Source organism: Otolemur garnettii, unplaced genomic scaffold, assembly GCF_000181295.1.
Source record: "Otolemur garnettii isolate 467f Iridium unplaced genomic scaffold, OtoGar3 scaffold00120, whole genome shotgun sequence".
Taxonomy (NCBI): Eukaryota; Metazoa; Chordata; class Mammalia; order Primates; family Galagidae; genus Otolemur; species Otolemur garnettii.
In genome coordinates, this window is record NW_003852515.1 from 5,964,533 (window position 1) to 6,036,621 (window position 72,089).

General features: G+C 44.2%; 1 non-coding gene across 1 annotated transcript; it reads right to left on the reverse strand.

The window, feature by feature from the left end:
* Positions 1-26,966: 26,966 nt before the first annotated feature.
* Positions 26,967-27,107, reverse strand: LOC111727740. The gene has a single exon (XR_002775213.1). It is a non-coding gene; the product is annotated as a U4 spliceosomal RNA (small nuclear RNA).
* Between the last annotated feature and the right edge of the window lie 44,982 nt (positions 27,108-72,089).

Sequence of the window (72,089 nt, forward strand, 5' to 3'; positions counted from 1 at the left end):
GCACTGATTCTAATTTGCCTCTGGCTCTTCTGGGGTTGGGGGGCCATGCTGGTAGCTAAGGGAAAGATACTTAATCTCCTATGCCTGAATTTAAATGAACTGATTAATCCCTACTGTTTAATCCAAGAAGAGCTTCCTAGGGCTCTGAGTACTAGTTAGCTAGGCCTGTGCACTGATCAAGCTTATTCTGTGGATTCCTAAGTAGCAGTCTCTGTGGACCAGGGAAGGACGAAGTGGTCAGGTCATACTTTCAGCTTTTCACACTGCTACTTCCAGAGCTACAAATCCTTCTCTCCTCCATGCCTTGACCATGGTATTTTAAATCTGACATCCTTAGTCTGTCATTTCATATGAAGAAAAGCTATGTTTAGAGCAAAGACAATATATTTCTTAGATATATTAGGCAATTAACCATTGAGGCAGTATTTTTACTCAGAAATACGGACCAAGGACAAAGAAAGCTGACAGCCCCTGGCCCATTCTCTAGCAGTCCCCCTGGTGCCCCAGTTTCACTTCCCCTACAGAAACACTGATTCATAGAACTATCCTTGGGATTAGCAATCAGTGAGCTTTTGTGGGCTTTCAGCATTCTCAGAAATAACGTGAGGAGGTAGGACTATTGAGGAGTCTCTTTTTAATCTATATTTATTTTGTAAATATTAAACACGTACTGTGTACCAGGCACTGAGCTAAGTGTCATGAGGGGGTTGCTGAGTCAGACAGGAACTCTGCCTGCAGAGAGCTTGCTGTTCATGTTTAGCAGGGGAATCAGAGTTGAACATACATGTCTATGCTAAGAGATGGAAAATGGTGAATGTTGCCATAGATTTGAGGTGGATGACAATAGTCCTTTACCAAGTGAGGCAGCCTGGCGTTCCCCTGCCCTTGAATCCAGCTGGCTCTGTGGTTTGTCTGAACCAGTAGAGTGAATGGCAGTGAAGTAGCGTGGCCCTCTGGAGATCTGTACCTTCTGTTTTTGCTGCTTGGAATGCACCCTCTTCCCAGAGTCTGGATGGTGAAGTTCTATATTTTTCACGTGGTTCCATCTGCCATGTCAGAGTCTGTGTCCCTTCAGCATGTGCTGGCTGCTCTATGGAGATCTCCACATGGAGACCGAGGCTACGTGGAGGGTCACTGAGTCACTGGAGTGTAAGAAGCCTTTGTGGACCTCCCAGCCCCGGCCAGCCTCAGTGGGACAAGTCTGCATGACTGCGCCTACCTCACAGCGGACTGACCACCGCCTGAGTCCCCAGAACCATGAGCAAACAGCAGCATTATTGTTGAGCCCCTGCATCTTTGGGTGAGTTGTTCTGCAGCAACAGATAGCCCCAATGGATGTCCTAGGAGAAACACAGAGCAGAGAATGCGTGTTCAAAGTAGTCTTCTTGGAAACATTTTGTTAGTTTAAGAAAGACTGGAACCCTCAATTTACCATTCAGTGCCCACTTTGAAGGTGCCAGAGTGGCACTCAGAATTGAGAGAAATGGGATGCATGCTTCAAGCCTGCAGTGCTCTACAGTTGCTTAGCGTTACTTGGGGGCACCCAGAACAACTTCTTTTCTCTTTAAAAATCAATCCAAGGCTCGGCACCTGTAGCTCAGCAGCTAGGGCACCAGCCACATACACCAGAGTTGGTGGGTTCAAATCCAGCCCAGGCCAGCTAAACAATAAACAACTGCAACCAAAAAATGGCCGGGCATTGTGTTGAGCTCCTGTAGTCCCAGCTACTTGGGAGGCTGAGGCAAAAGAATCACTTAAACCCAAGAGTTGGAGGTTGCTGTGAGCTATGATGCCACAGCACTCTACCGAGGGCAACATTGTGAGACTCTGTCTCAAAAAAAAAAAAAAAATCAGTCTGATAGGATGAAGAATCCTGGTCTCATTCATAGAAAATATACACTGAAGTATTTAGAGATTAATGAGCAAAATATATATAATTGACTCTTAAATACTTCAAAAAAACAGTCTTTCTTTCTTTCTAATATAATACGTTTTGTATGTATATATAATATATTAATAACATAATCATATATAAGAGTGTGGAAATAAAACCAATGGTACCAGATATTAACGACAGGTGAATCTGGGCGATACAAGTGTTGCATGCACTATACTCATCCTTGAAATTTTTTGTAGGTTCAAAATTATGTATTTCTAAATTAAAAGCTACTAAAAAATAAGTCCTGATATCTACCTATTTATCCTTGTGGGTAAATAGTTGTATTTGCCTCATGTTTACCTATGGCTGATAGTAGCCTGAGATGTTTGACTTTCTGAGCTTCTGGGTTTCCACTGATAAAAGAGAAGCCTCCATGCTCACCCAGGCGCTCTCAGCTACTCCAGGTAAAAGCTGTCCTCTCTTGTTTTTAGCTCAGGTTCAGGAGGGACACCATTGTCAGCTTTGTGTTTCACACATGTTTGTCTTGGCTTCCCAGTTAGAGATTTGTTAAGCCCCAACAGGGCAGAGACCAGGCTACCAGTAGTATGGCATTCATTTGTTTGGCAATTATTCATCCCTGTATCCATTTAATTTAACCCAGCATTTATTAGATGATACTCTAATTATCTATCAGGCTGGTCTCCTATTAGCCAGAATAATGTCAGGCATATAGTCCATGCTCAGGATGCTACGTTTCTGGCCACTGCCTACACCTCCTACCTCTGCCCGGCAGACTGGCCACTGGGAAGAAAGGCAGAGGGTATCCCAGATGTCCACCTGTCCTCACAGATGGAAGAGCAAAGCCTAGCTCTCAGCTTTTCAGGTGGAAGAACACTCTCCTTATTTTTCCTTTGCATAATCAACTGGTGGAGCCATTTAATACCTCTGGTTTAAGGGCATAACTTATGTGCCCTTTAACTCCACCTCATCCGCATCACCAGTGATTGTTCTATGTCAAGTTTTTGCCAACATAGCTGTCATGTTTGGGAGCCACCATTTGACCTGTGCCGCATCTGAATTTGTGGTTTAGCAAGGAGTGTTATTGCTGAACAGTTTTATTTTCCACGTGTCACTTCTAGAGCTCCCATTTTATATAATTTTCACAGGAAGCTGGCTTTTGTTAGCCCATGCTATCATCCCCAACTTTAATCTGGGGATTTTGCCATCTTGTTCTTTAAGTAGTAGGGACTTGTCTGGTACAAGCAGAGGCGGCCTTATTGGAATGTTGATCTCTAACATCTCCCTGATGGTTAGTGCTACTTTAAGAAAAGGACTGCACAGAGCCTGGCTGTGGGCTACTCTGTATGTCTGAAGTAGAGTGAGAAAAGGTGACATTCATGTGGTGGAAAGAGACATAGACTTAGGATTTCCTACCCTTATAGGTGGCTGGAGCATTTCAGCACCTTTGATCCAGGCAGGAGAGAATTAGACAGCCCTGCACCCTACCTCCTGTTGCTGTCACAGCTCCACTACTTTCTCCCACCTCTCCCACCCATCCTAGAGCTTTGGGCTGTTGCTCCAGGGGAGAAAGGAGAGGCCAAGCAATGAAGAAGAAAAGACAGGTTGAGGATAGGGTGAAAGCAGAGAAGAAAATGCTAACCAGCCCATCCTTCCCCCATTCTGTCTGGTAGCAGGAAAAACAGCTACTGTTCCTTTAACTTAACTCTCACCTCCCTGGCAAGGGTGGGAAAACATTGCACATAGCAAAGCTGCCTATTGTCATTTGTCATTCAAAGCAGAGATGGGAAACCAGACTGGGGCCTGTGTGGGGTAAGCACTCTTTTTTGGTTTTTTCCTTCCAATTCTGGAGGAGAAAACTCCTATGAGTCAACAAGGACATCAGAAAACAAAAACTGAGGGAGAAAAGGCCTTCAATGTACCGTGTTACTAAAAGCATGCACTAAGAAATTCTCTAAAACCAAGCTGATCTGAGGGGGTGATGCAAGGAAACAAAAGTATTGCCAAAAAGAAAAATGGATAGAAGAGAATACTGAAAATATTACCTGCCTAAAAATCCTCTGCTCCTGGAACATGAATCACCTACGGCATGCCATCTGTTGAGCTGTGGAGACAGCTTTAAGCAAGCTCACCTACTGTCGTTTACATCTTAATTATTACGTTTTATGGGGCTATAAATTTTATTGAAATACAAATTTGTTTACCCAAATTTCTCTTTGCCATATGGCTCAATAATTGGGCCTGTCTCATAAACTTCATGGGGTCAGGATGAAGAATAATGATGTTCTATAATAACATGTTATTTCAGAGTAATGACACCCCAGTCGTACCCACAGAGAAGGTCCAATCCTGCCCTGGTTGCAGGCCTCAAGAATTTAAAACACTATTTGAAAATCTCTCTTCAGAAGATTCTCAGTCCTCCACTGCTGCTCTCAAATCACATGTGAAGAATTTGTATTGATCTTAGAATGCACAGAAATAGAGCAAAATCACTCCTCATGTCTGGGAAGGGAAGGGCTCTTTCTTTTAAGCTTTCCTCATTCCTGATGAAGGAACATTTTATTTTATCATAACAGGGAAGAAAAGCAACGTGGCTTTATTCTGAAATAGCATATTTTGCAGCGAGGTAGAAGGATCAGTCTACCATGCAAGGAGAGAGAGGCTTTTTAATAAGTCCCGCATTCCTTCTTTGTATTTAGGAATTCTCTGTTGGTGATCTTTAGAATTAGGCTGAAGGTTTGAGGGTTTGTAGACATGAACAGTTCAGGGTGTTCTTTACTTTCTTATTTCATCTGTCCTAACCTGGTGCTGCCTGGGAACAAAGAAAGGAAGAGAGTCCTAACAATTTTCACAGGGAAGATAATTATTCCTTCATTGTACTAACAGGTGGAGGGAAATTGCCCAATGTAGCACTTAAGATGGGGGCGGGTATGTCAAAACCAGGCTCAGAACTAACAGAAAAGGCCACTCTTTGAATTACCCCAGAATTGGGCTGGAATTGTCATTCCCACTGCTGTCCAGGCTCATCTGGTCATCCTAAACTAATCTCAGTGACTGGAAAAGACTGGGGCCTTCAGTATGCTGGGGGCCTAGTGGCAAAGCAGGTGATGGCTTGGAGTGAGCCATCCTCAGCCAAGGATTAAAATCTGGAAGGCAAGGAGGTACAGCCAAGTGGATTCTAATTTTGGCTGTGTGACGGTAGCTCTGGGATGCAGAACTGGCCGTGGCCTTGTGTACACTGACCCTGGCAGATGCAGGAGCCATGCTCCCACATTCTCACCAGGCAGAAGGTCCAAGGGCCGGTCTCTCCTTCTTTGCCCTTTTCATGGTGCTGGTAGTAATGGTAAAGATGATGGAATTGGTAATGAAGATGACAACAAAGCCATCTTTATTATTCTGCTAACTGTTCAGTCATCTCATTATAAAGTAGTTTGGTAGGGCATTATGCCTATTTCAAAGAGAAAAAAAAATGAAAGCTCAGAAAGTTTAACAATCTCATCACAATAAAGTTAGGATTCAAATAACTCCATGTCCTATTTTCTTCCTAAAAATCACCAAAGAAAAGCCTAGGGCTGGCCTTTAAGAAATGTCTAGTCACAGTGCTGAGAGTGTGTTTAGTCTGCCGAGGGCAGGATTTTTAAAGTAAGGTCACCTATCTCACAGTCTTCTGTTTATTCCTTTTTATTTGACAAGTTCAAGGTTGCCTGGAAACAACTAGCAGAAGAAATGAAAAACCAATATCACATGTTTTTAAAAATCCAAAAATTTAATTGAATTTATTACTCAGATGGGAATGCTGGCTTTAAAAGTCTATTTTTATATAGCCTTTAGAAGGTTAGCTTCCCTTCATGTTAACTAATAAAACTTATTTGAAATGATTTTGTAAATTCACAAGTGCCTCAGAGATCTCATTAAGGCCTATAAATCTTTCTGTTAATCAGACAGTGCTAGGCATAGTGGGGAAGGGAATACAGAATGTCATCCTTCCTCTGAAGTGCTTATTATCTACTTGGGATTGGTGGTATAATCGCCAACAGAAGAGTTAGTGGAGTTCAGAAAGGAAATGAGGGGTGTGAACAAGTGTGTGTGTGCATAGGGCTCAGCAACTGGCTGGTAGGAAGAGGAACGGGTGTGTGGATGGACCAAGGGCATTGCAGGCAAAGGTTTTGCATGAGCTCATAAACACTCATGAGCCAGGGGTGGGGATGGGGAGTTGAAAACAGGGAGTGTAGACCAAACTGGAGGGTCCCAGGAGGAAACAGAAGATACTCTTGGGAAGTCACGCTGGCACAAAGGACAGCATGTCAAACAAATCAACTGGGGCTTTCGCTTCTCTACCATGCAGAGCCTGGTAGAGGCTCCCTCCTTGGGGAGGTTTTGAGTAGGAATGCTAAATGGTCTGATGGTGGACACTGGGGCAGACCTGGATGCAGAGAGACACATTGGCAGGCTGTTGGGCCAGATATCAGAGGCACTGGAGAACCTGGTTAGGGAAATAGCAGTGAGAATGAAGAGAGGAAGGGAGATTGAGTAAGACGCAATGTGCAGGTGTTACCCTTAAAGGCTTCTTCAAGGCCCTAGGCAGGGACTCTGGGCTTTGGTTGGGTCTAGGGACACCTGAGATAGTCCTTAGTCATCAAGGAGATGAAGGACCAAATAATAAACAGGCAGCAGGAAACAGCTCTTTGAGACATGCGTTCTGCCACTGCTTAATATGGCTCAGCCCTTCCCTGCCTCTGTGTCTTTAACTTCAAGGATGCCATCCATCCCTCCATGCAGCCTGCAGTGAAAAGTATTTAAGGGTCCTCCATATGGAGGGAGGGGAGACAGAGTCTCACTCTGTCACCCTGGGTAGAGGGCCATGACATCATAGCTCAGCAACCTCAAATTCTTGGGCTCAAGAGATCTTCTTGCCTCAGCCTTCTGAGTAGCTGGAGTTACAAGGCTCCCTCCACAATGCCTGGCTATTTTTTAAAGAAAAGGTCTTGCTCAGGCTGGTCTCAAACTCCTGAGCTCAACCAATCCATATCCCTTGGCCTCCCAGAGTGCTAGGATGACAGGCATGAGCCACTATGCCCCGCCCTTAAGGGTCCCCTTATTGGTCCATGTTTCCGCTGCAGCCCCTCCTAGCACCTTACCCTTTCACCTCCCAAGGGCTGAAGTCCAGAGCTCCATTCTCAGGACTTTTCTATTTTGCAGTGGCCCTGGCTTCTTTATAGAGGCCATTTGTGTGATTTTAATCACCGTTGACGTGAAGGACATTTCCAGGGCTGATTCTCATGGACACTTTGTTCAAGAACAAACCACAGGAGGCTTAGTGTCCCCAGCTTGGTGGCTTGCCCCACTGCTGTTCCACCAGTAGAAGCAGTCATCCTTCTCAAACACATGTCTGGGCTGTCCGTCTTTGCAGCCCCCTAGATAGTTCACAGTTGGCCCTTGTGGTAGTTTATAGTTTGTTATTAAAAGCTTCAGACCATTTCAGCAAGCCTCCCCCCAGGTATTCTTCTATACATGCTTTAAGGGCAGCAACTTCCAACATCATTAATGGCTTCCATGTAGTGTTTACCTACATGGTGCCTGAGACGGTGCAAATTATTTTACCTTATTTGTAGATATTAGTACAGCAAACTCAATGGCAGAGCAAGACTTTTAATCTATCTGCCAGGGGGTTTTCTGTCCTCACTCATCTCTAAGGTATCAGTTAGACTAGTTTCCAGCTAGAATAGCCCTGGAACTCTTGAAGCACCTGATGTCAGCGTATGAATCAGAAAGTGACCTAGAAACAGAAGTTTTGTTGAACTGGAAAGATCATTCCTTTCCACCTGCTCTTTTAACAGATATGAAAACTGAAGTCTCCAAAATCAAGTTGCTTGTTTCCCAAGCTGTTGTGTGATAGATGTGGCACTAGGGCCCAGCACTCTTGCCTCTGTCCCCAGAGCAGAGCAGGCATTCACCATACATCTGGGGAGGTCAGGGCCCACCCATTCTTCCTACCTTGCCTCCCTGACTGGGTGGCATTATTTATGTCTGATTTCCAAATGGTGCTGGTTGGTTGTGATAATATGGCCTAAATGAGATTTTCTGCCCAGCTGCAATCTGGCTGACCTTTCTGCAGTTTGCCTTCCCCAGATCCCAGGATATGTCTGAAAGGAAATTCACAGTGAAGTTGGTTTTTTTTAAAGGTTAAAACCTTGATTTTAGTTGCAAATTACTGCCAACTTATTTCAGCTTTGAAAATTTTCCAGGTTTTCCAGATTTGTCTTACTTTTGTATACGCCACTTTTGAAACTACATAAGGAACCAGAAATTGGTGCTAGAATTAACCTATATGCACATGTAACAACTACTAGGAATGTTATTCTATGCTCACACCAAGGTATCTATGATGATGAATGCAGACAGTGCCTTGAAAGGGATTTTTTCCCCCATCTTCTGTGTAATTTGAGGTTGCATGGTTAAATAGTAAACAACTCACAGCTGCAAAAAGGAAGTTGAAGACAGTCTATAATTTTGCATCAGAGTTCCAAAGAGGTCTGCAATTTGCAGTAACATTATTGTTACTCTGATTTCTTTCCTTAAATAGCGCCCTCTTTTGAACACAAATCTTTATAAAGGATCCCATCTTTTGAAGTATCAGAACCTCCAGGGAAAGAACTAAGGAAGACTTTTAAATATGAAATATGCTCACAGGCCCTAAAATTTGTCATTTTAGTAAATGCCTAAGACTTATCACCAAACGCTTCAAGGACAGTATTAAATTAAGCCAATATGGAAAGGAGATGTTTTGAACGGGCTTTTGCTATCAATAAATGTGGTCATATAATCATTCTTATGTTTCATCAGAGCACAATTCAATTGTGTAGGCAAGGAAGTAGTCTGAAATTTATCAGGGCACAGAAGACCTTGGCATTTAAAAAAATACCCAAACGAAACCAATTTTATGGTGTAGTTTCTAATAGAAAAGACACCAACAGTTCAAGAGGTTTTGAAATGTTCCTTTCCTCCTTCAAATTCCAGGGCTACTCTCTGCTCCAGTCAGCAGAGATGACTTGGACTAAATTACATGAATTGAGGAGCCAGGGCCATCGGAAGCTAATGACACATAACGTGCTTCAGCAATGCTGAACTCATGGGGAGGCTGAGGCTTTTCCAGGGCAAAGACAGGGCTGGGATGAGCCAGGGAGTGGTCATGTGGCTGCTCTGAGTTACACACAGACTAACCCCCAGAGAGTTAGACATGCCCTAGCAAACACCATACTCCATGTTCAAAGAGGAGAAACCTAAAAATGTTGAGGAACCAGAGAGGAGAGGAACAGCAGAGAGCTCTGCCTCCTTGGGTTCTTGCTCTCTGCTAGATAAGCTCATATAAACCTTTGGAGCAGGCCGTGCAGAGCAGATGAGAAAGCCAAGGGGAGCTCTCAGGAGGCACAAGAGGATGCCTATGGAGGCTTCTCTAGAACTAGAGAACCAGAGAGTTGCATTTTAATCTGAGAAAACATTCCTTGCTACATTTTTTGAAAAGGAATATCAAATCATCTCAAAGACAGTCCAGAGCCAATTAAGCAGCTTCTCTTCATCTTTAAGGCCCAGGAGGAGAGAAACCTTGATATTTGACCACCTGTTATTTTTTCCATTTTTTCAAAGTCAAAAGAAAACCCCTGCTTTAGCCAAAATAATATGGAAATTTTTAGACAGAAGGGTCCAGTTCAATATTTATATTTAAAAAGCCAATGAAAATCAAAAAAACCTCTTTAGTCTGAATCTTCAAACCAGAAACCAACAAGCCACATTTTGGGAGATTTGTTGTATAAAATTTCCAACTGTAGGGGGTTGCTATCAGAGTCTCAGGGCTGCTGTGACAAAGTATCACAACCAGGTGGCTTAGAATAATTTATTGTCTCACATTTCTGGAGGCTGAAAGCCCAAGATCAAGGTGTCTATAAGTGTGGGTCCGTCTGCAGCCCACTGGAGAGGGTCCCTCCATGTCTCCTCTAGTTCCAGGAGCCTCAGGTGTTTCTTGGCATTCTCCCTGTGTCTCCACACCCTCTTCCCTCTGTGTGTGTCTGTGTCAGATTTCCTGTTTCATAAGGACACCAGTTGTACTGGATTAAGCCTACCCTAATGACCTCATTGTAACCTGATTACCCTCTCCAGTGGGCTGCTGAGGGACCCAGGCCTATGGACACCTTGATCTTGGGCTTTCAGCCTCCAGAAGTGTGAGACAATAAATTATTCTAAGCCACCCAGTTGTGGTACTTTGTCACAGCAGCCCTGAGTTTCTGACAGCAAGACTCTGACTCTGACCCCAGACAGTAGGGTCCCTGACTATAACCAATGCCCCACTGTAAATACCCTATCTCCAAATAAGATCACATTCTGAGCTACTGGGGATTAGGACTTTAGGGGACAGGGTAAGAAATAGACAAAGAGTGTGGTGCTGCAGGCTGTCCCCACGGGAAGTCACAGCTATCCCTAAGTCAGACCCTGAACATTTCCAGAAGTGCTGTTAATGCATCCCTGGTCTGAAAGCTCCAGAAGGGTCAGAGTCTGTCCACACCTAATCCTTGCTCACCAGCTTTGAACTCAACGTACTGAAGACTTTTCTTTTTCCTTCTAGGGTATCTATCCTTAATTTTATCTATCTATCTATCAATTGATCAATCTATCTAGACAGAGTCTCACTCTGTCACCCTAGGTACAGTGCCATATCATCATAGCTCGCAGCTACCTCAAACGTGGGGTCAAGCAATCCTCTTGCCTTACTTTCTGAGTAGCTGGGACTACCGGTGCCCATCACAACACCTAGCTAGTTTTTTTTTTTTTTTTCTATTTTTAGTAGAGGATGAGTCTTGCTCCTACTCAGGCTGATCTTGAACTTTGTGGGGTGAAGCAATCCACTCACCTTGGCCTCCCAGACTGCTCAGATTACAGGCATGAGCCACTTTTCTTGGCCATATATCTTTAATTTTAAAAGAAAAATGAGTAGAGATTAGTAGTAAGGCTCACTTACCATATACTTTAATGGGGTCCATTAAGCACCAACTTTTAAATCTCTTCTTCTGTCCCAAACCCCACTAAGATGACAATAAAGTAGTAAAAATTATTTTTAAATTATCAATTATGAATGCAGCTATATGACAGCCTGGACAAACTAAAACTGTGGAGATAGTGAAGGAATCAGTGGTTGGCAGAGATGGGGAGAAAGGATGCATAGGCAGAGTGCCAGGGATTTCTGTATGATACTGTAACAGTGGACACATGTCATTAAACATTTGTCCAAACCTGGAATGGGCAACACCAAGAATGAAGTCTAATGCGAACTGTGGACTCTGGGTGATAACGGTGTGTCCAGACAGTAGGGTTGCTGACTATGACCAATGCCCCACCGTGGTGGTGGATGTGGAGGCTGGGGGAGGCTGGGCAGAGGTATATGGAAGCTCTCTGTACTTTTTGTTCTATTTTGCTGTGAACTTATTAATAAAAGTGCACTAAAATCTAGTCTACCAATTTTAAAATATTAATTCACCTCAAAGACAAGAAGCACGAAAAGGGGGGAATTTTAAACCATAATTTGAAGGCTCAAAGCAGATGGAGGATTGGCACGTGAGGGCAGAGCTAGGCAGTGGCAACCTAACTGGGGGGTGGGGTGAGGCTCAGGGATGCTGACAAAAAGTCTCAGCATCTGTAAAACTGAAGTGGAGACAGCGCCAGGGATTAGTGTCCCACGGCGGTACCCAGTCAGTCGGCGTGGAGCCCAGAGTGCAGGGCCGGGCACAGAGGCGGCTCTCCCCGCCTGCGAGCTGTTTGCTGGGCTTGGACTCTAGTCCCAGGCTAGAGGTCTTCCCTCAGTCCCTCCTGTTGTCCCCCTTGGGGAGGAACCCTCCAAAACACTGATTTAGCTGGGCTGGGGTGTAAGCTGACAGCCCAGAGCTGAGAGCTGAGGTGTAGGGGTGTGGGCGTGTCTGGTCATTCCAGCTACAAGCTACTCACACTCTAATGTCACCTCACCCCACCAGCAGCACCCGGTGGCCCTGAGGTCCTGTTGTCTGTAGGGGAGCAGGAAACTAGAGCCCAACACTCATGGTGAGACCTGTAATGGTGACACGTTGGCCACCTGCTCTTGGCCCAGACCCCCGCCTCCAACCCTGGCCTCAGAGGGACCTAAGGGGGTCCCTCCAATCCAGAGCCTTTCCTTGTTTCTGGGTTCTGTGGCAGAAATCATCTTTCTGTTTCACTTCTTCCTCCTCCTCCTCCTCCTCCTCCTTTATTTTGTGAACAGATATCCATTTACATACATCAGAAGTCCAGGCATGCTGCAAAGGCCGACTTGGAGAAGTCTTGCCCCTGTGCCATCCATCCACCCGGTTTCTCTCACGCGGAGAACTATGTCGATTAGGTTTTGCTGCTTCTCAGCTGATCCTATTTCCCTCACCTGCCTTTATAGGGAGAGTGAGGTTTTAGATTTTCTTTACTAAATTTGTGCTACTCATTTCATCTTCGAAATATTTGTTGAGATATTGTGTCTCCTCCCTCTCCCATTTTGCTCCTCGTCAATTTGCACTTTTGAAAACTTCTTTGCTGCCATTTCAGGGAAGTTTTGTGAAGGAATGGAGAAAAATGCCCCAGATTTCATTCTTGCTTTCTCCTTCTCTCTCTTTGAACACTTAATGAATTGTAAAACGTAACGTACTGCAAAATTCACAAAGCCTACGTGTACAGTTGATTCCTGAAGAGCAAACACACAATGAGCCATCACCCAAATGCAGAAAGGGATTGGCCCCAAAAGGTCACCATGCATTCGCTGGAGGGTGAGCATCTGGCTGCCATGACGGGGAAAGGGGAGGGCTGATTGGCATATCCCGGGACACTTATTCTGAACTACATTTAAAAAAAAAAACATGTTGTAATGCATTACATGTACATTAAAGAGTAATTTGGCTCCTCTATGGAAGTTAAAATACAGTTAATCCCCACTTATCCTGGGAGAGCGGACATTCTAAGACCCCCTAGTGGATGCCTGAAACTGCAGATAGTACCAAACCCCATGTATATTACGTGCAAATTTCCTTTTATTTCCTCACAGTTTCCAAGATAGTAGATTTGTTCCTACCCTAGATGTTAGCAACCTCAGCATATTATTTTTTTCCTTCCTTTTTAAGTTAGAATTTCTCTTTTTTCACTTAAAAAAATGTTAGGGTTTCACTTTGGCATATCCAAATTGCTGGCATGACTACTCTGGTGCTTTGGGGAGACAGGTGTTCCTGGAACATAATAAGCACTGTGATTCCCTGTGCAGTCAATCTGAGAACTGAGACAGATCCTAAGTGACCAGGGTAGGTGGCATCTACAGTGTGGAGATGCTGGCCAAAGGGAGGATCCATGTTCCTGGCAGGACAAAGAGAGTTCTTCACCCTATTTATAACAGTGAGACATTTAAAACTTAGAATGCTTATTTGTGAAATTTCCATTTAATATTTTTGGACCACAATTGGTGAAATTTCCATTTAATATTTTTGGACCATGGGTAACTGAAACCACAGAAAACAAAACCTCAAATAAGGGAGGCTACTGTAAATCCACAAAGCAGAAAAATCATTTGGAAAAGCCTATATTCCCCCTATACTAGCAATTTGGAAAATGCGATCACCATACATGTGTAAGAAAAGCATGCAAGCAAGAAAAGAACTCAGAAAATTAATAAGCTGCATGATTAATCAAAAATCCCTCTGATGTAGCTATGGTGACTCTCTCCATTTTGGTGATGAGAAAATAGAGGCACTATGGGACTTGCCCACACGTGAGGATGTGGCCTTTGTCCCGTTGTTATCACTCAGGTCACAGTCCCATCACTTCCTCAGAGATGTCTTGCCTCTTAACTCATCAAAAACCATTTTCTCCTTTCCTTCTCTCTCCTGTGAGCCTGCCTTATTTTTCTCCCTAGTGACTAGCACCAACTGACATTATTATTTGTGCTCTTTTTATCAGTTCTCTAGGCCCTCACCCCCAATGTAAACTCCAGGGGCTTTGTCTGTTTTATTTATCTCTGATTCCTAGTGCCCAGAAAAATCCCTGACACATAGTAGGCAGTCAATAAACATTAGGGTAATAAACGAATGAATAAAAATCAAATTAATTTTTAAAACAAAGACATGCATGTAACCCTTAAGAGAAAAATAGCTTGCTGGGAGTACAAAGCAGAATAACTTCTCACTGAATTTGACACAACAGGCTGGGAGAAAGTTTGTCTTTCCCATTAAGGATCTTTTCCAAAATCGTAGACTGTGTACAGAAAACAATAAAAATGCTTGCAGGCAACACAATATTAACAGGGCATCTAGCATTTCCTATCAGATTCATTGCCCTTAAAAAGGTAGTAATTAAACTGATAAGTGTAACAATTATTATGAAAATTACCCTATCTCTGAAAATTCAGCATTCAGCACGGTCGGAATCCCCTCCAGCCTCTGTAGGCAGCTGTCCTTGTGTTCTCCTGGTTGGTAGCAGTAGGTATTCTCATGGTACTGGCTCTTCTCCTGTACTTAAAAATCATCATAGTTGGTTAGAACAATATTCCCCAAATATTGTATGCTCCATGTAAGAAAGTATTTTACTTTTTTTTTTTAAATATAATTTTTATTTTGCTCTTTTTTGTTTCTGTTTTGTTCGAGACAGAGTCTCATCTATTGCCTAGGCTAGAGTACCGTGGCATCAGCCTCGCTCACAGCAAACTCAGACTCCTGGATTCAAGCGATCTTACTGCCTCAGCCTCCCAAGTAGCTGGGACTATAGGCACCCCTCTACAATTCTTGGCTAATTTTTTCTATTTTTTAGTAGAGATGGGGGTCTCGCTCTTGCTCAGGTTGGTCTCAAACTCCTGAGTTTAAGGGACCCTCCTGCCTTGGCCTCTCAGAGTGCTAGGATTATAGGCCACTGCACCAGGCAAGCATTTTACTTTAAAATAAACATTTTATTTTTATGTACTTTCAAAAATGTAGCTGGCATTGCCATGAACTGGTCCAAGGAAGCCTGAAGATGTCGTGCTCCATCCGTAGGACAATGCAACACAGCAAGTAATTTAGAGGTAATCAATTTTTCAAGTGGTACTCAACTTCCAAGTCATTCTTTTCACACCCTGATCACCTCTCACCTCACTACAACAGGGTAAGAGAAGTAATTTCCAGACAATAGACAGTTGCAATAGAACCAGAAGGCTGAGTCAGTAGAGCATAGGTCTCCGTAAGCTCCCTCTCCAACTCCAGAGAAGTGAATCTAGCATCGTGGATAAGAGTGAGGACCCTCAGTCTATTTGGACAAGTTGCTTAACATTTTTATACCTCCATTTCCTGGGCTTTAAAATGGAGATAACAGTGCTTATACAACAGGATTAGGATAAGCCTTAAATAAGTTAATCCATGCAAACACCCAATAAATGTTAACTCTTCCTGTCTCAGGGAACTGAAGCTCCCTAAACTCAAAGAAGTGCCTAGAGCGGGGCTGGCATGGGACGAGCACTCATTAAAATATTTGTAGCATGAATGAATAAAAAATTCTAGCAGAGCATAGATCTGTGCAGTCAGAAAGTATTACAGAAAGAATAACAGCTGTATCTATAGAAATAGTGATGAGGAATTCATAGTTAATAACTCAGTTCAAGCAATTACAAAAGAAGAATTCCATCTACAATTGGCAAATGAACCCTGATAGAAGGGAGTTAGCATTCCATTGCTGACTGGCACAAGATTTGCCACAGGGCATGACACATAAGAGACTCAGAATCAGAGCAACAAGTAAAGAAGACTAGGCAAAGACCTTTTTCATGTCACCTCTGGATAAAGATATCAACTTCCTAGTGAGAATGGATTAGATGTTAAAGCCAAAATGAGGTTCCAATTTCCCAGATGTTAGGGGACTGCCAGCCTGCTGCTGCTCTGTCTTTCTTTTCTAGTCTCCTTGTGCCATCTCCTCCAGCTGTTCTGCATGATGGGATTCTCAGATTCCTCACTGCTCTGACCTCTTGTTCCTCAGTACTTTCTGGCTGTCTTAACATGCAGTTCTGGTGGGAAACACAGCATGTTACATTCAGTGCAGAAAACAGCAGGAGTTCCAGAAACCACCCTTTTATTCATACCACCCAACATGAAGTGTGGTTACAGCAGCTACTTCATACGATTCCCAATGAACTGCTCATGCAGGATTCCCACCCAGCCAGATAAACTACCAAATTCTCTGCACGTGGGTTTCTTTCATGTCGGGAGGCTGCCTCTTGGGTCCAGAAGAACTAAATCTCTTGGTGGATCAGTGAAATATTTTCTATTTGAAAATTATGTTCATATTTTTACATTATAAAAATATAATTGTGCAACTGAAAATTTAGAAAATTAAGAAAAGGCATTATCTGTGACCCTGCTGCAATGCATGTTTCAGCAAATTTTATGGCAGGTTTTTCTCACATCTCTATAGAATTGCACTTATAACATTTGATTTAATAGCTTGATTTCCCCTCCCCTCCCACACCTGGGGATTTTGGCATTTCCTTGTCATCTGTAACGGCTGAATAAGACTCCATACAGGGAATTTACACAGTTTACTTAACCATTACCCTGTCATGAAATATTGAAGGTATTTATTGTTCTTTCACACAAACTAGCAGTACTACACTAAACACAGACATGAATGTAGATTTTTCAGAATTTAGGATTATTTACTTTGGTAAATTCCCAGAGGAAGAATACTTGTTAAAGAAGAGACTGACTTTTTTACTTGAGACCAACACATTTACCTGTTTGGTGAGAAAATAGACTTACCTATTTCTAAGCAAATTCTAATATAATCTTTACTATATAAACATGTTTTTAAAAAGCAAACATTCTTAGAGATGCTATCATCAGGTGGAATTCAACAAATTTGAAAGCCAAGCTTTTTGGCCTCTTGTCTGAGTAGGTTGCGTCTCCAGGCCGGCCTCCCTGGTGCCTGGAGGGAGGGAACTACTGCGCCCCTTTCCCTCTGGTACTCTGAGATCCAAGACCCTGGACTGCCTGTCGGGCTGCAGAGGAAGTAGAGTTAATGGACCCTATGCCCGTCCCCCTATTCAGGCCTCCCAGGTTCTAGTATAGAAAGCCCATTTCCATGACTGTGAGCATAACCAGTGAAGGACAGGATTGCCCCAAACACCATGTTTGGCCCGAGGACGCCTGAAAGGCCTGGGGAGCTCCCGTTCCCTGCCCGCCGGTTCGCCTCACTCTGCCAGAAGCTCCAGGGGCAGGGAGCTCATCCCCCCCACCCACCCCGCCTCCAGGCGATGGGTGGGAAGAGCTGGGCTGCCTGGAAGTGCTCACCCCCAATTCCACCCTCCGGGCTGGTCGATAAATACTAAGACTTGGAAATTCCTTCACTAGACGGCTATGGAAAGAAATGTGCTGAGGTCGAGGCTGTGGACCAAACTCAGAAAACCCACCCGCTCCGTTCCCCTTTCAGCCTGGCCTTTTTCTCTGGGGATATGACGCCCGCCCTCCAGACCTCTGAGGTCCCTTGACACTGCCCCCTCCCCGGTATTTGCTTTGAAAAGAGGAAATGGCTGGTCTTCCTGGTCACACGGGTCAGCATGTGCTCAGCAAGTTCTGAAGGTGACCCAGGACTGGCAGCCCGCGGGAAACCCGCAGGTCCCAGAACACGCCGAGTGCCTCCGCCCTCGCGGAGCACTGACAGCGCCGCCGGCCCGCTGGAAACCCTCCTGCCTTTACGGTTCCGGCCGTGGTTTAGCAGACAGGCTGCAGTGCCGCGACGCACCTGCCAACATCTCCCCCGCGCAGCGCGTGCGTGCAGAGACGTCCAGGCACTTGATCCTCAGGACCCGGAGCGCCACCATCCCAGTTCTACAGGGAGGCTCTGAGGCCAACACCCGCGCCCGACTGCACCTCCACAGCCCCCAGTTCTTCTCACAGTCCGCATTTCACTCACTGGAAAGCAGCTCACGCACAGCACGAGGCAACTGTTGGGGGTAACTTTCAGGAAAGGGCAGAGGCGTTCATTCAGCTGGAATGGCTGAGGGATCCCGTGAGGCTGGGCAGGGCCCTGACCTTCGTGCCCTGCAGGGAGGGAGCCCCATAACTGCCTTCATATCACACCTGCTGCCCCATCTCTCTGCAGCCCCTTCTGTGGGGTGAAGATGTCAGCTGTGACAAGATGTTCCCACGTGGCTGTGGATGCCACTTCTACTGAGCTCCTGGGGCAGTTCTGCCTCCTGCATGGGCAAGGCCTGCCACAGGGAAGCAGGATGGAGAGTGTGGGACAGCCCTGTGGATTTCCTTAGACAAATGGCCACTTAACACCCTTTATGGGGTGTGAGGGTGGCGCCTGTGGCTCAAAAGGGTAGGACTCCGGCCCCATATGCCGGAGGTGGCGGGTTTAAACCCAGCCACGGCCAAAATAAATAAATAGGAGAAAGGGTACAGAATTGACCTCTTTGAAAAAAAAAAACAAAAGAACACCTTTTATAGGACGGCAAGCCTCTGGAAAGGACACTATGTCATTTGCAGTAGGAAAATCATTATCTTTGTCACATCTTCTTAAGATAAAATAGTGGTGCAAAGCAGAATATGGCAGATCAAGAATTGAAGGGAATGTGTCATTTTTGTACTTATACTAGGTGCTAAATGCAGTAAACAGACATGTGTGCAAAACATGCACTCAGGTTTCACCAACACATACGGATACGGAGTGCTCACTGTGTGTCATGCATCATTATCCCATTTAATCCTCACAGAGGCTCAGGGGGACATATTATTGTCCTCACTTTAAAGATGAGGACATGGGGTTATGAGATAATCAGCCCAATGTCACCTCGTTAGTCAGTAATCAGGCCAAGGTTCCAACCCAGGCTGACACTTGGCTGCTCACAGCACTGCTTTGAGTGTCGGGCTGTGTCCTCAGGCAGCACTGGGAGGTGGCAGGGAACTGAGGGCAACTGATAAGGCTAGAAAATTCAGTTCCTCTTTGCTTGGAACTCCCTAGTTCCCAGTTTGGGTTCAGATTGCAGCAACTATGGAACATATTTCATACAGAGCTGACTTATGTGGCCTCAAAGTTCTCTGCAGCTGTAACAGTCTGTGATTCTGTGAAACCAATGTCAATTGCGTGATGGGCTGACTTCTAAGACCACGCACAAACCAGCGGCTCAGACGATTTACCACTGAAAGAATGAAAAAACATCACCACTGCTTCTTCCTGCTCCTGACAATGACTCATATTTAATCTCATTATAATAACAGAGCTGTCATTTCTACACCTCTTTGTGGACTTCTGCTGTCTGCTGTCAGGGATGCTGAAAGACTCTCCTGCTCCTGGGGGAGGCAGCCTTCCCCAGGGAACACCTGTCAACAAAACACCGTGTTTCACTCTGTTGCTATTTACAGTGCAGCCCTCTCCCTCCTTCCCTGAGGCTCCATGCTTTCCAGATTCTGGTTGCATTCAACAGACATTACAAGTCCCCAGCAGAGAGGAAATACAAGGCACCTGCTGTACACATTACAGTGAGACCACGCTGGGCAAGCAGATGGGCTCTCTCATCTCCTGAGGACCTGAGCTCCGGCTCCATGTAGGGGCCAGAGCTGGCTGGCACCAGTCTTCCCCAACCGCCCCCCTCCACTGTGGGCAGTTTCGAAATGGCACCCGCCTTCCTGTTGGAGGAAGCAAATGTATTCCATCATTTCCCTTTGTCACCTTGGGGCACATTTATAAGTCTTCTGGAAAAATAATGTTCTGTTGTGGACACAGGGCAAGTGAATGGATGTGAATTAACTTTAATTCCAAAAGTGGCTCTGGAGGGGCTATCAATTTTCACTCGGTTCTCACCACCAGAGGGGAAAGGCTCAGACTTCAGAGTTTGATGAATTCTGCTCCCTTCTAGGTTACTCACAAATTGCCAGGGTATCAAGGGAGGGCTGGGGTTTAAAGCATCTTTTATTGGCTGCCATCCACAGTTTCACATACTATTGGAATTCGATATTAGCAATGACTTCTTGGAGACAGGAAGTGTCTGAAATGGCCCTGTCTAGAAAAATGAGGGTCTATAGATTTCTTGGTAAATATGTAGAGTGAGGACTTCTGTGAATTCATGCTGACTAACACTGAATGGTAATTAAATTGAACGCATTCTTGGCTTTCTAAAGCCAAGTCAGATCAACCTGTAATCCAAATGTTTTCTCCTGAGAGGTGGAATTAGGAAGGCTCGCCAGGGCCAGATCTTGCTGGAAAATGAAGAAATAACTCTCTCAGAGCTCATTCACTTTCTCCCAAGAGGTGCATGAGTCAATGTGGCTATCTTGGAGACAAAACTAAGGCTGCTTGTAGGACTTGAATTTTATTTCTTTAAAACTATGAGGGTGTGGCCAGAATTGAGTGCCTGTTACATACAGGTACTGGGGATACAGTGGCCAAGACAGACCTAGTCTTGGTCCCCTTAGATTAGTCCAGACGTGATACCAGAGTGTGATCATTAACCATCCTCAAGAAGGATGCCCTAAGAGCCCCTGTGGACAAGGCTTCCCTGAAGAAGTGATGTGATATCTAAGGTGACACCTGAGGGATATAGACTGTCCCTAGGTGATGTGTTTGTGTTTCAGGTAGTAGGAATAGCATACACAAAGGGCCAAACAGAGGACAGAGAATGAGAAAAGAAGGCAACAGAGTCTGGAGTATAATCGGGGATGGGGGAATGAAGAGGTGGTTGATACCAACAGGGCCAAGCACTGGGAATCTTGGAAGTGGAATGGAGGAATCTGGATTTTATTCCCAGATTTGGCACTGCTGACATCTGAGGCTGGATAATTCTTTGTTGTGGGCAGGCAGGAGGCTGTCTTCTGGAGGGTAGTATGTTGAGCAGTGTCCCTGCCAGAAGCAACTCCCAGTTATGACAATCAAAAATGTCTCCAGACATTGCCAAATGTCCCCCAGGAAAAAAGTGCTGTTAAGAACCTGATAAGAACCATCGTTCCAGGGGCAAGAGTTTTGAGCACCACCTGATAGCAGGGAAATCTGTAGTCTGAGTTGATAACCATTCCAGCCGCCCTTTGGGTTGAGCTTTTCGTGAGCATCAAAAGTTGGAGAAAAAGAAGTTGATGTGCCATTCCTATATGGGTATTTTTCAGAAATTAGAGCTAGAAAAACTTTCTTCTTCTAATGAATTGGTACACTTGAGCCCTATGCAGCTTCCCTCTTTGCCCTGGTGGCCAGAAGCTTAGAATTAACACTGCTACTCAGTTACATCAGCCTCTCTTTGTTGATATAAGTCAGTTGCCTACTGGGGCCTGAAAATTAATCGACACAGTCAAGTTGGCAGGGAGGTGGAGAGGGACTGTAGGCCACAGTGCCTGGAGGCTGCCTGTATCTGTCTGTCCCTCCAGGGCCAGCAGCCCCTCAGTGCCCACTATAAATTTTTGAATAGTTCAAGAAAAACCACTGTAGAATTTTTGAATAGTTCAAGAAAAACAGGAAATCTCAGTTTCCCTGTAAAACTCTCCCAAAATTTAAATATTGGCAATGCATTCAGATGTCTGTAAGATGAGTAATAGGTCAAATAAAATTGTCTTGGGGCTAATCAATTTGTGACCTCTTAATGGGTGTTGTTTTGATTATACAAAATTATAGTTCTCTATACACAGTATATACTATTTATGTGTATATATATATATATACATCATCTGTTTTATTTTCTTTTTTCTTTTTTGCTCGTGTTGTAATTATTTGAATTTCATTTGGGGTGGGGGGAGTTGGAGGTTGTATTAGGTGTCTTCTATTCATCCCACCAGATCTATCTGGGTCTTCTTTTACTCTGTTCTGTCCTGAGAATAATATCAGCCTTTCTTGTTCTATGACTACCACTGGGAGGTGGCAGCATTCAGGGTTGGGAAGGAAAAGAGGTTGGGATACAAATTCTCCCAAATCCACACCCTGGGCCCTGGTGCAGGCCAGCCGGCCTTGCCTATAACCATACACGAGGGACTAGAATCTGCTCCGTGCTCTTGATCATTCCAAGGCAGGTGAGCTGTGAAGCTGTGACATCTTCACCATAGCCTGTTGATTTCTGTCAATCCTGCCAAAATCTTGGTTAATAGTCCCTTTACTAAATGGACTATTTACTAAATGGACAATTATCTAATTTGAAGGTTTCATTTGCTTGCTACCAGGGCTCATGGCTATAAATAATAAGTAATTCAAAATAGATCATAGGAGAGTTGGAGGATTGCTTATTTAAACAAAATATAACTTGTATATTTGCCCAGAAGCTGGATAATGGTAATGTGATCAGGAAACCAGAACTGTAGCATTAACAGGGCAAGTGCCTGGACCTCCTCATCAAGTCCAATCCACTCCACATGTCATGATTTTGAACACTTTAGCTAAAGCAGATCACAGTATTTCCATGTGGAAAAGTGTTAGTGCCATAGGGAAAACATGGAAATTATACCCTAGAGGTGCAATGAATGGGAAACTTTATAGAAGCTCACTTGCCTGTTCTCATGATCACTTATTTTCTGCTTCCTATGTTGGCTTCTCTTTGGCCTCCTATTTATGAAACGCAGTCTGGACGTTTCTAGGCAGTGTAGAGTTGTGATTCAGAGAAACTGCCTTTAAATTAGGCACATTTGACTCATTCCTATAATCCTAGCACTCTAGGAGGCTGAGTTAGGCATTGATTGAACTTGAGACCAACCTGAGCAAGAATGAGACCCTGTTCTTAAAAATAGCCGGGCATTGTGGCAGGAGCCTATAGTCCCAGCTACTTGGGAGGCTGAGGCAAGGGAATTGCTCGAGCCCAGGAGTTTGCTATGACGCCATGGCACTCTACCGAGGGCGGCAAAGTGAGACTCTGTCTCAGAAAAATAAAACATAAAAATAAATCAGACGCAGTTGTGTTGAGTCTCACAGCTTGTCATTTTACCTGGATAGCTGTGGACAGATGGTTTCGTCTCTCTCAGCTTTGATGTACTCATAATGTGGACCTCACAGGGTGGCAGAAAGGATGAAAGAAGCAAATGTAAGGAAAGTACTTATTGCTCCTGGCACAGGGAGTCCCCAGTAAATGGAAGGGATTATTAACAAATCAAGCTCTGTTGCCAGGGAAGCTGTAAACAGTTAGCAGTTCAGGCGTTAAGATGAACATCTGTCCATTTAAAGTAGGCAGTAAGCTTCACTTTGAGCAATGACCTTAAAGCCATGTGTGCTTCTGAATTGCTCTCTGAATTATCAGAGAACTAATGAGTTATGTTCAGTCAAGTGTTCAATACAGCCTTATTGTTTCCACATTTGAAAAATTCCTACATCATCATCCATCTCTGTTCCTTTGACACTCCTCCTGTTTTGTGTTTCTTGAAGATTGCAGATAGTAGTTCCGAAACGACTTCTGCAAATCCCATTAGCAGTTTGCGATTACAATCCCTCTATGTCTAGAGACCAAAACTCATTTAAAGCAGCATGGTGTTTCCTCCTCTCTTTTCATTGATTTGGGACTGTAGTTCCCAGTTTACGTACCATTTTCAGTGAGAAGCTCTTTCTCCCAACGTACTCTTAACATGCCAGGATAACAAATTTCACCTTAAAATCAGTATGCCACTTGCTGGGATCAGAAGAGGACACATGCTGAGTTGGAAGGCCCAATAAAGATGACACAGAGTGAAGGGAAATACTAGCAAGCCCTCTCTTGGTGGCCGTTGCTAACTGTATCAGGCACGAGACATGACTCTCCCTTAAAAATGGCATTATGGCTCGGCACCTGTGGCTCAAGTGGCTAGGGCGCCAGCCACATACACCTGGGGTGGCGGGTTCAAATCCAGCCCCGGGCCCACCAAAAATAACAATGACAGCTGCAACCAAAAAAATGGCCGGGCGTTGTGGTGGGCGCCTGTGGTCCCAGCTACTCCTCCTCGCTTGAGCCCAGGAGTTGTAGGTTGCTGTGAGCTGTGATGCCATGGCACTCTACCCAGGGGGACAGCTTGAGGCTCTGTCTCAAAAAAAAAAATGGCATTATGGACCCACCTTCCCCCAATAACCCTGTCCCTCAACCTCTTATTCATGGGTGAGTTGATGCAAATACTCATAAACCCAGATTACAGGCTCCACTCTCTTGTTCCCTGGCTCTCAGCTCCTTATCTGTAAGTGTCCATAATACAATTGGCAACATCTCAGCCGGACATTGACTATATGCTAGCACTTTACAAAGATTATCACATGATCCCCCAAACAAATCCAAGAAATGGAAACTTTCCTTATTGTCATTGTACTGACAAGAGACTGAAACTGAGAGTCTGGGTGTGGCTTGGAATCCAGCAGCCCCAGCAGTGCACGACGAATGCGGTCACCTCTGCATGGTCTCCTTAGAGAGACAGAAGATGGTCAGAGAAGGGCTCACCGGGCCAAATCAGCACCCTGGTGCTGTGTGAAGAAGCAATGTGTCGGCCCAATGGAGATGGCCCTGGACAGAAGACCCCACGCCCAGTGCAGCCTCACAGGAAGGGAGGAAGGGGCGTTTGACTAGAGGGGAAGTGGGACTCCTTGGCAAAGACCTGGAGGTGGGAATGACATGGCTGAGAAACTTCAAGAAGGCTGGTTTGGCTGGAGTTCAGTGCGTAAGTTAGGTGATGACATCAGAGAAGTTGGCAAGGGCTGGTATTTGCATCTTATGGGTCTCCATCAAAATTTCTGATTTTATTCCGATGTGGCAGCAAGCTTTTAGGGGTTTGAGCTGGAGAGTTACATGGTAAGGCTGCTGTGTGGAGACTGTCTGCACAGGGATGGGAGGATGAGAGGGGAAAGTGGGAGGGGGTCTGAGGCACTGGCACAGACAAGTGGGAGAGTGTGGCGACATGGATCAGGTGGCCACTGTCAGAGTCAGGATGTGATCTGATAGGAGAACTGGCTGAACTTGATGTTGGATAGGACATGAGAGATGAGGGGAGAGAGGCATCAGGGCTCATCCTAAGCAATGGGGGAATTATACTGGGGTAGGGTGGAGCAGTGGGGGGCAAGAGCAGATTTCTGTTTAGGGCGTGTGAAGTTTCCGATGGCCATTAGACATTCAAGTTGATGCAGGTTATATAATTTTATGTGTTAATTTGGCTGGGCCATGGCATCCAGATATTTGGTCAAACACCAGTCTGGATGTGACTGTGAAGGTATTATTTTTAAAAGATGAGATCAACATTTAAATCAGTAGATTTTGAGTAAAGCAGGGCACCTTTTAATGTGGTTGGGTCTCATCCAGTCAGTGGAAGCCTTAACAGCAAACAGACTGCGGTCCCTGTGAAGAAGGAATTCTCCCAGCAATCTGCCTGAGGCTTTCCCAGACCTCAAGCTTGCAGGGCTGCCCAAATTTATATTTGCCAGTCTCTATAATCAATGAACCAATGGCTTAAAATAAATCTCTATTCATATATAAGAGGTCCCCCCAAAATGTACACACATTTTATAAGAAAAGAAAAAAGCTATCATAAAATTGAAATATTCAAATCACGTTTGACTTCTGCAATTACAAGAGATACAAGATACAATATGCAAAATAACAAATGTTATTATTAGAATATATTGAGTATTACAGTCTTAATACAGATTTTCTTTCCTTAAAGTGTATGCATTTTTTGTCTCCTTTTGTATATTTATACACACACACATATCCTATTGATTCTATTTCTCTGGAGAACTCTAGAATGCAGAGAAGTGGCTAGAGTTAGAAATTTCAGAGTCATCAATCTATAGACCATAGTTGTCCAAGAGAAGTAATATAAAAAGCCATACAGATAATTAAAAGTTTCTAGCAGTCATTTTTAATAAAAAGAACAAAAGATCAGGTGGCATTAATTTTGATATAATTACTTGATCCAGTGGATCAAAAAGAAATCTAACATTTAGCATATAATCAATACAAAAATCTTAATATTTTACATTATTTCCCCATACCAAGTCTCCAAAATCCAGGATGTTTTCACAGTGATGTTACATCTTAGCTCGGACCAGCCTCATTTCAAGCCTTCAGTTGCTGCATATGTGGCTGATGGCTGCCGCTTGGTCCAGCTCTTAGCAAGCTGTTGTGAAGTCCCCAGGGCACACAGTAGCACTTCAGGTGCCTTTGCAGAGAAGAGAAGAGGGGAGAATGGAGCCAAGACTGCTCCTGGGGCTCCCAAATGCTTCCAGTTAAAAGAAAGAGGCGGATCCAGCAAAGGAGCTTGAGACCTGGCGTCCAGTGAAGCAAATGAGAGGCCAAGTGTGGAATCCAGAAGCCAAGAGAAAACCCCTGCCAATGATCCCTAAGACAAGGATTGAGAGGTAACATTAGTTTGACCAGATAGAGGTCACTGTGACCTTGCCAAGAGCAGTTCAGGGGAGACTGAGACAGACAAAGATTTGGTGAAGAGGAAGGCAGGTATGGAAGGAGAATGGGGGCCAGATGACCTCTTGGCAGAAAGAGTGGACTGGCCTGAAGGGAGCAGAGCTGGCGTATGGACTTGGAGGAAGTGAGGACTAGGATGTTTGAGAAAGAGAGGTCCTATTGCACGGGTGGAACGCTGGTGAGAGTGATTCAGTACAGAAGGAGAAGGGCATGATGCAGGCGAGAGAGAGTGGGATGAAGCCCCTGAGCTGGCTCCTTGGTGGGATCCCTGCCAAGAGTGTTGGCCGGTGCTTCTCTGTGCTGTTGGAAGGAGGGGGCAGTGCTCTCTTGGTGGGTGAGCATTTGGAAAAGTAGGAGAAGGCAGAAAGGTGTCATCCAATCTTTAAGAGGGTGGCAGAGACCAATTATGAGGCTAGGTAAAATGACTCCCGAACCTGGACACAAGTTAGAACTTTTGAGGGAGCTCGTGCAAGGCACCAAAGGCTGCGTCCTAACACAGACCAGTTGAATCAGGATCTCTTGGGCTAAGTCACAGGAGTCAGTATTTTCAAAACTCTCCCCAAGTGATTCCAGTGGCACTCAAGGTTAGGAGACACTGGACTAGGGAAATGTGGCAGGATGGTAGGCTGTGACATCTGAACATTGAACTTGATATTGGTGAAGTAATTTCTTTTATTTTTTAAAATTCAGTCTCCATAGAGACTGTCAAAAATTGCCAATGCCGATTATATTTCAAGTGCTCATGCCGGGATATTGGGAAAAGTTTTCAGTTAGAAATAATCGCGTCTCAGATAAACCTCATTGGCTACGATACTGCCACTGTGCAAAGCTGGTGAAGTAATTTCTATTGAAATTAACATAACAATCTCTAGGAGATCTAGCTGTAGGGGAAAGTCCTCCTGCCCAGATCAGTTGGGGGAGAGGCCAAAGCAGTCCTGCTAAGGTCCTAGCATTCCAATTGATGGAGGTATTATCTTCATTATGGAGTTTAGAAAAGAGACAAAAACAGATTCATTATCGCAGCCATGTCAGAGTTGCCATTCACCCTGCTGGGGGGAAACCCAAATCAGGAAAGAAGGAAGCAAATTCAGAAGTTATGGTTGACACAGTGTGCTTAGGAAACTAGTGACAGGCTATTACTGGAAAGAATGGGCTGTTTATTAGTAGGAGCTTGAGAACCAAAGGGAAGGAGCTTAAAGAATAGTTGTAGACTAAAAGCGGAGTGGATTCATTCATCTATTCATTCACTCAACAGTGTGTTTATTGAGCACTCACTGCATGCCAGGTGGCATTTCTTACAAAAGATAAAAGTTGATAGCATCAGCAGTCCATGTGGGTGTGTCAGCTGTCCAGATTTCACCAGCAAAAGAAAATCCTAAGAGAGACCTTCAAAAACAGTGATTTTCAACTGGTGTTCTAGGGGAGGATCTTATGAGTGCCTCAAAAAAATTTTTAAAAATCAGTAATTAAATTATTTTCAAAAGAAGTTCAAAGCACCATAAGTATATTCTTTTTTTCCTCTCTTTTTTGATCAACATAATTTAAGTGTGCAGTGAAAGTTTAAGTATGGGTTCAAGTGTGCTGTAAGATAAAAAAAAAGTTTGAAAAACACTGTTCTAAAGAAATATTAGAAGATGTAGAGAGCGAAAACAGCAGAGACAGGTGCTATGTGCACCCTTTCACTCAGATCTGAAATAGAATCAATTCAGCCTTAGAAATCTTAATCCACCCATGCTTAGGGAAATAGGCAAGGGCAGAGAGAAACCTGTCCTGGCTTACCCCATGGCCTCCTCACTCCTTCGTGGCACCATGTCTACTAAGTGCCAGGCATGTGCTGTGGTAGAAGTATGAAAGCTCATGGCTTCACAGGAAGAGAGCCACAGAGTGGAGCTGCATCTCAGCCTGTGTTTAGGGAGATTCTCTTGTCAACATTGAGGAGAAACTCAAGTATAACCAAAATTCTTTTGGAGGTGGGGGACTCCCTCAGGGAGGTGGGAGGCTGGCGACTGAAATACAGTCTCTCAGTAAATACAGCACAGCCAGTTTTCCCGCGGCATGGGAACAGATGGCTGCTTCTGTGGCTGAGCACCAGAGGAAGACTTACTTGGCTTGGCTTGTGTTTTGAGGTCATGTTGTATAAAAAAGATGTATGGTGACTTTAAACACAAGTGTGTGAGATGCTCACACCCGGGGAGGCTCAGAACTGGATGCAAATGTTGGCAGATTCACGTTCTGGGGCATATGCTTATTGCGGGGAATGGCTGGCAGAGTCACACAGTTTGTTTACATTGTTTTTAATTTGAAGTTTTTTTTGCGTACCTACAGTTGAATTCACTTGATCTAAATGTGCATATGACGGGACTTAGCTGAAAAAAGACAATTAAGATGCTACTTGGCAAGTGTGATGCTTTTTTAGGCGGAGGTGAGAGGTAAACGCAACAGGGACCCCTCCCTGTCTCATAGGCTCTGAGCAGACCCGAGAGGCCAGTCTTGTGAGAAGGCTGAAGCCCTGTTTGGCTTCTCCCTAGCCCTCCTCCTAAGACGCTCACCCCAGGACCCTCTAGTTGCCCTGCAAGGAGGAAGAGGAGCCAGGTCCCCTCCATAGCAGCCACTTGAGACAAGGTCTCAGGGCCCTTCCTCTCCATGTGGCTGCCTCTCATGGGGTCCCCTCAGAAGACATAGCACTTGGCTTCCTCTTGCAGTCTGCTGGGAAAGTCCTGGACAGGGCTGGGTCTGCCTGCACAGTGAGCTGGGGCCCACCCTCACAAGGGTGCACTAGGCCTCCTTGCGCAAGCCCATCCCTCCCCAGCCCTATTGCCAGCCCTGGAGTCCTAAGTGTTTGCCTGTAGCTCCATGTACTGCAGCTGGGGGCGAATGACACACCACCATTCCCTCCAGCTTCCCCAGACACCACTGGGCTGGCCAGCGTTTTGTTTTCAGCCAGAGAAGGGGACAAGGTGAGATCCCAGAGACCAGCTGGCTCCTGAGGTGATGGTGGCCCTTGATGGCTTAGATGACATTTTGACTCACTGGCCCTTGTGTAGATCCTTGGTTGGGTTTAGAGCCCCAACCAAGGATCTGAAGGTGGCCTTTGGGGACCACAGTCCTGCCCAACTAAGATGTCCTTATGTTGCTAGACAAGCTGTCAGTGGCCCTGAGGTTGGAGACTCTCAGTAAGGCCAAAGATACTGTTCCCAAAGTTTGCTGAGTAGTGACAATACTTCACAGGTTACTTCTCCACCTGGGTCCCTATGACACACTTGCCTGTGAAAGGGAAAGAGCTTTTCTGCTTTATTGCTGCTGTCATCCTGGTGTAGTCTCCTGTCACTCCCCGTTCTTGGGGGCACAGATTTGCTAACCTGCTCATGACAGAATAAGGAAGAACCTGTCCCTTCTCCTCTAAGGCTGGAGGCAGGGGCCACCTGCATGGCTTGCCCAAGGTCCAGTCACCACGGGTGGCAGGGACCATTTGTTTTGCTTGTTTATTGTATGTGATTTTCATTTTTCAGTGACTCGCCAGGGGAAGTGGCTAGTATATCAATGACACATCAACATTCTTCTGGCAATTCTTTCTAAATGGAATTTTACAACAATTTGTATTTCCAGAAGTCCTATGGATCCAAAACAAACAGAAAAAGAACAAACAAAGAGATTTAAGTGGTTATGAGAATTGATCATAATAAGGGCAAAATTTAAAGCTTCTTGAAAAGCCCTGGAAGCTTCCTGCCTCTGACCTTCCCTGGCTCCCCTCCCCAGATGTAACCCAGTGGTGCAGAAGACACTCAATACACCTTTGGAAAGAAAAGAATCAGAATCAGATGTCTGCTGCCTTCTCTGCCACGTTCCCCAACCCGCTACTCTTCCCTCTTGTCCAGCCTGTGGCCTGCGTTTGTTTGCTTTGTCTTTCTGGTTTCTCTAATATCATCTTGGGAAGCTTGTTTTTATCTGGCCGCTACCAGGACAAGCCAGAGGAGGACAGGCACCTTGTCTCCATGGGAGCACCAGATATTTGTTGAATGAATTTCAGTGTGCCACCTCCCTGGGTAAAAAGTCATTGACATGGGGTGGCTCCTGTGGCTCAGTGGGTAGGGTGCCCCATATACTGAGGGTGGCGAGTTTGAACCTGGACCCGGCCAAACTGCAACAAAAAAAATAGCTGGGCATTGTGGTGGGTGCCTGTAGTCCCAGCAACTCAGGAGGCGGAGGCAAGAGAATCACCTAAGCCCAGGACTTGGAGGTTGCTGTGAGCTGTGACGTCACAGCACTCTACCGAGGGCAATAAAGTGAGACTTTTTCTCAAAAACTAAAAAAGTCATTGACATGGGAAGGAATACTGGCCTGGGGCTTCTACAAGATGCAGGCTGAGGTGGTGGCACAAAGTTAACCTGGAAGGGGCTGGATGCTGTCGCAAACAGAACCAGAGGGGCAGTCGGCTGCAGCTGGAGAAGCCCATCTTCCCCAACCTTGCAGCCACCTGCACCCTCCCCAGCTTCTCAGCCGGGACCCACATGTCTGCTCCTGGCTTACAAGCAGGAGTCAAAATAGAAAGCAAATATTACCTAAAACTAAGAAATTAGAAGGAATGACAAAAGAGATTAAGAAGGATGAAATGTAAGGAGATTTTAAAAGATAATTTGCTTTTCTGAAAAAAAAAATGTATCCAGCTAGGTAAAAATTAAAATGAGGATAATAAAGGGGTGTTAGCTTTGAGAAATTGATGTGACTTATCAGTCATTCTAAAAGGAATGAAAAAAATTAAAGATAGCAGACAAAGCATTAAGACAAAAATTCTAAAGTGTGGCAGGATGAAAATTAAGGCAGTTAACAAAGGATAAAGTTGGAAAACAGAGACTAGAATCCTAAAGAATTAGAAAGACAAGTAAAATAAGTAACTTTATATGTAAACTCATAAAGTATCTCCAAATGGTACCAAAAAAGAAGGCTTTTAAGCTAAGGTAATAGAAAATAAGATGCTGATGAATTAGAAGCCAGCGGTGGGGGCTTGGCTGGTGTCATTAGGGCCTGGGCACCATGTCTGTCCACCTTCTCTCTGTCCCTTCTGAGGTGTGGTGATAGCTGGGGGCTCCTGCCTTCAAAAGTGATGCCTCCGTCTTGGCGCCTGTAGCCCAGTGCGTAGGGTGCTGGCCACATACACTGAAGCAGATGGGTGGGAACCCGGCCTGGGCCAGCTAAGCAACAATGACAACTGTAACATAAAAATAGCAAGACATTGTGACAGGTGCCTATAGTCCCAGATACTGGGAAGGCTGAAGCAAGAGAGTTGCTTAAGCCCAAGAGTTTGAGGTTGCTGTGAGCTTGATGCTACAGCACTCTACCCAGGGCAACAAAATGAGACTCTGTCTCCAAAAAAAAAAAAAAAAAACAACAAAACAATACTTCCTGTCAGCCTGGGCCAAGCCCCAGACCTTGAGAGACCCTACACTAGGGGTGACAGCCTCTCCCAGGACACCCTCTGTCCTTTCGTTGTTGTCACACGGGTTTCCCCACACTCCTCCTTCTGGAGGACAAATAAGGTAGAAGTCTTCTTTGCGTTCAAGAAAAGAGTCAGAGAGAAGGAACGATGAGCGTGGAGAGAAGCAATGTCGTGTGCCTGCTGTGCTGGTTACCGAGGCTGGTTAGCTGTGACACACCTTACTGCCACCCTGCTAGGTGGGTGATGGTCATGTGAGCATTGGACAGATGGGACCCCTGGGGCCTGTGACCCGTTTTCCACTTCTTTATCCTCCGCTGTCCCGTGTACTGTGCTGGCTTCAGACTTTTAGAGTCTGATTCTCAGTTTTCTTTTTTTCATCGAAGGCATATTTGTTTTCTTTTCAGCCTGTTGATTTCTGGCCTCCAGTCAATCTCGACTGGTGTGTGACTCCCTTCTTGACATGTGTGTGTTACACAGACTCTGTGTGTCACAAACAATAAAAAGTCGAAATCTCAGGCATAAGATTTTAAGTGCTACTTCCAATTCCCCTACTAAACAGTAAGAAAGCCTCACCAGTGAGCCCAAATATCTATGTTCCTCATAGATAAAGATTTCCACAGCTTCCCCAGGAGATGGGTCATCTCCATAAATGTAACGTAACAATCATGACATTAGTAACGGCCCTTTCTTTCCTTTTTCTTTCTTTTTTTCTCTCCTCTCCTCTCTTTTCCTTTTCTTTCCTTTCCTTTACAGAATCTCAAGCTATCACCCTGGGTAGAGTGCTATGGCATCATAGCTCACAGCAACCTCCAACTCGGGTTCAAGTGATCCTCTTGCCTCAGTTTTTCTATTTTTAGTAGAGACGGGGTATTGCTTTTGCTCAGGCTGATTGGAACTTGTGAGCTCGAGTCCACCCGCCAGGCAGCACCTATGGCTCAACGGAGTAGGGCGCCAGCCCCATATATTGGAGGTGGTGCATTCAAACCCAGCCCTAGCCAAAAACTGCAAAATAAATAAATAAATAAATAAATAAAATAAAATAAAAAAAGAATCCACCCACCTTGGCCTCCCAAAGTGCAAGGATTACAGGCGTGAGCCACTGCACCCGGCCCTAGTAACAACCCTTTCTATGAGAGGGAGCGAAGACACCAACTCCCTAATTCACTAATGATTTTCAAAAGATAAAAGGTTGTACCCCCCAGAAGAGAGAAGAGGAACTGCTAGGTCAGTCCATCGAGGCTGGTCACCAGCTGCTGGCACTTGCGTCAGTACTCACAGCCTTCTAGAATGCAGCTCTTTAAGAGCCCCTCATTGGATGAGGTGGAATATACCAGGCAGCTGACCAGGAGGTTGTCAGTGGCTCAGTGGGTGGAGAGACACTGGACCAAAGCGTTTGAGGCAGATCAGGACTCCCATGGGACTGTGGGCACAAGTCTCAGAATGTACTGCTCTTCCCTCCGAAGCCAGAATTCAACATGACGCCCACCCCCATGGGGTTGCTCGTGAGCTCATTGGTCTTATTTATGTTGAGAATTGCTGGTACTGTATGGTATGATCACCTCAGAAAGGGCCATGAGAGGACAAACGTGAGTTTAAAATGAGAGTGTAAACAGGGTGGTCCAGTCGGGAGGGCAGGACTGAGGGTCTTAGACCCAGAAGAGGGGACAGACTGGGACTGCCACCACTGGATGGCATCACTATGGCCAATTCAACTTCTCTAGCTTAGTGGTCCTCCACTGGGGTGATTTTATTCCCCAAGGTACATTTGGTAATGTCTAAAGAAATTTCTGTTGTGACAAAGAGGGAAGGTGTGCTGCTGGCATCTACTGGGCAGGGGCCAGGGATGCCCCTCAATACCCTGCATGCACAGGACTGCCCCACAGTGAAGAGTTATCCAGCCCGGATGTCAGTTGTGCCAGAGTGAGGAAGCCTGTGCTGGAGGAAGCAGAGGTTCTCAGCAAGTATGGTTTAGCTGGTGGACACATTAAGGTGGGTTTTCCTGGGCACCACCCCCAGAGATCCCCAATCAATAGGGAGGCTTGGGGCAAGTTACCTTCTCCCCCACACCCCTGCTGGGGTACACACCTCGGCAATGCAGATGCAGGTGGTCCATGGGATGGACACTCTGATAGACAGCTCTACAAAGTGGAGACTGAACTTGGCAAGTGGTCAACAACTGACGGGAGCTTTGCACACTGAAGTTTTCCAAACATTTCTACTGCATCAAGTTCTAAAAGTATGAGTCTCACACCTCTTTTATTATATAAACAAAGAAGAGGAAATAACTGGAAGTTATACTTCCCTATAGTCCCCAAAGCCACCAAGTGGCAGAATGAGGACTTGAATCCAGCACCCACCTCAGCACCTGGCACACAAGATGTTTGTTGATTGGACGAATGAGTGAATAAATAAATAAATAGTTTCACGTCCTCTTTATTTTCTTTCTACTCTTCATAGTACTGTTCCAGGATCCTATAAAGTGTTTAAAAGATACATAAATAAAACTAAAATTTTATGAGTTATAATAAAAGGTAATATGAGCAAAGACTTGCTTTTCTGTACAAATGATTTCTAAATTGACCACACATTTAAATTCAATAATGAAAACCTATTAGTCTATGATCTTGAACTTTATGATTTGTGGAAACTTGAACTGATAATAAGTGATGTTCATGAACAGTACAAGTGTTGCCTAAGAATCTTTTTAGAAGAGATACTTCAGGGTATAAAGGGTTAAAAATCTAGGCTGACAAAAACAGTTCCAGGGACAAGAGGATTTAAAAATAAGCACTTTAGAGGTTTGCCCTCTGGTGGACAGAAGGAAAAATGCATACCGTGTCCAGGAAAACAAGGTGGTTAAAGTAAGGTAGATGTCTCCCTTCCTGTTTTTCTGAGGTCATTCTTCTTTCAGAAAATGGGTCACTGTTATGGGCTGAATCATGTCCCCAAAGATTAAGCACTAATGCCCAGTTCCTCAGAATGTGACTGTAATTGGACATAGGGCCTTTAAAGTAATGACTGAGTGAAAAGAAAGCCAGTAAGGTAGATGGACCCTAATCCGGTCTGAGTGAGGTCCTTGTAAGAAGAGCTTAGGACACAAGGAGAGATTTCAGGGGTGCATGCACAGAGGAGAGGCCATGAGAGGACACAGTGAGAAGACAGGCTTCTGCAAGTCAAGAATAGAGGGCTCAGAAGAAACTGAACTTGCCACACCCTGATCTTGGACTTCTCATCCTCTGGCACTGTGAGACAATCCACATCTGATTTAACCCAGCTAGTCCTAGCAAACTAATACCAACACCATTCAGGAATGAGTTGATCCTGTGACGAGCAAGTTAGAGATTCAGTCTATTGTTGAGCATCTATCCTTTAAGCTTATGTTTTACCTGTGAAGGGATCTTTTTGTGGCTAATTGCAGTCTAACTCAAATAACACTCCAACTACTCATCCATGAGAAAAATGCGGGCTTACATGGCAGCACATTGTTGATTCAAAACGAGCATTTGCTTCCTTTCTCCTCCTTATGGGTTCCTAGTAACTATGTCTCTATTCACTGAAAATTTTAATTAAAATTTTTTTTTAAATCACCATTTCTTTCTTTCTTTCTTTTTTTTTTTTGTAGAGACAGAGTCTCACTTTCTGGCCCTTCGTAGAATGCTGTGGCATCACACAGCTGACAGCAACCTTCAACTCCTGGTCTTAGGCGATTCTCTTGCCTCAGCCTCCTGAGCAGCTGGGACTACTGCACCTGCCACAAGGCCCGTCTATTTTTTTGTTGCAGTTTGGCCAGGGCCAGGTGTGAACTCGCCACCCTTGGTATATGGGGCCAGCGCCCTACTCATTGAGCCACAGGCGCCACCCACGCCATTTATTTCTTATATGTAGATAACATATATGTAGATATTGCAGAAAAAGCACAAATAAAAAAAATATTATAAAACCTGACTGGGCATGGTGCCTCACCCCTGTAATCCCATCCTTTTTAGGAGGCTAAGTTAAAAGGATCACTTGAGGCCAAGAGTTAGAGACCAACCTGAACAACATAGCAGAACCCTGTCTCTCCAAAATACGAAAAATTAACAGAAGGTGGTGGTATCCACCTGGAGCCAAATACTTTGGAGGCTGAGGCAGAACAATCACTTGAGCCCAGGCGTTGAGGGCTGCAGTGAGTTGTGATCACATCGTTGCACTCCAACCTGGGCAACAGAGTGAGACTCGGTCTCAAAAGAAAGGAAAAGAAAGAAGGAAAGAAAAGGAAAGAAAATCTAACCATGGCTCCTCTGTAGTTAGATTTCTCATTCATGGAGGGGTATTTTGTGTTTCTTCCTGTGAAGCTACATGAGTAGTTTTGGTTCATTTACAAAAATGAGAGCATCCTATACATATCAGTTTTCACTTTTTCTCACAAAAATATAACATGAACAACTTTCCGCATCATCAGATATTGTTCTACAGCATTATTTGTATGACTTACAATACTTTACTGTAAATATAGATCTTAATTTATTAATTAATCCTCTGTAGAGGGGTGCTTTGTTTCTAATTATTATTATTGTTATTATTGATATTGTAGGCAATTGCAACATTGTCTACAATATCAATAATAACAACAACCTGATAACCTTTGCTTATATCCATGATCATTTCCTTAGAATGCTAAATTTTTATTTTTAATATTTATCTGCAACCACTGGTAAATGGGAAAAATTCCCTATATCCCAAGCGATAAATGATCTAAACTAGATTAGCAGGAACAAAGCATTGGTTAACTCAGAAAGTTTTCATCTTTTGGAACGAGTTGTGAGGGTGGTGGCAATGCACAGAGAATTGCTGGGAAATTAACCAGGGGAGAGGAGTGACGGGGAAAGGAAGGATAATGTCCATCCCATTCCACGGCTGGGCTGAAAAACCTGCAGAAAACAAGGAAGGAAATGAAAAGATAAGTCAAGAGAGCTAAAGAATGATGAGTAGGATTATTGAAGGGGGTGGAGACAGAAGGGTGCAGCTTTAATACCTGGTATGACGGGTATGCAGAAAGCCGCCGCACCCTGGGATGCTGGTTAGGACGTCTGTTACACCCTGGTAGGGTCAGGTGTCGTGAAATATTTATCTGGTTCCCCCACCATCACTCAGCGTCCCTGCCATTAGGTGTGCTCAGGAAAACAAAGAAGTGGAACAGTAGGTTTGGCAAAGCATGAAAAGGAGGCAGATTCACTTGTACCCTTGTAAGATAAACCATAGAGGTGATCCCTTGAGTCACCCTCTCTCCACCCATTCACCCCCTCCCCTCCTCCCTCCCCATGTTCTTATATGAAATTAGTTTCATAATAGGGCTGTGTACATTGGATATTTTTTCTTCCATTCTTGAGATACAAGGCTATGTTAACCAGTTTGATGAAAATATTGCAAATTGTATATGAAAACTCCACACTGTACCCCATGATTGCATTCATGTAGACAGCGATCATTTAATAAAAAAAAAAAAAAAAGAAATATCTTATTGCTCAGGCCCATCAAAGTCTGTTTTATAAATCTGGGAGCATTTAAGTTGGGTACATAAATTTTTAAAACTGAAAAAAAAAAAATAAAAGAAAAGGAGGCAGACCTGCTAAGAAGGAAACACATCCAATGCTTAATGAAGTGAAGCTTGTGTGAATCTGAGTATTCTGTTTTTCTCCTCTGCTTGCTTTCTAAATATGAAAAATCCAAAATTTTATCTGTAGTGGAAAATTTTTAAGATGCCCTGTATAGGCCGGTTCTTGATCTACCAGTTTGGCAAGAAGCAGGTGTGTGCATGTGTGGGTGAGTGTGCATGCTCGTGTGTATGTGTGGGGGGGGCATGTTACATGTGCGCATGCGTGTGCTCATAGTGTGTGTGCAGGCACGTGCTTTAACTAACTGTGTGATCTCTTAGGAAAGCGGTACTTACTGTGTCAGAGCCGGGTCAAGGACTTTTATGAAGATAACCACACAGCTGGTAAGAAAAAGTGTCCTAGGTAGGCAGACCACAGACTAGGAGAATCTTTTAAGGCCACGTGTCTCTGTCCCTGCCTTTCGTGGTTCCTGGTCTCAACGCTTCTGCAGTGACACCTCTTGGAGTCTGTCTGTGGACTGGTTGGCTGCTAGTGGAGAACTTTGGGCCCCTGAAACTTCACTCTCCCACTCTGAACCCAAACGTGCTGACTCTGCCTTGCTTGTGGGAGACTGTGTGTCGTGCTCACTCCTGGGGCCTGGTGCTGCCCGGGACTCATGCTGCCCTAGGGTGGTGAGCAGGGAGGCAGGAGTACAGTGTGGGAGGTACAATGCTCAGAATTGGGCTGGACTCCAATACAACTTTAAGAGACTGATGTCATCCTAAAACCCACTCACAGTGTCCGAGGTTGTGGCCATTCGGATGGGGAATGTGTTGTGTGGGCTCTCCATGGTGGCAGAGATGTTTCTTTAACAAACACCTTAGCAAAGGGAAGGACTTTTGCCCGGGAAGGATAGCCCATGGCTGCCTCTGACCTAATCAGTCATCTGGGGATGGGTGCTGCAGCAAAGCCCTTGAGCATCCTGGGTCTAGTGGGTTCTGTGGAGCAGGTTGCCACTGTTCTGTTACAGGAGACATTCCTGACATGAAGCCAAAGTCCACAGCTCAAAAGGGGCCCCCATGATGAGATCCAGAGACTTTCAAGGAGGGGCTTCACCAGCCGGGGAGGGTGTGTTTGTTTTGAGAGCTATGTAAGGCCACAGGCCAGAACCGAGGCTCAGAGGGCAGGGAGAAGGGCAGAGAAGATGGAAAACTTGGGGACAACGAGTGGCAGTGAGAAGAAAGTACACCCTATGGTTGGAAAAAAGTGCATATGGGATAGTCCGTTTATCCAAAACTCAAAAATAGGCAAAACTACCTTGTGTCACTAGCAGCATGGGCAAAGTGAGGCACCGAGGGCAAAGGTAAGGGCGGCACATGCTTGACCTTGAATGTGGACACTCCTTAAGTGGTCCACCCAGGACATCTCTGCTGGTGCTGACCATGGTCAAAGTGATGATCACTGTTACCATTCTGTGTCTCTGTCTGCTGAGGGCATAGGGTGTTGAGTTTCTGCCAAGGTATGACTGGTGCATCTTTTCTGTGTGTAAATACAGAATAATCTTTTAATAAAAGATTAAATACATATTCGATCAGAATGATGCCTGTATTTCAGTGATGAATAGCCTTGGAGTAACTGCTTTCAGCTCATGGGGTCCTGTGTGTGTGTGTGTGTGTGTTTTAATGGGCTAGAAAGTAGCAAAAGCAAATAAAAATTCAGAGTCAAATCTGGTAGGTAAGATATAAGATTATTGTTCTAAAAACATGAGACAGGGCTTCTGATGTGGCTTACAGGGACTCTGAAAGTCACTGCCAAGGAGAAGAAAGTTCCAGATGTACTGTGAGGGCAGAAAAAAATGGATAAGAGTATAATTCCCCAGGGGACTTCTTTGAGGGGTCCTCCCTGAAGCCTGTGATTTCTGGCACAGGTGCTAGCAGCCCAGCCACACTGCTTCATAGACACACCTAGTAAAGAAACAGTCTGCATCCTGTGTCGCCTGCTTTCTGGGAAAGCGGAGGTTTTCACTCGACTCAACACTTCTATTTTACTTCATGCCTTGGTGAACTCTGTGTATGGCTTATTCCAGCTGCATCTTTGAACTCAAAGGGGAAATGTCCCCAGTGGCCGTGCTGCGTGCAGCTGGCCTGGGCTTAGCTACAGCACGCAGAGGAAGCCAGATCTCAGGAATCTAAAGCATTCTGTTTGGACTATGAAGAAAATCTGCACAAAGAGTTCTGGCACCTCCCAGCTGGATGTTGGGGTGCATCTGTGAGGGAGGGGGCCCTTGGCAGAACAAGCCCTGACTGACTCCTGACTCTTGGACCCTGGGCCAGGCAGAAGAATAAATCAAGATGCCTTGGGGAAGCAGAAAGGGGCAAATAGCTGCTGTTATTTCACTTTGGATTCAGAATGAAAATGTGTCAGTGCTGCAGCAAAGCCCTTGGAACATCCTGGGTAAGGGTTGAGGTATGGAAGCTAGAGAGGCCCTGCCCAGCCTGACCACATGCCCTCCCTGGGTTCTGAACTACTCGAGGGACAGACCCTTTCCTGACCCTACTCAGGGCTGTACCAAGGCAGCCCCTGGGCAATTGAGCTGGCAGGAACACAGTGACCCAGTGCTCAGATGTGGAAAGTATCATGACCCAAGCAGGCCTGGCGGCAATGGGTGGCTGTGAGTGGCCAGCAGAGACTAACTCTGTCTCTCAGTATTACTTCACTGTCTAAACTCCCCTGGAATTTCATTGAGTACCTAGGTGTTCCAACAAAGGCGTTAGCCCACGCATCCTCAAGCATCCTAAGAAGTGGCTACCATCCTTCAGTGCAGCATCCAAGTGACTTTTGTGAGAAATCGTGTCGTGATCTGTCTGTCTGCCCATCTCTGTCTAGCACATGGCAGCTTCCCTCCGCCTCTAGAGCCAAAGCCCCTCCCTCCCCGGAGTATGGCCAAAGCCTCCTAACTATCCCTTTGTTTCCTTTACCCCCTTCCCATCTCTCCTCTGCCAGAAGGGAGAGCCTGGCAAACAACACAGCCGGATCACATCCCTCCTGGGCTCCAGCTGTGCTCTTACTTAACCATGGGATTCTGACAGGCCTTGCTGACTCAGGGAGGAGGGGAGACCCTTCCCAAGATGGCAGATGAGTGTGTGCAATCACCTGTGTACGCATACCAGGCAAAGGCAGAGCCATAGAGCACCACCCCTCTATCCTCCTGCCCACTGCCCCAGTCACCCAGGGCCAGGTTCCAGGCAACTTGGACAGCCCTGTGCCCAGGGCCTGCTGAGATTACTGAAGCTGGTCGATCCTAAGCCTGCTTACCCTGTCCTGTCTGTTCTTTCCTACAGAAGCCACAATAAAGGCTCCTGCCCACTTGTCCCTTCATTTTCTTGGTCTCCTGACTAACCCTGGCTCTTCCCCAATGGCCCCTGACTGTGGACTGTGGCGAGCCCTGTCCTCTTGGGAGCCATGAGTGTAACCAACTAACTTTTCAATGACAGTCATCTCCTGATCTGTGGGCCTTGCCGTACCTAAATAATAATGAAACCTTGTAAGGGTTAACAACTATATTGCAGCACATTCAAGTGAAAGTGCATCTTAGAAGGAGGTGCCTAGCGACCTTGCTGATTAAGAAAAACGATACAAAAGACCAGAGGTGGTTTAACACGTGCACACATTCCAAAAAAATTTACTCATATCACTCTCCACCTTCTTCCTACTTCATCCTCACAATACTAGCCTATCACAACCTACTACATACATAACCAAATCTAGAAGTACCCCTCATTCCCCCACTAACTAAACCTATAAAAACCCCTACCTATTACAATAAACAGCTTCGGCTCAGTCCCTTTCCCAATGTGTCTGTCTTGTCTTATTTGTTTTCCCCTTTCATACGCGGACTCCCTAAACCACCGCCGCCCGCCGATCGGGAGGCGGCAAAACCTAAACTTTTTATGATATTAAAAATATTTAATAACTGGTATGACATAGGCCCTGACAAGCATAAAAAAACATCGAACTGACAAACAAAAATAGACAAAGCCATAAATACGTAATTAACAGCTGTGATCACAATGATATGCGTTGACTGAACGTCAGACCTGTCCTTGACTCTGATTTTACACTCATGTGTTGCATGAGTAGAAAGATTCTAATTATTAAAAAATGTAACAGATTAAATAATAAATAATTTGTGAAACCTAAACTTTAAAACATCCTCAGAGGGGAAGCCGTAGTCTTCACAAGGGCTGTTGCCCACTGTGGTAGCCACAAGTCACCTGTGGTGATTGAGCACTCGAATGTGGCTGGTCAAACTCAAGTAGTGTCGTGCGTGTGAAATACACACTGAACTTTGAAGATTTCATGGAACATAAAAAAAATGTTTTAGGCATGAAATAATTTTTGCATGAAATAATTTTTATATTACCCACATATTAAAATAATCATATTCTAGATTTATTGGGTTGAATAAAAATACTAAAATTAATTTAATTTTTTCCCCTTTTTAGTACAGCTATAAGAAAATTTAAAAGTGCTCATGTGGCTCCTACCATATTCCCATTGGATGCTGCTGGTCTACCGGGTCCTCCTGGCTTCATTTTCTTTCCGTCTGCCTCACTTACTCTGTTCTCCTTACACTGGCCTCCTTGCTGTGCTTTGAATGCACCAGGCAGCCTGGGCCTCAGGATCTTTGCATGTGCTGTTCTCTTTAGCTCGACTGAGCCCCCCCAGATTCCTTCAAGGCTGGCTGCCTTCCCTCCTTTGTGTTTCTGCCCCACCGTCATCTTCTCCATGAAGCCCGGCTATCTTTCCTCTTTAACACACTGAAATCAGCCAAACTCCTCTCTCTCACTCCTGCTTTAGTTTTCATGCTTAACATGCATCTCTTGTCAATGTTTGCTCATTTATCTAGTTTATATGATCAGCGTGAAGCTCATAAAGGCAGGGATTTTTACCTCTTTTATTCTCTGCTATATCTCCCGTGCCTGGAAACAACAGTGCTCCACATACAGTCACACTCAGTAAACATGTGTTGTGTGAATGAACATAAAATACAGGCCTTTAGCCTTAGGATCCTCACCTTAAATGAGAGAAGTCAAATATATCTAACAGATAAAACAGTGCTGCGGGACTGAAAAGGAAGAAGCAGTCCGTAGGGAGCTGGGAACCGGGCAGGGAGGAGGCCTGCCCCAGCTGAGAGGCTCAGACCTACCCAGACTGCTGGAGCAGTTGGTGGAGGTGAGACCTGATGGAATCAAGCTGGAAAGGGGAGCATAGAAAATCTGTATTTTTTAAAAGCTTTCCATAAAATTTGTGGGGCTTGCTACTGAAGTCAATTTTCGGTGCTGTGGTTTATTTCTATGAGTGGGATTTGATGGCATAAATAAGGAATTGGCCTGGCTTGTAGGGCAAGTGGTTCAGAGGCCTCCTGCAGATTCTCAGGCCCGGTCATGGAACTATTGACCAAAATTTGTATTTTAGGCCTTTCCTCATTGAATCCTGCTCACATTACGTCCCAAACGATCTTTGTGTGCCCCATCAACAGACGAATAGAGAGAGAAAATTTGGCATATACCCACAATTCCACAATGGAATATTATTCAGCTTTAAAGGTGAGGGAGATCCTGACATGTGCTATTTATAAAAGGTGGATGAACCTTGGGTCATTATGCTAGGTGAAATAAGCCAGATACAGAAGGGCAAATACTATAAATTCCACTAGGCAAATTCAGAGAGGCAGAAAGTAGAATGGTGGTGGCCAGGGGCTGGAGGGACTGCTGTTGAATGGGAGCCGCTGTTCAATGCATAGAGTTTCAGTTTGGGAAGATGAAACATGTTCTCTAGATAGCCAGTGGTGATGGCTGCATGACAGTGTGAACGTACTTAATGCCACCGAACTGTACACTTAAAAATGGTCAAGACGGTAAGTTTTACGTCATGCATATTTCACCACAATAATAAAAAGTATCGTGTGCTTACAAGGTTCCTGGGCTAGGGCCTGAGAATGTGCCTTGCTGAAGAGGTTACTGAGTGATAGCTGTGGAACCACTGCGCAGCAAACACAAGAAGTACTTCCCCCCTCATAGCACCTGGATCCAGGGCTAAGACAAGGCCACACAGTTTCTGTTGTGCCCCTAAGCTCAGTCGCTCTTGGTTACATCCAGTTTGGACAGTAAACACCAGGAACCCCTGCACCCTATCAGGGGTTCCCCTTTCAGGGAGTGTGACTATCTCCTTTAAGGGCCCATGGAGTTAGCCTGACCTCAACAGTGCCTCTGCAGGAACAATCACGCAATAGTTTTTCACATGCATTAAAGGGAATATTCCCCGAGTGGAGATTTGTGTAAGAGATTATTACATAATAACCTCATATAAATCCATGCAGAATGAGAAACACCCTAATGGGAAAATGGCTAAGAGTAGCAATAAAGACACATTTAATACAGTAAGAAATACAGTTGCCGGCTCGGTGCCTGTGGCTCAAGCGGCTAAGGCACCAGCCACATACACCTAAGGTGGCAGGTTCGAATCCCCAGCTCGGGCCCGCCAAACAACAATGATGGCTGCAACCAAAAAATGGCCAGGCATTGTGGCGGGCGCCTGTAGTCCCAGCTACTTGGAAGGCTGCGGCAGGAGACTCGCTTGAGCCCAGGAGTTGAAGGTTGCTGTGAGCTGTGATGCCATGGCACTCTACCCAGGGGGATAGCTTGAGGCTCCGTCTCAAAAAAAAAAAAAAAAAAGAAATACAGTTGCCAATAGGTGTCAAAAGAGACCAATCTGATTAGTAAGAAAACATGGAAGACGATAACAAGAACACATTTTGTTCATATATTGGGATGGAAAACAAAATTAAAAGAATAGAGTATGAAGAAAATGACTCACATTCTCAGATTAGAAGGACTGTAAATTCTTACATTTGTGGAACAGTTTGGTAAGATGTATCAAAAGCCTTAAAAAGATACACATACCCTGTATGGAATTTCACTTTCAGCCATTGTTCTCAGGAAATCAGTGGGTAAGTGCACAAAAATATGTGCACGAGATTACTTATTGCAATGTTGCTCATAGTAGCACAAATAACCCAAACTTTCTAAATAATTGCTGAAATACATAATGTAGCTGTGTAAGAGAAAACTAGTCAACTATTTCAGAGGATCCTGTAGATTATACTTCTGTCTTTACTAATTTGGAAGGATGTTCAGCATATTTGAACTGAAAAGAAGTTTAAAGAGCCATTTGAGTGATATGAATCAAATTTGTTTAAAAAGAACACACATATTCACCTAGTCTGCAATCAGTGTAATAGTGATTGTCTTGGGGTGGAAAGATTTGGAGTTATTTTAATTATATTTCTGCTTGTTATTTATCTGTATTATCTAACTTTTCTGCAGTGGTAATGTATTACTAGAGTTTGATTTTTTTTAATCTGTCATGTTGGTGTATGAAAAGGGGCACTCAGAAGAAACTATAGTTGCAAAGATAAGAGGTGTTTTACCAGGCTGAGTGCTTGTGTAACTGCAGCTGAACCGAAGAGGTAATAATTAGCCTGGGTGTCAAGGGAAGAACCAGGCAGCGAAGCAGTGATGGATCCCTCTGGAGGAAGGCGTGTCCCTGTGTTTACCAAGCTTCTAGGCACGGTGTGCAAACAAGGACTCAGTGAATATGCAAAGGGTATGATGCTGTCCGGTGGAAAGATCGTTTCCCCTCTGGCCCAGGCTGATTGCTGTTTCATGGACACTGGCTGTGTGGTAGGTTCTGGGTTCAGTACTTTACTGTGTTTCCACTTCTTTTTTTTGTACGAAAGGTCTTTATTGGTGGGGGGAGGGAGGCTGCAGAGCAGCACCAAGGAGAAGAGAAAAGAGAAGAGAGAAGAGGGGAGAGAGATAAGGAGAGAGTGGGGAAGAGAAGAGCGAGAGAGAATAGAGAGGAGTGAGGAGGAAGATGGGAGAGAAAGAGAGAAAAAAGCGTATTTCAACTTCTAACCCCTATAATGACCCAGAGGGATAGTGCCTGTGTGGTGAGGGATGGCTTTGGGTGCAGGAGCTCATATTTCTTTTTGTTTTTATTGCCATTTTATTTCTTTTTTATTTTTTGAGAGAGAGTCTCATTTTGCCACCCTGGTAGAGTGCCATGATGTCATAGCTCATAGCAACCTCAAACTCTTGAGCTCAAGTGATCCTCTTGCCTCAGCCTTCCAGTAGACAGGGCTAGAGGCACTGGCCACAATGCCTGGCTATTTTTAGAGACGGAGTCTCGCTCTTGCTTAGGGTTGTCTGGAACTCCTGAGCTCAGGTGATCCATCCACCTCAGCCTCCCAGAGTGTTAAGATTACAGGTGTGAGCCCAGCCCCATTTTATTTTTTTTACTGGACAAATGAAAATGGTATATATTTATCACATACCATATGCCATTTTGAAATATGTGTATGTATACAATGTGAAATGTCTAAATACAGCTAATAACATATACATTACCCTTTGCATATATTAGGCCAGGAGAGGTGGCTCATGCTTGTAATCCTAGCTCTCTGGGAGGTCAAGGTGGGTGGATTGCTTGAGCTCATGAGTTCCAGACCAGCCGGAGCCAGAGCAAGACCTCGTCTCTAAAAATAGCCGAGTGTTGTATCAGATGCCTGTAATCCCAGCTACACAGGAGGCTGAGGCAAGAGGATCGTTTGAGCCCAAGACTTTGAGGTTGTTGTGAGCTATGACTCCATGGCACTCGAGGACATCAAAGTGAGACACTGGGAGAAAGAGATTTGGAATCAGGGAGATGAGACAGCAGGACGCATCCCTTTGACTCCAGGACATCAAAGTGAGACACTGTCTCAAAATATATACATATATATACACACACAACCTTGTGAAATGGCTAAATAGAGCCAATTAACATATACGTTACCTCACTTTTTTATGTGTGTGTGTGATGAGGTCACTTAAATATACTAAGGGATTTTCAAGAATACAGGAAGTTGTTCCTAACTCTAGTCATCATGTTGCACAGTAGATCTCCTGAACTTGGCCTGTACAGTCTAACTCACTGGAACTTTGTACCCTTTGATGACCATCTCCCCAACTCCCCACCCCCAGCCTCTGGTAACCACTATTCTTCTCTCTATTCTGTGAATTCGACTTGTTTCGATTCCACATATTAGTGAGATCATGCAGTATTTGCCTTTTTGTGCCTGGATTATTCATTTAATAAGACCTCCAGCTTTACTCATGTTATCCCAAATGATAGGATTTCCTTCTTTTTAAAAGGCTGAATAGTATTCCACTGAGTATACACCACATTCTCTTCGTCCCTTCCTCCGCTGAAGGACAGTGCCCTGGCTGTGGTGAATGGTGCTGCAGTGAGCGTGGGAGTGCACAGAGCTCTTCAACACATTGCTTTCACTTCCTATGGATACACTCAGCCATAGGATTGTGGATTAGAACTCAGATTTAAATCTCATCTCCCTGATTCCAAATCTCTTTCTCCAGGACACATCCCCCTCTGTCTTCCTACCCCTCTGTGAGCAGAGCCGCCTCGGATGAGGGAGGAGTACATTCTCCCGGCCACAGGCAACAGCAGGACACATCCCTTCCAGTCCCTTTTGCCCCTTAGCCATGGGAGCCACAGAAACAGGGACTTGTCCCTGTGGATTTTGTTTATTTTTGCAGTAATTTGAGGGATCTGGTTTTGACAGAAGAGGCCCTGCATGTTCCCATGGCAACCTGGACACGTCCCAGCAATATTGTGAAAGAGCCACAGTCCAGCCGAGGTTGAGGTCACAGGCACACAGTACTTAGCCGTGGGCGGGAAGCCTGGCAGGGGCAGGTTCCTGCAGGGCACCTGGGACCTATGTGAACTGTGTTTGGCACTTCTGTGTTTCCACAGAGCAGCAAGCCAGCAGTCCCCTCCCCAGGTGACCTGCCAGTTATATCTGCCTTCCACCAGAAGCAACAGGAGTGCCAGAAACTGATTAAGGGCAACGTTGGTGCCTCCCTTCCTTCCCCTTTCCCTTTCCTTTCCTTTCCTTCCTTCATTCTTTCTTTCCCTTTGCTTCTCTCTCTCTCTCCCTCTCTCCCTTCCTTTCTTTTTTCATTTCTTTTCTTTTTTCTCTCTCTCCTCACTCTGTTACCCAGGCTAGAGTGCCATGGCACCATCTTAGCTCACAGCAACCTCAAATTCTTGGGCTCCAGTGATCCTCTTGCCTCAGCCTCCTGAGTAGCTGGGACTACAGGTGCCTGACACAATGCCCAGCTGGTTTTTCTATTTTTGGTAGAGACAGGATCTCCCTCCTGCTCAGGATGCTCTCTAACTCTTGAGCCCAAGCAACCCGCCTGCCTCACCTCCAAGAGTGTTAGGCTTACAGGTATGAGCCACTGTGCTTGGCCTTGGTATGCATTTATTTAGTGTTGAGTTCAGAGCATTCTGGGCCTCTGTGTTAGGCAGCACAGGTGTCACCACTCCCAGAGCTCTTGGGAATTATTTGCACAGACAATGACGAGAACATCATCTCTGAGGTTGCACCATCATGACCTGGACTCCCCCCAGCCACCTCCTGTAAGAAAACTAGAACAATCTATCTGGGACTCAAACAACAATTCATTATCCAGAACTCACTTTTTTAGTAACCTCAATGATAAAGAATACCAGATGAGAAGCAGAAAAACAGATTTTCTTGGGTTTTTGTTTTGGCCTCCAAAACCAAATACCTATGTGAGGTGATGAATGTGTTGATTAATGTGTTAATTAACTTGAGTTCACATCATATACACATATGAAATCATAATGTTGTACATCTTAAATCTGATTTTTATTTGTCAATTATACCTTATTAGAGCTAGAAAAATGAAATAAAAATAAATTTAAAAAATGAAAATGAAAAGAACTCCCAGTCACTGGCAAGTGCAGTCAGAGCAATTTTCTCTTATCTGGTCCATCCCCAAGTACTTTTGGATAAGACTAGCATTTGACTTGGGCTCAGGAAATCAGAGGCCCTGTCCACTGTGGAGGGGCATTGTCCAACCTCTGCTTGAGTGCTTGAGCGGGAACATCTCACCTTCCCTTCTGCCCTTAGACTGGGATCACACCGTTGGCTCCCTTGGTTCTCAGGCCTTCAGTATTGAACTAGAGTTGCACGGTCAACTTTCCTGGGTCTCCTGCTTGTGGACAACAGATTGTGGGACGTCCCAGCCTCTCATCACATGAGCTAATCCACTGTAATAAATCTCCATATCTATAGGAGGGGTGTGTGTGTGTACTATTTGTTCTATCTCTCTGAACAACCTTCACTAATACTTCTGTGCTCATAGCCAGCCAATAGAAGATGAGTAAAGCCTGTCAGCAGAGTGATTATCTCTCCCAGGCCCCTTTAATGAGGCCTGTGTACCTGGCCATGACCCTTAGCACTTGGATATTGGCCATTAAGGACTCATAAGTGCCCCCTTTCTCGGGAGAACTGTCTTCAGCAGAACAAGATCCAACTTGCCTGAGGGGTTATAAGCAACCTCCATGCCTACCCCAGGGCAGCCATAGTTGGTGAGTGGCTGACACAGGGGCACATCTTGCTTCAAGATGGAGCCAACTCAATGCACTTCATGCTTCAGAGTTCCTGGCACCATCAGCCTCCACCTGAGACCACACCTGCTTGCTGAGATTGTCCCCTGCCCAGTCTTTTCCTCTGGAACATACCCTTAATAAATCACATGCATCACAATCCTTGCCTCAGGCTCTGCATCTAGGAGACCTGAGCTGAAACTGAGGGCTTGGAATAGAGAGGATATGGATGTGCCATAGCAGAGGGCACCACCGTCCACTGCTTCCAAGTCAGACATTGGCTGTCATCCTTCATTCTCCCTCCTACACGCCAGGCAGCAGGTCGACCTCAAGGCCTGCAAATCAGGCTCCTTGTCTTGAGTCTGCCCAGTTCCTGTGATCTTGCAGACACCAGCAGAGTCTGTCCACTCTGGTTTCCCACAGCTCTGCTGCTGCTGCTGGTTGTGTTGCTGTCCAATGTGTTCTTGTGTCACCAGAGGACATTGAACCTTGTCACTTCCCTGCCCAGATTGCTCAGCACTTCCACTTGGTTTAGAATGCAGTCCTGCGTGACTCATGGGCAAGACCAGGCCTGACCAGGGCCTTGCTGACTTTGTCACTCTCACCTCCTGCTGTCCTCACCTCTGCATCCCTCACAGGGCCCCTGGCTATACCCTACCCCCTGTCAACATTGGATCTATTCTGAGAATGTCTTGAAGATGTGTGGGATCTCTGACAACCTGGCACACTCCATCTGGAAAGCTCCTATCCATCTTCAAGATGTGCTTTGGACAGCCTTCCCCACTAAAGGCCCTTGGATTGCTCTGTGTGCCCCTGGAAACTCACATCCTCTGTCAGAACAATTGCTGTGCTCTTGGCATTCCCAGGCATACTCGGACAGGAGTGTGGACGTTTCACTGGTGGCTGTATTTCGGGCACTCAGTAGGAACATGCATAGTGTGGGGACAATTTGACAGTTGATGGTCTGGTCTCAAGTGCTTAGGGAGCACAGCCACCTGGGACCACCTAATGTGAGACGAAGAGTCCTGGCCACTTACTTCTCTGGCTCCTAAAAGCTTTGCTGTGTCAGAGTCCAGAATAGTCTGCTCTGACACAGAGAAGGAGAGACTAGCAGGTTCTCTAGGGAATCAGGTTGTAATAACACACATTCCAATTCTCCATCTGGTCTCTCTGGCCTCCTCATACAATCAGGGAGGCTGTGCCTCAGGTCAGTGGGTCCCCCTATGTGTAGTCCCCTGAGGCACCTGCATGGTCTACCACTTCTCTCTCCTCCGAGGGATATACAGGCTCCGGGAAGCTGAGATCTTCCCAGACCACACTATTTAAGGTCTCAATTCCCTGTTCCTCCCCTCCAGCACTTTGCTCTCCTCCACAGCAGCTCTTACCCCCTAGCATAGAAGTTATTGGGCTTATTTGTCTTGTTTGTTGTTTGTGTCCTGGTGGGACATCAGCTCCAGATGGGCAGTGCTGTCTTTTCAGTGTGGCCCGGGGCTGTACCCCCAGTTAGCCCAGGGTGCTGGTCACCTCTGTGTAGAATGAATGGACATGTTTGATGGAAGCAGGGAGGGACATCCAGCTGAGAACACAGAGCAGGGTGAGCCAAATTTTCTGAGCAGCTTTAGGAAGCAGCAGCCTGGAAACCTTGAGCTGTGCTCAGCAGGTGGCCTGGGGTGGGGAGAGACAGCCCCATAAGGACAGAACTGTTCAGTCCTATCTGCTCCCTTTCCTGCCCTCTCAGTGAAAATGATACTAACACTGGAAAGGGAGCAAGACTTAAGTAACGGTATGAATTAGCTCAGAGATGCTCAGGAGGGAAGACAAGCCACTTTCTTAGATTTTTCAAAATCACATCTAGCCTCCTCCCACCCCTTCTTCCAGTGTTAGTACGAAACCCAATGTCTATGATTCTGTGGAGGCCTCTTCCCTATGGACCCTGTGTGACACTAGCACTGTCTCCTTGCCCTGACCCAGACCAACCATGAGAGGGTGAGGGCTGCTCAGCGAAATCTTTACCCTCTTCCAGACCTGGCAACAGAGGTCCTTCTGGAGTTCCAGATAACAGGGAAGTGTAAGGGGAAGGAGGAGGAAACAGGGAGCTGGCAAATGGAAGGTGTCCATCATGCAGGGACCTCCTGAGAGACAGAGGAGGATCACGGGAGTTCCAGAGACATGTAAAACTCTCTGAGAAAGCACAGGCAATGGCTAGAGGCTAAAGTACTGTAGATATTCAGGGGTGGAGGGAACAGAGAAAAAGGTGGACACCAAAAACTACAGAGCAGTGCATGAGACCCAGAGTACTAACAAAAGCAGGTTAAGTTAACAAACCAGTGGCACTATATATAATATATATTATTGTTGGAGATTCATTGAGGGTACAGGGAACCAGGTTACAGTGATTGCATTTGTTAGCTAAAGTCCCTCTTATGATTGTGTCCTGCCCCCCAAAGGTGTGTCACACATTGATACCCCCACCTCCTCCCTCCTTCCCTCTCCCTCCTCTTTCTTTCCCCCACCTCCTCCTTCCTTCCCTTTCTCTGCTCTCCCCTGTCCCCACCCCCACCATGTACTAGGTCATTAATTGTCTTCATATCAAAACTGAGTACACAGGATTCTTGCTTCTCCATTCTTGTGATGCTTTACTAAGAATAATGTGTTCCACTTCCATCCAGGTTAATACAAAGCCAGTGGCATAATATTAAACTACTGTTTCCTGTGTAAGAAGAATGTTTCTGAGAAGGTAACTTGAAATCAGTTAACCTCACATCTAATTAAATTTCTTGATAGACTGAAACGCAGTGCAAAAGAGAGTACTTTAATTTTGGCAAGAAGAATGCCAAGTCTTCTAGATACCACTGTAGGCAAGTTGTGTAAATACACCACATGTGTTACACACTAACTGTGCTGTGCTAGACACTGTAATCACAAAAGTAACAAACGTGGCCCTTGCCTTAGAGAACCTCAGCCTGGTGAGTAACCTGTGGTTTATGTTTACCATGGAATACTATTCAGACATAAAGAACGATGGAGGCTTCACATCTAGATGTATTTGAGAACATTCTCCTAAGTAAATTACCACAAGAATGGGAAAACAAGCATCCAGTATACTCAATACTAATATGCAACTATTAGATGAACAGCTACATGCCCACAGGAAAGAAAACCACAGTTAAGTTCAAGTGATGGGGAGAGGAAAGAGGGAGGGGTAAGCTCTCACCCAATGGGCACAATGTAGGGGTATATGGTTCACCTCCTAGGTGAAGGCCTCAGGAACAACTTGGACTTTACCTAATAAATGCAAACATTGTAACCTAATCATTTATACCCTTATATTAATCTGAAATTAAAAAAGAAGTAATTACGGTACATTTTGATAAATGCTGTCGCTGAATCATTTAGAAAGTTCTGTGTGTGTCAGCATAATCAGGTGACTTTGTAGCTGGTTGAAAAACATTAATTATCCAAAATCAAGGTGGAAGAAAGTCTCAAGTGCTGCACCACAACATTTATATCAGTTCTATGTTTTGCAAACTCTTTCCAAGACTTAGATGAAGCCATCAAAGTCAAATCAATCGAGTTTACCAATGAAATCAACTTGTGGGGGATAGCTAATACATTGGCCATAGATCAGGATTCAGAAAAATGTCTGAAACCTAGAAAAGGTCTGTCTAAACTAAAAGATAAAATTTGATAAGGAAAAATATAATGTCAGCAATTGCATTCAGATACAATTTTAAGAGACATCCTGTGAAAGAGTTTTAGAGAGTTTAGATGTCTGTAAGTTCAACATTAACCATCCTTATCAAAGGACTGCTAAAAGGCAAGTGAGCCATTCAGTAACTACTGTAACAGTACGATGTGCAGAACATAGAAGGTATTCATTCTGTGTTAGCTCCACTCTATTCCATTCTGATTAGATTGCTTCTGGAATCTACTCACTGATGGTGCTATACCTGGGTCATCTACAGCCCAGAGACCAGGAAAACCAAGATGCAGCTGGAGCCCAAAGGATCCAGAGCCTGCTTCCTCCCTCTCTCCCACCAGGGGCAGTAGAGGTGCCCAATGAGATTCATCCTCCGCAGGTCCCCTTTCCCCTCATAGAACTAAGGGGCCTGTGCTGATGACAGCCCTGTCCTACAAAGCAATGGGATCTACAAATAGTTTTTATAATTCTGTGCTAAGGGCCTCACGTCTGTCTCTGACACTGGCCATGAGCTCCCTTTCTTGCCCCTATAAGGAGGAATGGCTCAAGTCTCTTGGTTACTATGAAGTTTCCGTAACATCAGCCAGTGCCTGGTGCTGGCTCCTTGCCCCTCCCTTCAGGTCTGCATCTGTGAGACGCATCTCTGAGTTCACCCCTAGTCACATCGCTGAGAGAGTTTCTTGGACAAGCTGGTCTTGCATTGCATCACTCTGTTTTTGTACACTTGTCCTTTCATCCCCTCCATTTCTGCTTCCCTTGGTTCTTGACAGCTGCTGGATTGGATGTGCTAAGCCCCAGTTTGATGTCTAAATATTACCTTCCCTTCTGCTTCAAACCTGCTCCAACCAGTGTTCCCAACACAAAAGCATGCACTCATGCACACACACACACACACACACACATGCACGCACATGACTCCTGTGCCCTGGGCTATGCTCCCAAACCCTCCAATCCAGAGGGCTTTGTTCTATTGTAACAGTGGGAACCCAGGGCACATGGGAAAACATTCCTCCGAAGCAGTTTTCAGCTCAGTAAGAGAAACAATTGTTGTTTAGACTATTTAGCTGAGGAATATTGTGGAACAGATTTCTATGCTTATGGGAATTAGACCAGGAAACAGTGGTGTCACAGCCCATAGGAACCTCAAACTCTTGGGCTTTATAAATCTGGCTGTATAAATCAGCTTGTTTAAATGCAAGTCCCAAAGCCTATTCCAGACCCACCCTCAGAATGGAGGGTTGGGATCTGTATTTTCAGTGAGGTGACCAGATTATCTGATGCTGTTTGTCTTGGGGGACTGGTATCTGAGAGCCGCTAGATTAGATGAGCTTGCCTCTAAAATGAAGATCACATTTATGCTTTTCTATAATGATGACTCTTATTCAGCATCCGTGGCTCAGTGGTTAGGGCACTGGCTACATACACCGGGACTGGCAGGTTCGAACCCGGCTCGGGCCTGCTAAACAACAATGACAACTACAACAAAAAAATAGCTGGGTGTTGTGGCAGGCACCTGTAGTCCCAGCTACTTGGGAGACTGAGGCAGGAGAATTGCTTAAGCCCAAGTGTTTGAGGTTGTGGTAGGCTGTGATGCCACGGCACTCAACTGAGGGCGATGTAGTGAGACTCTCTCTTCAGCTCTGAGAGGTCAAGAAACTATCCAAAATCTTACAGAGTTAAAAAGAGTAAACTTCAGAGTTCCTCATTCCTCAACACAGTCAGGATCACACTGCTCCTCAGTTTCGGGGATGCTGTTGCTGCCAGGGATTACTTCCTGCTGCAGCTGGGAGTCAAGTGCATGAGCCAGGCCTTTGCAAAGGCTGCATTTCCAGAGTTTCAGGGAATGGCCTTGCCTCATGAGCACACCTTTGGCTGTTGCTGATGCCTGGGAACAGCTGTGAGCTTCTGCTTCGCTCTGTGGTGCAGTGAGGCCTAAAGTGAATCCCTAGGGTCAAGCCAGGAGCCAGCACATCACTAAGTGACTGGTGTGGCTGATCATGCAGGACATACATAAAATTGTATAAGTGGTTAATATTATCTATTTGTCTATCTATCTATCTGTCTATCTACCTTGCCTGACATTTACCTGGAAATTCCTAACCCTTCTACTTGGATATGTGTCTCTCTTTTTCAACATATCACCTGGTCACAAATGAAATGTTTCACATATCCCTGAAGAGGCCAATAATAACTGGCATTCTCCGTAGTCACAGTAGAGCAATTACACTTCCTGGTGTTCCATTTTATCTCATGACACACTGTTGAGATACAAATAAATACATGCAAATGAACTAGAACACTTCATTAACATAGGATTGAAAGGAGCAGCCTTATACTGAATGAGCCCAGAACAGTTGCTGAAATAGCTGCAATAACTCACATGTTGGGACAGAAAGAGGACAGGCAAGGGAGGGAGCATCTAGGAGCTTAGATGTCCCTGAAGCATTTCATGGGAATGAACCATGCATTCAGAAGTCAGAAATACCACAACAGCTGCTCAGAACCACTGATGCCCATGAAATCCATCCACCATAAAACTGGGGCCTTGTGAGGATTTATGCCTGAATTTGGAGGCAAAACAAGGATTTCTAATATCAAAGCAGCACACTAAGGGAATCAGAGGCTCTCTGGCATTTCCAAAAAAACAAAACTGCTCGCAGGGTCCTGCCAGTCCACCATCTGCAGGGTAGTGAAAACCCTGCCAAGGAGCTCTGCCCATTTCTATGGGGCCTCGTTGTCAGTACACACCACTAGATTCTATCCCCTCCCATCTTCCATCAAAGGCTGGTGTGTTCTGGGACAGAGCAGCATGACATTCTGTCAAAGGCTCTGCTGATGGACTACGAGTCAGAAGGGAAGAAACCATGCCCCAGCTTGTCTCTGAGCCCTCTTGGTGCAGGGAGAGCCCGGCCCCACACAGCATGTCACCCTTACTCTTTGTGGGAATCACATTTATATTTGTCACCACTTTTATCAGTCCCACCTATGAGTCATGTCACATATCAGATGTCAAATGAGATCAACAATTAGGGCTTGGCACCTTCTGGCCATAAACCAAGTGGGGAGCATTGGGGGTGGGGGACATGGGTGTGATGGAAAAATCTTCAGAAACGTCCCCCTGTCCCCAGATATCTTTTCAACAGTGAAGGCATGGTGGTGCCTGAGTTCCTACCATTAGTTTTTCAAATTAATTTCATAAAGCCAACGATAAACTGGAAAGAATTAACACAGTAGCTCTGTGAACAGTTGCCTGGTCTCAGTTAATCTATAAGATTAAACAGGTCTAACCGAGACAGGGACAATTAAACTTTGTAGGGAGAGAGTAGGAACAACAGTGTGGGGTGACTTGCAGGCCTGCACCTGCTCAGAGTGACGGTTATGGGTAGCTGGCAGGGGTGGGGGAAATGTGGAGTAGGTCAAAATAGGCTGGGCTCTCTAGAAGAAACAATTTTAGGAACAGTAGACTCTACACGCAGTTTCTGTTGTAAAAATGAGGTGGAGAAAAATGCAAGTAGAACTGATCCAGAAAGCACAAAATCATCTTGAAAAACAACTTGTTTTCATCACCAGAAATCATTTGTGAATCATACACTGAGATCCTGAACAAAAGGGCACCACAGATTCAATCTCTCCCTCCTCCAAAGCTTGTCGGTCTAAGAGAAACACCGAAGTAGGACACAGCAAGGAGAAAACATGCAAACGTGAATGGGCGGGGAGATGTTTATGGCCTGAGTAACTCTGGCATACACATCGGCAGTCCTTGGCACATCTGGGAAATGGAACCCGTCCATCAATCCACCCTTCCTTCAGTCCTTCGCACTTACGAAGTTCTGGCAGTGTGCCATGCTCAGTGCTGAGAGTCTGGGGTCTGTGAAGGTGAAAAGCAAGATGCTTACTCTCAAGAGAGGAGAGTAATCATCCAAAGTGGAGTTAGGGCACACACACAGGGGATGGTAAATGCATAGTCATGGTGTCAGACAGGCTGCAGTGAGAAATAACTTTCCAGGTGCCACTCTGAGCCACTGTTTCCTCTTCTTTAAGAAGGGTAAATCAGCTGCTTCCCATGGTTATACAGGGATACACATGTCTCTGTTTTTTGTAGTATGTGGCTGGACACTTTCTAGACAGTCCTTGCACATTGTCTACACAGTGGAGAAACTGATAAAAAGTCCTCATGCAGACCCAGTAAATGTTCGTTTCTTCTTTCTTCTACAGATTACTGAGATGCAAGGTGGAAACTGACATGTCTCAGAGAATGTTCTGAGAATTTAGAGAATGAAGGTGGAGTTATTTACAGCTGAAGGAGCTCAGAGTTTGTGGGAATAATATCATTTGAACTTGGCTTTGAAGATGGGAAGATTTGGATAAGTAGGAAAGGAGATGAGGAATTCCAGAGTTAAGGAAGAACATGGGCAAAGTCTCAGGGCAGGTTAATGCTGGAAGTGATAGGAAATATTGGAAGGTAATCTGCTGAGGACCTTGAGTGCTGGGCTAAAGTTGAACTTCATGTATAAGGTGTTTGGGCAGAAGAGTGGGATTGGCCAAGCTACAGTTATAAATCTTATAGCTGAGTTTCTTATCCATCTGAACAATTCTAGTAGCCAAAAGGTATGACTATAGGAATAATGGTTTAAACCATGGAGGCAAAAATGTAACAGAAGGTAGCTAGGAGAGGTACTATGTTAGACGGGTGAGCATGAAGGAACCCACTTGTAGCCTTAGCGTCTGGAAGGATGGTGGCCCCATAGACAGAAACAGGAAAGATACAGGTGGCAGAAGTGATGATGGTCACTTTAACAGAGTCTATTCTGAGACTCTCAGACTTGTGGGAGGAAAGGGCCTGTAGGCAACTGAGATATTACACTAACTGGAGCTCAAATGAGAGATTCCACATAGAAAGGCTTGTGAGTCACCAAGATTGAATTCAAGGGAGACGTGGAAGAGAGAAGAGAGGGTTGAAGACAGAGTTCTGGGGACATGGACATTGTGGGGCTAGCGAAGGTAGAAGTGGGAGCAGAGGGCACAAGGAAGGTATAACAGAGAGCCGAGAGGATGGGAGAGCACAGCCTTATGGACACCAAAGAAGGAGTAGCTCCCGGTAGAAGGGGGAGGTCGCTAATAAACAGTGGTTCAGAGAGGTTAGAGAAGAGGAGGAACAAAATGTTGTTTTGCAGTTCAATGCTATCAATGGTATCTCTTACACTGTTTTTCATTGTTGTTCATGAAAGTTGTTTTGTTTTGTTTTGGGGTTTTGTGTGGACTCCTTTTGCAACAACTACAATAGTAACATCACTAAAGAGCTAAAACAAGACTGTAAACATTTAAGGGGAGAAGGCAAGGTTAGTAAATACAAACACTGATTGCAGATTGCTCTTGGAAAAGCTGCACAACAAAGAGGAGAAACATAGTTCAAGTAAGCACTGAGCCAACAGAAGCTTTCAGTCAATGATGTGCTAGAACCCTACTACCTTTGGGAGAGCTGGTTTTGAAATGTTGAGGAATTCTGTGAGCCACATAATGGGAACATTTACACTGCAGAAATTGGCAGGTGCAACAAATCAGCTGTCTCCCCTCAGGCTGCACAGCTGTTGCTAGGCTAAGGGGATGAATACAATGCAGGGGGAGAGGCTGAAAAGTGGATTAGGGAGAGAGATGTGAAGTTGGAGGAGGGGAAGAGAAGGCATTCCAAGGTTCAGAGAAGCCCCAGGTGTCACTGTGACAGGTGGGGACACTGAGGCCACAGAGGATGAGGGATTGTGAGGACAGAACATGAGAAGTGTTCTTGCATGGACTCAGATGAAAGAGTTACTAAACCTGCTAACCTAACTGACTCAACTGAGCAGTAGCTTAGAATCTTAGCAACAGGAAGAAATTAGGTCAGAACTAAAGAAAACTAAGCTTGGTGAAAAATAAATTTTTAACCACATTTTTTGAGATGTGGTTGACATACAAAAAGCTGTGCATATTTAATGTATGCCACTTGAATGTGTTTGGAGGTAAATATACACCCAGGAAACCATCAAACTATTATCACTATCAATGCCATAAACTTACCTATCACCTCCAAAGTTTTTTCCTCCCTCCCCTATTTTCCTTCTATTCTGGTAAGAGTACTTAGTATAAGATCCACCCTTTTAGCAAATTTTAAGTATACAATACAATATTGCTAGTCATTGGCCCTGTTTCATGAAGTAGATCTTCAGATCATATTTATTTTGCATAACTGAAACTTTGAGCCCTTTGACCAATACCTTCTCATTTCTCCCTCCTCCCATCTCCTGGCAACCAGTCTCTGCTTCTGTGTGTTTGACTGTAACAGACTCTGCATGAGTGAGATCACACAGCCCTTGTCTTTCTGTTTCTGGCTTATTTCACTCAGCATAACGCCCTCCAGGTTCATCCACATTGTTCCAAATCCAAATGGCGGGATTCCCTCTTTTTTAAGGCTGAATGATATTCCAGTGTGTGAACGTGTGAGCATAGGTGTGCACGCATTGCATTTTCTTTATTCATCTCTCTTTGGACAGGTTGATTCTATGTCTTGGCTATTGTGAATAATGCTGCAGTGAACATAGAAGAGATACCACTTCAACATACTGATCCATATCTTTTGAATATATACTCAGAAGTGGGATGCTGCATCAAATGACAATTCTATTTTTAATTTTTTAAGCAAAAAATGATTTTTATAATAGCTGCATCAATATATGTATATTCCCACCAATAGAGTGCAAGGTTCTCTTATCTCCACATCCTTGCCAACTCTTGTTGTCCTTTTCAAATTTTTTTGATAATAACCATCCTCACATATACATATGTGAGGTGATAGCTCCTTGTGGTTTTGATTTGCATTTCTCCAGTGATAAGTAATATTAAGCACCATTTCATATACCTGTTGGGAAATTATATGTCTTCTTTGGAGAAATGCCTATTCAGTTCATTTGCTCATTTTCAAATGAGGTTCTTTGTTTTCTTGTTATTGAGTTGTAGGAGTTCTTTATGTATTTTGGATACTAACTCCTTATTGGGTATATGGTCTGCAAACATATTTTCCCATCTAGTAGGTTTCCTTTTCATTTTCTTTGTTGTTTCCTTTGCTGTGCAGAAGTTTTTTAGTTTGATGCCATCCCATTTGTCTATTTTTGCTTCTAGATATGGATGGGGCAAGGATTTCTTGGATATGATATCAAAAACACAGAAATCATTGCCCAGTCCAATATCTAGAAGCTTTCCCCCTAGGAAAGGGGAAAATGGTATTAGGTACAGCTAGAAAGCCAAAACTTCATTATGGTATAGTATTTCTTTGAGTTGTCATGGTTTATACCTTCGAAGTTTTATCATTGCCAGTGTTAAGGCTTGTGGTGGTAACTCATGAGATTTCTAAAACCACCAATCTCATTACCAGGAGAAGAGCTGCACAGGAGACTACACTGATTTTGAGTAACCATGATCCCCAAATATAACACATTCTGTAATTTCATATGTAGGAGAAAAGGAATAATCCAACTAGACACAGCATCTGAATGAGAGGCTGAGATTTGAAACTTGGTTCTGCGACTGTAACTTTAAAACCATATTTGAAGTTTCTTTTCTCAGATAAAATGTTTGAAATTTGCTCTTTCCTGACACTCCCAACATATCCCTTATGGTCCTTCAGGATTTTTGTTTAATTTTAAATGGACTTACATTTAAAGTAAGTAAAAGTACATTTAATTCCAAATATATTTAACTTTCATTATCACTTTTATTACAGTGTTCTGTAGAACAAATGAGGTTCTGTGTAACCACGGACAAATTCACACATACGTGGACAAGAAAGGAAGATAAAAGGAAGTCTGGAGAGAAAGAAATAAGAATGAGAGGAACACAGACAGAAATAAGGACAGAAAAGAATGTTTGGCTGTCTCTTGGGCTGGGTAACAGGTTGGATTTAAGAGCATTCTGTGATTATCCATTCATATCTCTGAGGTCCCTTCCCAGGCTACTGGAAAGAAAGGAATTTCACAGCATTTCAGGGCTGATAGTAGGAATGAGTTTCCAACTGGTTCCTATACTTTAGACAGCAGTCTCCACAGACTCTGTTGCAAATGTCAGAAATGTAAGACCTACTCCCAGACACCTCCCAAACATCTCAGGGACCTGCTAAGGACACTTGGTGCTATTCCCTTTGCATCAGTAACATCTTTGACTAACATACTTGGCCCTCTGCTGCTGAGATTTCCATTGGGGAGCTCTTTGGAACTCTATATAATACATCATTTGCCTCCAAATTAAAAATGTACTTTTCTTTCCTTTGGTGATAAATAGTGTTATCAATGGACAAGGGGAGTATTTACAGTCCCCAAAGTAAGAGAGAGCACAAGGTCTTGGACTCAGGGTCAGAGAAGGTTTATCTTTTTGGATTGAGAATTTAAATTATGAAGATATTCGCTGCCATAGCTAACTGTAAATTAACTTGGAAATGTGACATGCTATGAGAGGAAGCTAAAATGAGATTGCAAAGAAAGTGATAATAGGATGGGTATGGTGGTTCATGCCTGTAATCCTAGCTCAGGAGTTGGGGACTAGCCTGAGCAAGAATGAGACCCTGTCTCTAAAAATAGCTCATCATTGTGACAGTCGCCTGTAGTACCAGCTACTTGGGAGGCTGTAGGAAGAGGATTGCTTGAGCCCAAGAGTTTGAGGTTGCTGGGAGCTATGACATCAGAGCCCTCTACGGAGAGTATCAAAGTGAGATGAGAAAGAGAGAGAGAGAGAAGGGAGGGAGGAGAGAGAAAGAGGGAAAAAAAGAAAGAAAGGAGGGAAGGAAGGAAGGAAGGGAGGGAGGGAAGGAGGGAAGGAAAGAAAGAGAAGGAAGGAAAGAAAAGAAAAAGAAAAGAAAGAAACCTATCAGAGGGTAAAAAATGCAGGGTGGTCTGAAAATTTCTTCAGTAAGTCCCTGGCACTGTCCCCAAGAAGTTGGGAGAGTAATATGGTGTCTGATCTGCTTGGCAAACTTATAATAATAAGTGAACTAATAATTCGGTATTCTGGTTTATGAAGTGGTATGAATCAGCTCAGTGAGATTCTAATCAATCTAGGTTGTAAGATCATTTCTGAATCTCTTTAAAAAACAACACAGCAATAAAAGTGATGGTTAAGATACAGCAAGACTTTACTGTGTGCCAGGCATTGTCTGAAAAGCTTTGTATCTACTATGTCATTTAAAGCTCAGAACAGCACTATTGTTTATTACCACCACCATCCTCATTTTATAGACAATGACATTGAACCTTAAAGAAGTTAAGCAACTTGCCTAAGAACAAGGGTAGCCAGTGGCAGAGTAGGGATTTGATCCTAGATTTTATATGGCCGCAAAACCCACACACTTAATCACTGACTGAGATAGTGGAAGTGGCTGAGACCCTGAGACTTAAAGAGCTGAGTGTAGAGATGCATAATTGAAGAAAGGGACCTTAAACCAAAGTGCGAAGCCCTATTTAACAAATGAGGTTCCGTGTAACCTTGGACAAGTCTATTTTTTCTCAGCTTTGGTTTTCTTGCCTATAAATTGAGAGTAACTAATAGCATCTACCTCCAAAACAGCACATGCTGGGTGCCTGGGCTTGCAGAGCTCCGTGGGTCCTCCCAGCAGTCCTGGGAGACATGAAGGGGAGACACAGCCACAAATACTTGGGATAAACCTGAATGGAGGAGGGTCTCTTCTTCTATGAGAGTCTAAATTTTTCTCACAATGTGTTCTTTTCTCTTTTGCAGATAAACCATCCACTTATTCCTTCAATTTAATCTCTAAACATAGGTGTGATGATTATCTGAGTTTCCTGTGGCTTGTGTAACAAAGTACCACAAACCTAGAGACTTTAAATCACATAAATTTACTCTCTTATTGTTCTGGAGGCTGGAAGTGTGAAATCAGTTTCACTGGGCGGAAATCAAGGTGTGAGCAGAGCTAAGCTCCCTCGGAGGCTTTAGTGGAGAATCCTGCCCCCGGTGGATGCTGCCAGCATGCGCTGGCTTGTGCCCCTGTCACTCTGACCTTGGCCTCTGTGGCCACTTTGTCTTCTCCAGTCATGTGTGTTTATCTACTCTTCCTCTACCTCTCTCTCTCTCTCTTTTTTTTGAGACAGAGCCTCAAGCTGTACCCCTGGGTAGAGTGCCATGGCCTCACAGCTCACAGCAACCTCCAACTCCCGGGCTCAAGCAAATCTCCTGCCTCAGCCTCCCAAGTAGCTGGGACCACAGGGGCCTGCCACAACACCTGGCTATTTTTTGGTTGCAGCCATCATTGTTATTTGGCAGCCTGGGCTGGATTCGAACCTGCCACCTTAGGTGTATATAGCTGGCGCCTTAGCCTCTTGAGCCACAGGCCCCGAGCCTACCTCTCTCTTAAAATGACATTTGTAATGGAATTTAAAGTCTATCCAGATAATTCAGGATAATCCTTCCATCTCAAGAGCCTAAACTTTATCACATTAGCAAAGATCTTTTTTCTATGTAAAGTAACATTTGTAGTTGCCAGGGTTGAGGGCCTGACATCTTTGGGGCCATCATTCTGCCTGCCACCATGATGTTCTGTGTGTTCTGTTTCCCCTGGGTTAGGTCTGAAATAGACATCTGTTTAAACAGACATCTGTTTACTTATAGAAAGCCCAGCAGCATTCCAGGTATTCTGGAGTTACACAACAAAAGAAGGGAAATTCAGCCCTTGCATTTGAGAAGCTTGTAAATGGGTTGAAGATATACGATAGCTCCAGGAATTCTATAGTAATCTACAAATAAGGTAGTAGAGATTAAGTCCAGGCTGAATTCCAAAGTATAGAGGGAAACCAGTGCAAGGAAAAAAAAAAAGACTGATGTCCAGTGGGAACAGTCAAAGAAGGTTTAATGGGAATGATTAGTCTTCAGCTAAATTTAGAAGGATCAGATGTCAACTACTCGTGAGGAGTGACAAGAATATTCTAATGGGAAGGATTAACAAGGACAGAAGCTGGGAAAGAAATAGCACAACTTGGCTGGAGGACAGTGAGCGAAGACTGACTAGCTGACATGGAGCTCATTCGTGGAAAGCCTTGGCACATGAGAATAAGTAATTTAGATTTTAATCAGAGGGCAGTAGGGATCCATGGCAAATTCTTGAGCAGAGGAGGATTGTTGTAAGGATATGCAGCATATCCTGGAAAGAACGGAGTCAAGAAAGCCATTAGGAGACTTTTTGACACAGTTCAAACCCACATAAGGGTAGTAGAGATGGAAATAATGGAAACGATGGAATTTGAGAGATGCTTCAGAGAAAGTGTCAGAATAAAGGACTAACAGAGCTGAAAGGATGATAGTGTGTCCAGAGAGGAAGGTGAGAGATGAGGCTGTTCTCTCCAGGAAGAGCCCAGACTTCCCACTTCAGACATTCCCTTCACATTACCAGACTCTGGGAACTTTAGCAATAACACAATAGCTACATGTATCTTGTGCCAACTACGGGACAGGCGGTTTATAGACATTTTTTCCCACTTAAGGAATGTATCATTATGTTTTTTTTACAGATGATGAATTGAGTAATTTTTCTTAAGTCATAAAATAATAAATTATAGGATAAAGATATGAATCCCAGGCTGTTTGACTCCAAAGTGTCTGTTCACTACTCATGCTCGTCCTCCATCCCTCCCTCCTTCCCTTCCTTCCCTTCTTTTCCTTTCTTTCCTTCTTCCTCATTCAACTAGTAATTGAGAAACCATAATGTTCCTGGCATCATTGTTCTAGGAGCTAAGGATAGAATGCAAAAATCACTTAGTCCTTAACCTCCAGAGTTTACAGTTTAGTTAAGAGATAGTTCTACTGTTGTAAGATCATTGTTTAAGGAAAGTATGAGAGACCATAGTAGGAATGTAGAAGAAGGAATCTCTAAGCAGGCCTGGGAGAGCCAGAAAGAGCTTAAGGAGAAAGAAACATTTGGCTTTGCCTGACACTTGAAAAATGAGTAGGAGTTAGCCAGACAGAAGTGGGGAAGATTCCTTCCAAGAACAGTGATGAGTGTATGCACCAGAGTGTGAAGGAGCCAGACAAGCCTGGGAAGAACAATAGTGGGAGACCGATGAAGGCAACCCCAGTGGGGAGTGACGGGGCAGGGGCGGGAGACAGGGGCCCAAGCAGGGAGATTGCTAAAATGTGTGCGAGGAGTGGACTCCATCCCGTAGGTCCTTTGGTCTCTGAAGTTCTATTATTCCACAAGTAACAGATACACTGAACTCTACTTCAATTAAGTTAAACAAATATCTATTGAGAGACATTTTGAGGTAATGTTTGCCCTTTAAATAAAGCCTGCAGGTAAAATCTTTCTCCTACCATTAACTATAAGCATCTCCTAATTCCACTGGGTGGTAAACATCCCAGGAAATTGCTCTCCAAATCCTCCTGGGCTGGGATCTTTTCCAAGTCTGAACCCAGTACAATGTCTCTGGCTCTTCCTCCTCGAGGGCATTAGCAAAACTCTTGATCACACTCTGTTTGGGTCTAAGACTCCTGAGGCCTCCACGTTTAGTTGCCCAGAACGTTGAGGCCAATTGACCCCACCTGTACGTCTCTCCTCTGCCATCCTATCACCATCCAAGACATGGGCCTCACGGTGTCCTCACATCCCCACTGCTTGCTGTGCTTCCTCCTCTCAGTTCCCAGCAGCTGCTCGGTCCCCTCTTCCTGTGCTCTATTATCATCCAGATTAGCCGTGCCATCACCTTCAACTTCCCCACCCCATAGTCTTGCTAGAGGCCTGGCCAAGCCCCAAGAACACCCCCACCCTCTTTCTCGAGTGAACTCCTGATTTTCCTTTATACTTGGAACATCTTCAAACCCTTGGCTGTCAGCAGCATCCTTGCTCCCTATGCCTTCTCTCAGACCATTACCCTGTTACTCTACATTCAAACTTCTCCTGTGAAGCCCAGGCCATGCTCACTGTTAATATGGCTGATGTTGTATGATCTTCTTGTCCTCTCCACCCTCATTCATTGAGGACTTTGGCACCTTGCTCCCAAGACTCCTCTTTACCCATGTCATCTTGGAAACATGAACATTCATGGACTCACACCACCGTAACATGGACATATGAGCTTCCCTCTCCTCTTCCTCCTCCTTGTTCTCCTTCTTATTCCTTTATCCTTCTTCTTTCTTCTCTTTTGGAGGAGAAGGAAAGAGTTTATTACTTTGCTGGAAAAGGAAGAAAAATGGAGGACTGTTGTATCAAAGAACCAAATTTCCTGCTTGTGAGAAGCACAGAGCTTTTAAAGGTTCTGATTAACCTCATAATCCCATCTTTGGCTAAAATAATCTCATGACTTCTGCCCAGATTAATTTCATCTTCAGCTAAGATGGCTTTGTAACCTCCACCAGTGAAATCCATGTTCTTCCCTTCTCTTTCCCACTCCCATAGCCATAGGTTGGATCTTGGCACAACCAAGAGTATCTTTCCTCTGAAATCTTACATTGGAGTGTCCCACTCTTGACTATAACCTTCTATCATTCTGCTCTACCAATGCACCTGCTTGTCATGCTTATGGAGACCACTTAGGCCTCTAATCTCTGTCTTTCTCTGTCAATTTTATTGGCATATCTCCACCTTTTCTCTATCCACCCCAGTTCCTGGAATTCCTCACCTTTTCTACTCTGCTAAGGAGTTTGTGTCTTCACTACCCTGCCTTTCTACCACAACATCCTATTTTGATCTAAATCTTCAATCAGTCCAGTGATCTTTTCTGGCTGCCACATATAAATACTTCGATCCTAAAGTAGAAAAAATCACAAAACCGTTTTAGACAGAAGCCATGGCGGATGTAGGGAGCCCAACCTTCAGTGGGGTCAATTCACAAATTATCTCCTTTTTCAGTACCTTGTGAGAGCCATTCCAACTCTCACATGTTTCTTCCATCTCATTGAGAAATTAGTCTTCAACCTTGAACTTCTTTCAGCTTCCTGCCCGCAAACCTTCAAAATTTTCTGTATCTTTCCATGCCCTCTACTTCCTTTGTGCCTTCCTAGAGGAAAAGGTGTCCTTTTTCTATTTCTACCCTCCTGTATTCTTTGTGACTAAGACTTTTATTCATAGGGCTACTCCTGTATAATTTCAACTTTTACTCCACTGGCTTTTCCTCAGTGACCTATGAATTTCTAAAATCTCTTTAATATTTAAAAAACAAATAGTTTGATTCTCTACCTCTCCCTAGCCAAACTGCCTGCCTGCTGTCTCCACTTCCTTTCATCTCATTCCTTGGCTCTTTGAGATCAAGCGCCGCTACTACAAACTCAAAGCAGCCACTCTGGTGCATAACACCAACCATCTCTCGGTGGGCAATTTAAATCAACTCTTTCTTTCTTGTCTTCATTATGTTTGACCTATAGTTAGCATTTGAGAGTGCTCACCACCTTTTTCTCTAAAAGCCTCCTTGTTCCTTGACTTTTCTATTACCACTGCACTCTCCTGGTCCATCTCTTCCTCACTGACCATGACTTTTTACCTTCTTTTCTTTAAAAAAGTATTTATTTTTGAGTTACACAAAATGATGGTACATATCTAAGAGGTACAGTGAGGTTCCAATACGTACAATGCATAGCGGTCAGATCAGGGTAATTAGCTTATCTATTGTTTCAAACATTTATCATTTCTTTGTGCTGGACATATTCAATAGCCTCCTTCTAACTATTTGAAAATAAATACTGTTGTTAACCATAGTCACCCTAAGGTGCTGCAGAACACTCATTCCTCCTGTCCAGCTGGAGTTTCTCATCCTTTAACAAATTCCCCCTTATTCTTCCATCTCTTTACCCTTTCCAGCCTCTAGTAGCCTCTCTTCTACTCTTTGCTTCTGTGAGATCAACTCTTTCAGCTTCTGCATATGAATAAGCACACGCAGTGTTTAACTTCCCATTCCTGACTTATTTCACATAACCTAATGTCTTTCAGGCTCGTTTATATTTCCACAAATGATAGGATTCCATTCTTTTTTGAGGCAGAATATTATTCTATGATGCATATTTGCCACACTTTCTTTATCCATTCTTCATTTGTTGGATACGTGGGTTGGTTTCATATCTTGGCTATTGTGACTAGTGCTATAGTAAACATGGGGGCACAGATGTCTCTTTAATATACTGATCTCATTTCTTTTGAATACCCAGTAGTAGTTCTATATATAGTTTTGGGAAGAACCTCCTACTATTCTCCGTTATGGCTGTACTTACTAACATTCTCACCAACAGTGTACAAAGTTTCCTTTTCCTCAATACCTCTTTATCAGCATTTGTGAGTTTTTGTCTGTTTTATAATAGCCATTCTAATTGTGGTGTGATAACAACTCATTGTGGTTTTGATTTGCATTTCCCTGAAGATTAGTGATGTTGGTCACTTGTATATTTTCTTTTGAAAAATATCTGTTTAGATCATTTTTCCAACTTTTTTTTTTTTTTGGAGACAGAGTCTTATTATGTCACCCTTAGTAGAGTGCTGTACTGTCACAGCTCACAGCAACCTCAAACTCTTGGGCTTAAGTGATTCTCTTGCCTCAGCCTCTCGAGTAGCTGAGATTCCAGGCACTCACCACAACTCCCAGCTATTTTTTTCGTTGTTGCAGTTGTCATCGTTGTTTAGCTGGCCCAGGCTGGGTTTGAAACCCTCCAGCCTCAGTGCATGCGGCCGGTGCCGTAACCACTGTGTTGTGGGCGCCCGGCATTTGTCCAATTTTTAAATTGCACTGTTTGTGTTTTACTGTTGAGGTATTTGAGTTCCTTGTATATTCTGGATATACATCCCCTGTCAAATGTTCACGAATATTTTCTCTCATTCTATAGGTTGTGTTTTTATTCTGATAATTGTTTCCCTTCCCAGGGAAACACTTTTTATTTTGATATAATCCCATATATTTATTTTCACTTTGGTTTGTTTGAAGTCTTATTTATAAAATCTTTTCCCAGACAAATGTCCTGAAGCATTTCCTCTACATTTTCTTCTAATAGTTTTATAACTTGGGGTATTACATTTATTCTTTTTTTTATTTCAGGTTAATGTGAGGGTACAAACAATCAGGTCAAAACATTTGCATCTGTTAGGTAGAGCCCCTCTTCTACTTATGTCCCGCACTCAAAGGATGTGCCAAACACCTCCACACCATAGGCATTCCGTAAGCACATACCACCCACCCCAACTTGAGTTAAAATGAGTTTTTGTCCTGTGTGGCATGCATTAGATCATCTACTGGCTTCATATTAATATTGAGTACATTGGATAATTGCTTTTCCATTCTTGTGACACTTTACTAAGAAGAATGTGTTTTGACTCCATCCAGGTTAATACAAATGATGTGAAGTTGCCATCTTTTTTATGGCTGAATAGTATATATCACAATTTGTTAATCCATTCCTGAGTTGATGGGCATTTAGGTTGTTTCCACGTCTTGGCGATTGTGAATTGAGCTGCAATAAACAATCTAGCGCAAATGTCCTTATGATAAAATGAGTTTTTTCTTCTGGGTAGATGTCTAGTAGTGGGATTGCAAGGTCAAATGGGATATCCAATTTGAGTTTTTTGAGGATTCCCCATACTTCTTTCCAAAGAGGCTATATTAGTTTGCAGTTGCATCAACAGTGTAAAAGTGTTCCCCTCTCTCCACATCTGTACTCTGCAGCATTGGGACTTTGTGATGTGAGCTAATCTTACAGGGGTTAGGTGATATCTCAGCATGGTTTTGATTTGTATTTTTCTTGGGTATTACATTTAGTCTTTAGACCATTTAATTTTTGTATAAGGTAAAAGATGGGAGTCTAGTTTCATTCTTTTACATATGGATATACAGTTTTCCCAGTATTACTTATTAAAAAGACTCTCCTTCCCCTCAGTGAACGTTCTTGGCATCTTTGTCAAACATTAGTTTAAGATATGTGGATTAATTCCTGAGTTCTCTATTCTGTTTCATTGGTCTATGTGTCTTTTTATGCCAGCATCATGCTGTTTTGGTTACTATAGCTTTATAGTAGATTTTGGAATCTCCTGCTTTCTTCTTTTTGCTCAGGATTGCTTTGTCTATTAAGGTCTTTCATGGCTGTATACATACTTTCAAATATTTTTTTCTGTTTTTGTAAAGAATGCCATTAGTATTTTGATAGGGATTACATTATATCTGTAGATTGTTTTGAGTAATATAGTCATTTTAATGGTATTAATTTTTCTAGTTTATAAACATAAGCTATTTTCCATTTTTGTGTATCTTTAACTTCTTTCCTTAATGTTTTATACTTTTCCTTATAAAGACATCACAATTCTTTGTTTAAATTTACTCCTAGGCTGTTTTGTTTGTTTGTTTGTTTGTTTCTCCTTTGTAACTATTGTAACTGGGATTGCTTTCTTGATTTATTTCTGTTCATGCATAAAAAGACTACTGATTTTTGTATGTTGGTTTTGTTTCCTAGAACTTTACTGAATTTGTTTATCAGTTCTAGGAGTTTTTTGGTAGAGTCTTTAGGTTTTCCTTTTTTTTTTTTTTTTTGAGATAGGAGCCTCAAGCTGTCCCCCTGGGTACAGTGCCGTGGCATCTCAGCTCACTGCAACCTCCAACTCCTGGATTCACGTGAGTCTCCTGCCTCAGCCTCCCAAGTAGCTGGGACCACAGGTGCCCGCCACATGCCTGGCTATTTTTTGGGTGCAGCCATCATTGTTGTTTGGCAGGCCCGGGCTGGATTTGAACCTGCCACCTTGGGTGTACATGGCTGGCGCCTTAGCCACTTGAGCCACAGGCGCCGAGCCAGATTTTTCTATATATAAGATCATGTCCTTTGTATATAGAAACTATATGACTTCCTCACTTGCAATTTGGATGCCCCTTATTTTTTTTTTCTTTTGCCTAATTTCTTTGGCCAGGACTATGTTGAATAATTGGGCATTCTTGTCTTGCTTTAGTTCTCAGAGAAAAAGTATTAGTTTTTCTCCATTCAATATGATGTTACTACTGGATTTGTCATATATGGTCTTTATTGAGTGAAGGTGATTTCATTGTATACCTAATTTATTCAGACTTTTTATCATGAAAGGATGTTGAATTTTATCAAAGGTTTTTTTTCTGCATACATTGAGATGATCATATAGTTTATTCTTCATTCTGTTGTATACCAATGAGTTTTATAATTTTGTGTGTTTTCATCATGATAGTTATCTTTTGCTTTCAGGTATAGGTCTCCCTTAAGCATTTCTTGTAAGGCCAAAGTACTGGTGATGAATTCCCTTAGTTATTCCTTGTCTAGGAAAGAGTTTATTTCTCTTTCATTTAGACAGGATACTTATACTGAGTATAATATTTTTGTCAGGCAATTCCTCCCCTCACTCCACCCTCTGCCCCTTTATAATATACCTTGGAGAGGACCTGTTTGGGTTGAATGTATTTAGGGATCTCTGAGCTTCCTGGATTTGGTTGTTCATCTCTTTCCAAAGACTTGGGAAGTTTTCAGCTATAATTTTATTAAATAGGTTTTCTACACCCTTTTCTTTTTCTTCACCTTTTGGAGTTCCCATAATGAGAATATTTGTTTGCTTAATGATGTCCAATAAATCTCATAGACTTTTCTCATTTTTTCTTCTTTCTTTCTTTCTTCTTTCTGTTAGATTATTGCCTCAGAAAACCCCTTTCTATCCTTAAAGTTACAACTTCTCCCCTAGCACAGGAAGTGGCCTACTAACCTCATCACCCTATTCCGATTTCTCACTGCCTGCCCCTAATGGCTCTTTCTGCCAGATCAATAACTCTTTATTGGTTATCCCATCAGCTCATCACCATTCGAAAACTCCCCTATATAAGAATATGTTCCCTTCGCCATTTCGCTCTCTCGCCTCCATCTGTCTTCTTTCTCTGCTCTCTGTTTTCTCTTCCCCCTCGCTCTTCTCTACTCTCTCTTCTCTTCCCTACTCTCTCCTTATCTTTCTCTCTTCTTTTCTCTCCTCCTTGGTGCTGCTCTGCAGCCTCCCCCACTTCCCCCAATAAAGACCTTTAGTACAGGCCTTGGTGGTCTGAGAATTCTCTGCTGGTTGGAGTGCCCTCCTTTCATCTGGTGTCAGAAGCGGGATGTAATTAGGGAACGCTCCCAAGGATAGCTTCCACCCCTTCCATGGGGTTTTGGCTCCCAGAGGCTCCCTATCCATTTCATGCACTCCTGCCAACTCACCACCGCATCGGCTTGTGTCTATCCGCCAAGGCACTCTAACCAGCATACAACATCGGCCTCATTCAGATTTGCTAAGTACCCTTTGGGAGTGAGGTTTTTCCCTAAGTCATGGACTAGAGTACTTACATTCCTGGCAATTCACCCATTCTCAGAGCTTGAGTTCCTTATTCCCATTAACCTTGCATGGCTTAGCCCAGGGCTTCCACGCCTCCCATGAAAATTCCTGACATCAGGTCTCAAGCTTCCCTGGTCCTATGGGTCTGATACCTATCTAACCTAGTGACAGCTTGGGTAGAAGGTAGTCCTGTTCACTTGGCCAGTACAAAGCATTGGAGACGTCCACCCTTTGTCCTGGTCCTTGCGTGATTCTCATGCTT